The following is a 72,089-nucleotide window of genomic DNA, read 5'->3' on the forward strand; positions in this document are numbered from 1 at the left end:
TACTCCCTTTCTCTCTCTCTCCCCCTCGAGCCTTCTTCTTCGTTCTTTATTATTATATCATATACTCTTTCTCTGTCCTTTTCTCTGAATCCTATTCTTTGATTTATCACTCTCTTTATTTCTCTTCCTACCCCCTTGCATTTCTCCTGTCACTATATCTTTTTTTAGCATTTATCAGTCTCATCCTCTTTCCTTTTTTTTTTTTTGAAGAATCTCATCCTCTTTCCTTCATAACCCATATTTCTATCTCTCCCATTTTTTCTAACATTTTTTCCTCCCAACCTTTATCCCTTCTTCTAGCCTACCCCTTATCTTTTTAGAACTGGTATCTTTATCTTTCGGTCTACCCTATCTCTTAGCTCCTCTTTGTCATCTCTCTCTTCAAACCCTTCGTTTTCCTAGTTCCCTTTCTCTCTCTCGATGATTCTTTCTATTTTGGCCCTTATTTCTCTATCTCCCTTTCCCTTTCTTTCGTTTTCCCCTTCCTCTCCTCCTCTATCTTAAGTAACCCCTGACCGACAAATCCCGGACTGAGTATTTCTACAAGTAACTTTGAATGAACCCTCAAGTAACCGCTGATTGAGTAACCCCTGATCGAACTCTTTAAGTAACCCTGTCCGAATTACTCAAGTAACCACTGACCAAACTCCCTAAATGACCCCTTACCTAGTAACTTGAGTAACCCCTGATCGAGCAACTCGAGTAACCCATGACCGAGTAACCCTTGCTCGAGTAATTCGAGTAATCCCTCAAGTAACCCTTAACCAAGTGAACCTCTCGAGTAACCCCTATCTGAATCCCATGAGTAACCCGTGACCGAGTAACTCATCACATTGTTCGGTTAATACTGATGCTGCAATTTTGTTGATATATGTAGATGCCGAATGGCTTGTTAATAATGAATTGATTTTGTTCAAATTTTTGTATTTGCCGTTAACAATAACCTTTTTTTATTATTTTATTTTCTGATTTTTAATTTTTTTTTAAAAGTGTTAAACTAATTAGAACGAGACACGTGTCAAATTAATAACGCCACGACACCATTTTTGATGAAATAACTTAACTTTCGTTAACTGATATGGTTGTCAAAGGGTATTGTTGATAAAATATCGTGAGGAGAGGTGAAGACACAACTTATAACTTTGAAAAAGCATGAGTATAACTTAGAAATTCAACAACTTAGGAAGCATAGTTTAGAAAAACCTAAGTTTATTTTATAATTAGATTTCAAAGGATCACTTTTTTGCCCATTCCCATATTTGATGATTTTTTTAAAAAATTATTTTCCATTTGTAATTAATTTTAGAAATTGTAATTTTTTTTTTAGAAGTTGTAATTAAATAGTTATGAATTTGTCAACTTTTGTATAATATTGTACAAATTATAGATTATATATAAACGTTTTAAGTTCTCTCCAAATAAATTTGAACATAAGTTCCTACTTGTTAACATAAAAGCTTCTCGTCATCTAGAAATTAAAAGGATATTACATTGTTTTAATTGGAAATTAAACACAAGCTTTAGACTAAGTGCCCATACAGAGAAAAATATTCTACTTAACCAAGTAGCATTAATTGAAGATTTGATCTAAATTAGATATAGGTGGGAAATTGGGAATCATGGGATCACTCACAACAAATGGAATAGTACTCATATTAACAGACTAATAGCAACCTCTTCCTTTTTACATTCCTCTATGTTGCATCTATATCCTAAACTAAAAATTCACAAAAAAAGCATACGAGAACGGATTATCATTTCATTTGTAATCAGTCCTCACATGTTATATCTCTAGGAAACAAGAGGTTGGAGTCTGATACTTTATCGCCTGATACTTTATCGCTACAGTATTCATAAACTTAAAAGGAACCAGCTTCAAATCCTCCCAAGTCAAAATTACTTCAAGGCTTTACAGTCACACTCTCACATTTTCTCTTAGCCCTTTCCTTCTTTATTTGTTCAAGCTTCGCTAAAAGAGCTTCAGTTTCATCTTCATCATCATCATCGTCACTGAAAATATGGGAAGTTAGCACACATCAAACCAACATGTCAAAACAGATCTATCATACACTAAACAATCATAATATTCCGTATATTAATAAGAGCTCTGCACATATGTTTGAACTTTTGCAGGAACGACTTCTAGTCAAAATCCACAAGCATTTATGTGCCAATTACATAAGTCTTGATCAAGAGCATAAGCAACCCTTTCATTCATGTTCAACACTTTTGAACAAAAAATTTTGCTTTCTCGACACATAACACGCATTGAGGCAGAGAGGATTCAAAACCCAGGAAATACAAAAGAAACAGAAAACATTTTTAAATCTAAACCAGGTACACGTTTAACTTAAACACAATGGAATATTTCATTTCATTTCTTTCCAACTATCATGATTTCTAAAAAGGGATTGATCTACATATTAACCAGCTCATCTGCCACACACACACACACACACACACACACACAAAGACTTTGAAAAAGGTCAAAATCACAGGTATAGTGAACCTTTTGTGTCTTTTGAATTGGCAAAAGATATTCGGAACATTGAATGGAGAACAAGGCTTAGGCACAATTAAATGTAAAAATTTTTAGTTCCACTTTCTATCACATCTTTTCTTACGTCCAAGGCAGATTCATAATATGAAACTAAAAGCCTTCTACCTCAAATATTCTTGCATAATCTTTCTATTTACAACTGATAAAGCAACTGTGTACACAATGTGGGCCAAATACAGCAGTACAGAGCAATTGATCAGGAAATACCTCCGGCCCAAAAAAGATGTAAAACATATAATTTCAATTAACTTGGGATCCAACAAAAAGTAAAAGACCAAGAAACCAGTTATTATTAATTCCTAGTTCTATTATCTACATCAGAACAAAATATAAAATATTGAACAGGCAACCAATAGGACAAAACCTCAAACCATAATTAGAAATGCGCTTCAGACTTTATGAATCAGGGCCCTTTACTATACAATTACACCCTAATGAAAATTATACATCTAGCAATCCAAGCATAATGAGAATGAAATCTCTAAAGACAAAGAAATGGAGCACCAATACTGCATAAGTGACATTATTTCAATCTTTTACAATCAAATCTTAACAATGGCAGACTTTATACTAACTTAACACAATAATAACCTTATGAAAACTATACATCTAACAATCCAAGCAAAATGAAATCTTTAAAGACAGAGAAAGAGCACCTACCACTTACAAAGACACTTCTTTCTGCTGGGTCTAAACAGCCACCAAAGCTGCAAGACCACCCAAAATGGTCATCACCAAGGTAAGTGTTGATGTGATGAACATAACATCCCTTCTCGAATTGACTGATTATATGAAGTAGGGTAGTTGTCGAGGCCTTGAGAAAGGCAGAGGAGTCCTTTGTACCATCAACCTGAGCTGAGGCTCGAACTTGGAAGTTTAGATGAACCTGCCAATGCCAATAAAATTGACCTACATGTTACTTATGCTTATACATACTACTACATTATAACCTCCAATGTCATAAAGCAAGTTGTAACTTCTACATACAGATAAGACATTAATTATAGCAAAAAAAAAACAGATGATAATTAATTATAACTTGAGCTCATAATTTTCAAACAATAAAATCTACTTCTTAGTTCTTAAAGCTTTAATACACAAATCATACAAATAAACAACACAGATAGATTAAGAAAAAGAGATTCACCAAGTCATTACCTTCAAGAAATCCTCGAACTCGACCACTTGATTTATATCTGAGGCTGACTCAATCAAAATATCCTTAATATCCTCTTCTTTGAAAGACTAATTAAATGCTTTTAACTTTACCAAAACTGGTGGCATGTCTCCAATGGTAACCTTACCATTGTTATTCTTCAACGAAGTATACTATAACCAGAAGGCAAAACAAAACAAAAAAACACCCATTAATCATCTTCTACATCATTTTGTTTAATAACTACTCTCTCCATCCGGACTTAATGTTCGCCCTCAGTAGCAATTTGGATTAGTAATGTGACAACTAAATTCGAACAGTGGTAACAAATTAATAATTATGAAATAATACTCAAATCAAGAACTATACCAATACAATATTGTGCACCATCTAATTTGCAATGACCAAAAAATAAACAAAACCCAGAAATTGCAATAAAGAGGGTTTAAAGGGTAATTACTTTGGATTTGAGGCTGCGAAGTTCAACCTGAGTAAACTGACTATGAAGCAAAGGATCAGAAACAACAACACCCGCATAACCAGACATCTTGCTAATCCTTTCTTCTTCCTCCAATCAGACAATCTGATTGGGAAACCGATTGAAATCTTCCAAATATAGTAATAATTTCCTACTAAATCAAACAAAATCAAAATCAATACATTAGTTATTGGAATTAATAGAGAAATGAGGGCAAATTATTGGTATTTCAATCATATAGTATAATAATATTAGTTAATTTCATACATTTATTCAAGAAATTTGCATTGTTCCATTGATCCAATAAATGTGCTGGAAAATTTCTCCTTTCTATCTTCCCCAACAAAAATTCAAACCCAGATTTTAATTTCATAATTCTAAAACAAAAAATCTATATCAATTCAAATATCCAATAATAAAACCAAAAAATTCGAAAGAGGAAAGTACCTCAACAGCAAAGAGACCGTTCTTCAAGAACTGCGCAATGCGACTCCCTGAAAACCCAGGTAGATGACTAAACGCTCAATACTAAGGCTCAATACTACTAAATCAAGCATCAGAATCATAAATGATTTTTTTTTTTTTCAAAAACTTGGATTTTTACTGATCAACTTTGGTGGTTGATTTATATTTCATTAATGACTTTCCTAGTTTCCCGTATTGGAACTTGTATGATTGAAACACAACAGCCGATTAGGCCACATGTGCAGAGCAGAAATAAAACCATGCATTATCACTCTTCAATCAAACACAACTGCACGCGGCATACAAGTTTACTAAGAAATAACAAACTAATGGATATAAGATTAGAAACCTGCACTGGCACAGCATGAAGGCAGAAATCAGCACCTTGCAGAGCAGATTTGGCATCAGTTGTGGCAATAAGATTTTCTGGTAGCTTATGATTTGGAAAGTATTTACTGCAATGAAACCATGAAAAGGTTAAATACAAAATACTCCCATGGAGAGCCAAGTCTTTGAGCGAATCAAGCCAAGGCTTTACCAATTGCGATGGTTTTGATTAAAAGATTGACAAACATGCATGAGCATACTGACTTCCATTTCTGCTTTTCTATTTGCAACATGAGTGGCCATAGCTGTACCAAATGAGCCACCTCCAAGCACCACTACCTATTAATAAGGCAATACTAAATTATAAGTTAAAAACTATTCAAAAAAAAATATAATAAGTTAAAAAGGAATTACAGCATAGATTGCAAGTGAGACCAAACAAAGAACGTAGTTGACAAGAATCAACCACATATACGTAGTATAATTTTTTACATAATTTGTACTTACCTCAGAAGCTACTTCAATGGAGCAGTGAAAACCCAGACGCTGCTCCAATGCGAGTAATGTCGAAAAGTTATTTGTAGGCTACCTCAACTCAAGAGAGATGGAGATGGCCTTCCACAAAAGACCGAGAGTGATAAGGGTCTTCCGTACTGCTAAAAGGTTCAGGTTTCCTGAACTTGAGGGGTGAATTAGCATGGGTGCATGGATGTAGAGGACATATTTGCAGCTGCCTTATATTGCCCAGAAATCTGTCCATAAAAACAAAACTCAAGCCAATTACCAAATTCAAAGCTCTCCAATTTCAACTAAAAACAAACAATAAAAACGCAGAATTCAACATTATAACCCAAAAAATCGAGAGTAAATCATTCATATGCAAACGAAAAGATCAAAAACCACATTTTCATCAGAAACTCCCAAAACATCAGATCCTAAAACATAAAAACTAATAATCTCAAGATCAAATTCCGATCCAAACAATTTAACCAGCTCCAAATTCAATCAATTAGAATCAATTTTAAACAATGAAAACAGAAGCAAAAACCCCAAATTGACTATACATAATTCAACAGTATAACCCAAATAACCGAGTATAAACCAATCAATCAAAAGAAAATGCGAAAATCAAAAGCCACATTTCACCAAAAACTCTCAAATCATCAAACCCGAAAACATAAAACCCAATAATTTCAAGATCAAATTCCCGATCCAACTAACATAACCAGCTCCAAATCCAATAAAATAAAATCAACAAAATTAAGAATCAATTTGAAACAATCCAAACCTAAATTTTAAAATTGATATTCGATGATTAATTACAAAAAAAAGAAAATATTACCTCTGAATTTGTTTCACTGGAGGAGAGAAAGGCCAAAAACCGCAATTAAAATCACCTCTGAATTTGCTTCAATGGAGGAGAAAGAACATTAGCCGCTTGGGAAACTGAGAGTATGCTTCAATGGAGTATACAAAATCAGAATTTGACATACCCAGAATGCAAGTGAGCAAATCGATCAAGAGATCTCGACATTAATTTTCGATCAGATTGAACCCTAAAATATTCAACCCACAAAAATTAATAAAATTGGTTTCCATTTTTTTCTCAAAATTAGATCGAAGTAAATCTGATAATAATTCACAAAGAGTAAATCCGATTTTAAAATGGAAAATTGATGATTGAAAATCAAAATCACATTACCTTGTAAGCTGTTTTTTTTTTTTTTTTTTTTTTTTAATAGACCTTGTAAGCTGCTTAAGTGAAGGGGAAAGCTCAGAATTTGCTTTAATGGAGTAACGGAAAAGGCTCGAAAGCTGCTTCAATGGAGAAAAAAGATAAGAAAGTCACTTAGCTACAATTCAGCGAAATCAATATTCAAACATGAAAATCGAAAATGAAAATTGGAAGAAACAACGAATTAACAAAAGCAAAATCGAGCAGAAAATCAAAAGCAAAAATTATTGAAACAGATCAAAATTTTACAAGAATTACAATTCGTTAATTATGAGAAAATCAAAGAACTCACCTTGAGGAAAGAGATTGAAATCTGAGGTAAAGACTGAGGAGAGAGAGGAAAAGTAATCAACATGTAACAAAACACCAGCTAAGCATTTTGGCAGAGAGAAATGGTGGGGAACAGATCACCAACAAGCAAAACAGCAAAAGAAAAGGAGCAAACAGATCACCAGCTAGCTTAATAAGGGCAAAATAGTAATTGTACTTTTTGAGGGGCAAAATTGTCATCACACTATTACTAAGGAGTTTTCAACTTGCCAAGTTCTCACTTTTAATAGTTACTAGGGGGGTCTACGCGCGCTACGCGCGCGATGCTAGTTTGATGCTTAGTGTGTAATTCTCGTTTAGAGGTGAGGCAATGCGGAAAAATAAAGTATTTGTTTTGCATATATGTAATGATGTTGGATTGGAGGTTTGCATTGTTGTTTAAATTAAGTGATACTAATGTGTTAAATGTAAAGTGTCTCATAGGTTGTATTATGAGTAAATATAGTTTATTAGATATTCAAAGGGATTAGCATTAATTTTTATTGTAGAATGTTTTTAAGTAGAAATGAAAAGGCTTGTAGGTTTGTAGACAATTGCATATTGACGGGGCCTTGGTTGTAAATTGGGTCCATTATTGAAGAGACAAAGTAGTGTTATGGTTATTATGTTGGTTAGTTGATAGGTGTTGTTAAATTGGTTTGATCAACAATATGAGTTAGGCATTTTTTAAAGGTTTAATTTGTTTTTTTTTAAACAAAAATATAAAAACGGGCTAAAAATGGTCTTAAAAAATTTTATGCATATAAAGTACAATTTAAAACAAAGGAAATAAAGAAAGAATTGGGGCCTACCATCATCAAAGAGATGATGATGGTAGCCCCTAGCGGCTACCGGAGATTTTAGGGTTTTTTAGAGAGGGAGAGAGGAAGAGGTGAAAAAAAAAAAAAAAAAAACAAAAAAATTATTAACGTTTTGATTTGTGCATTCGCAAAAGTGACTAAAGAAACGTGTCAACTAAAAAGAAACGGTGGAAGTATTTCTTAAGTGGTCTCTCTTTGTTATTAGCATTTTAGTAACCTTCTTTCTAAGCTAATTTTACGTATTTTCATAAGTCATTTTGTAAAGTGGTGTCCTCTTTGTTAAGGGATTTTTCTTTTGGTTTCCTTCAAATAATCTTTCTTAAATGTTCTCTCTCTTTCTTTCGAGTAGTATTTCTCTTTCTCACTCGCTCTCATGTGCTATCAATATATATATATATTAAAACTCATGGCAAAACATGTTATTTTGCCATGTGTCACCGATTTTGCCATTTGGCGCCACATCACATGAGCCCATAAATGATTGTAAAACTCCATGCATTAATAGTATTAATGTTTAGTTTAATTGAAAAACTCTTCACGTGCATAACACCCTATTTAAATTTCCCTTTGAATGTAACTCTTAAATAATTGCACAATAATAAAAATTGTAAGAAATTAAAAATTATTCCATTTTTTGTGCATTAATTAATAAAATTGTAATTATAGAATAAACGAGTTGATTTATATATACATATATTACAATTGTGATTATGTTTTTTAAAAAAAGAAATATTACAATTGTGATTATTGAGTAATATTTTTTTGTGCATTACTAAGTACGTAGTGTATATATTGACATCAAATTTATAGATTTGATTTATCAATTTTTTTTAACAACAAATAAATTGATTTATCATTTACCCTATATTTATTAATGCAAAAAAATTGTTTTTATACTCAAATCAGCTCATACAAACAAAAAATTACTTAAACTATCACCTTTTTTAAAAACAAAATAATTATAAACCACTTAAACTCTTAGTGACAAACAAGCCAAAAAAATATATATTTTGATTAAAGTAATAAATTTTATAATGACCCGCAGCATCGCCCGAGCCAATAGCTAGTTTGTAATTAATCTCTCTTTCTCTCTCTCAAATGATCTTTCTTCATAATTTAACTTAAAAAAATATAATTAGCTAGCTTAAGTGGTCCAATGAGCCTTTTCCCAAGCTAAGTCCTTCTATTTTCTTAAGTGATCTTTCTTTCTTTGATAATAGTAATGACCACAGATTTCCATGCTACATATGAATATTTAACTCAAAGTTTTACAACAACTTCCAAATAAAACAATTAATAAAGCACAAAAAATTACTACAAGATTACAAATATATAAGCTTGTAAAAGAACACTTCCTTTTTTCAATGTAATTTTACATGATAACTTTAGTACTATCACTTCTTAAAAACTGTACTTCAAAAGGTACTTTGTATCACTATACATGGACAATGGAGTGAAGCTTGTCAAAGAGCATGACACAATAATGCAAGGAGCTGATTGGCGAGCTTTGTCAAAAAATATGCTAACATTATTTGGCGCACTTTCTCCAAACCACATGGTCAAGAAACTTCTAAGCATGATCTCTTCCTTTTTGAGCTTAACCTGAAATGCAACCCCTAAAACCAAAAAAGAGCTACAATGTCAATAGTATCGAGGTAATTTTTATATCCTGTAGTAAAAATTTCTCATCTATTTTTTCCTTTCTATTACAGATTAATTTATCTCAAGCAAGTAAAAACAAATATTAACTCTTACAAAAAAAAAAAAAAAAGACAAAAAAAAAAAAAACAAATATTCACACATATTACATTTCAATCCTTGAATTTTAACTCCCTAGTCAATACTCACCTCAAATTCATTGCACTATTGTATTTGTTTCTCCAGTTGCTCCAATGATTCCTTAATTTCTTTCAAGAGCTTTATCCTGAAGTGACAGCTCATGTCCTCTAGCAGCAGCAACCTCCTGTTCAGCATACTGATTTTGATCTCGATATATATCTTCCCTTCATCTTCTAAAATGATATGAATAGACAAAAAACAAAAAATGATATTCTTTCTCTACTAATCACAAGAATGCCGTAAAAAGGAAGAAAGGTTGAAGAAATCAATTATTAAATTTACCCCAAGTCGCATGATTATAAAATTATAAAGATATGCCTTTTAAATTTTCTAATAAACTTGTAGTCCCAGCCCATTTGCTAAACGATGTATGCACATTCTTTTGCAAACCCAAATGCTAGCCCAAAATGGTGTTTTTTAGTCTTATATTAATATTATGTATATATAAAGCTCAAGCTCAAACTACCATCCTACTTCTGTTGATCACTTAATCTACTGTAATCCTAAAGCCAACAACTTATTCACAGCAGAAACCACAACTAAAACTACACAATGTGAACACCGCTATTAGTGCCCCTTGATGACTATAACTATGGCAAAGTTTAAACAACAATGTTATTCGATGTTCACTATTCAAATAATTAAAAAAGTAGTAGTGAGCCAATGATGAAATCTATACGTATATATGCTATCTATGTTACCTGGACACGGCATTTTGGCCGGCATACCCGGGTCGATACGACGCGACACCGATCCGGGTATGAAATCCGTTCCGGATACTCCATTTTGCTCTCGCGTACGGCGGCCATTGAAGGAGTTGAAGCTTTGAAGAAGATGAAGACGGTTCTCAAACAATTTCGAAGATGAACACGGTTACGAGTTTACAACGGCCATTGAAATACTTGAAGCTTTGAAAGTTTGAAGAATTAGATGAGGATAGGAAGAAAGTGATGTTGAAGGAGGTTTTGTGAGTATTGTGACTGTAAAATTTTTACAGTTGAAGAAGATGAACCGTTGAAGAAGATGAACTGACTCTCAAGCAAAATTTTGCTATTGTGATTATATTATATTTACTTTTACAGCTGTTAATTTGTACGAATACTTTTACAGTTTTACTTTAGACGTTTAGTATATTTATTTATTTATTTATTGAATTTAATTTTAAAACTTTAAAAAAAAACTGTGTGGGCAGTTGTTGCTTCCCAAGAAAAGTGGTACAAATTACTAGTATTAGATTATTACTAGTTTGTTGGCACTACTTTGGCTTCCCAAGCAAGGTTTCGAGTGTTTTTCTTTTGAGTGTTTGTATATACAGTACTATTTTTGATATATTATGGACAAAAGTATTGGAAAAATCTTACAACTAAATTACTGAAGTATATTAAATACAAATAATATGATACACTTTATTAAATAAATGGAGTATATATATAACTTTTATTTAATTTTTACACAAATGAAGTCTAATACTCCGTAATATTTTTTCAAAGAAGAAAACCGATACGCTTTAGTAATTAGATGGAGTTTGTCTATATTTGAAAAACAAATGAATTATAATAAATGATATTTGCTACATTTTTAAAAAGAAACATTTTTCAAAATAAATATTGTGTATAAAGAAATAAATTATTTTTTATTTGCGGCGTAGCCGCAAAATTTTTAATATATTTTTAATATAAAAGCTTAAAAGCTTGATTGATTAGTTCAATGGTTGGGAAATCACGCACATCCTAATTTTTATTTTTTACTAGAAAATGAGATTATAATTCATTGGTGAAATAAAAATAATTATAACTAGCTAATCGGTATCAACATCATAATATTTACCAATGATCGAATCAATTTATCGAATCAACATCATTATACTTACGTAGTAGTTTTAAATAAAACTAAACAACAAAGGAATCGTTTATAATAAGCTATTAGCTAACCTAATAAGAATCCAATAGAACGAGATTACCGAATCAATGTATTATCAATTTACCGATTGATCAACATCTAATTATGTATTGAAACAACATTAGTAAGCTATTGGCTAACCTAATAAGAATCCAATAGAACGATATTACCGAATCAATATATTATCGAATTATCAATTGATCAATATCTAATTATGTATACAACATTACAAGAACAACAATAAACAACAAAGGAATCGTTTATAATAAGCTATTGGCTAACCTAATAATAGAATCAGATTACCGAATCAATGTATTATCGATTTATCGATTGATCAATATCTTATTATGTATTGAAACAACATTAGAAAGCTATTGGTTAACCTAATAAGAATCCAATAGAACGAGATTATCAAATCAATGTATTATCAATTTATCGATTGACCAATATCTAATTATGTATTGAAACAACATTAGAAAGCTATTGGTTAACCTAATAATAAGAATCCAATAGAACGAGATTATCGAATCAATGTATTATCGATTTATCGATTGATCAATATCTAATAATTATGTATTGAAACAACATTAGAATGCTATTGGTTAACCTAATATAAGAACGAGATTATTGAATCAATGTATTAACGATTGATCAATATATAATTATGTATTGAATCAATTTAACGAACTAAATTATTGAATTAGTGTATGATTATTCGCTATCTCAATGAAGTATCCGTGTTACTTATATCGATACTACTATTGATATGGATATAAAGTAATATAAAAATATTCTTTCCAATCCTTCTTCCTCCGTGACTACTCTAGCTATTCTCCATGACCCTTCCTCTTCCCTCATTAACTACTGTCTACCACTCTACTGGTAAACTCTTCCGCTTCTCCATATAGAATGGTTTTCAAAAACCCATATAAAAAGTGATGTTAGTAAAACACTCCACAAAATTTAGTATTTACAAGAAAATTTATCAGATCTCCAAATATCACAAGGTATGTTAGTAAATCAAATCAAATTCCCTCTTAACTATTTTCTTTTTCTTATGATAATCTTCAATTATATCGCATGCATTATTTTCTATGATAATCTTTTTCTTATGATAATCTTTTTCTTATGATAATCTACAAATTTTTATACTTTGTTATTTACTTGAATAATTTAATTGATTTGTTATTGTCTTAAAATTTTGTACTTGTATCCAGCATCCATGCCTCGGCCAACCAAGAATGTAGGGTTTGACGAAACACCATTATGGACTCATGTCGAGGTTTTGCGTGTATCTGCTGGTGGAGGTGGTAACAAGACGTGGAGATGCAAGTATTGCAACAAAGAAGTCAGTGGTTCTTATTCTAAAGTGAAAGCTCATTTGCTTAAACTTGCCAAACAAGGTGTTGCACCTTGCACAATAGCAGACGACGTGTATCGCGAGATTAAGAGGGAAAATGATGAAGCTGAACAAAAGAAAAGGGCTCATAATTTAAGCGTCAAACAGAAGCAGGATTACATCTCTCTCCCTGAAGGTTCCGATTTAGCTCATACAAAAAAAAGAAAAGGTCAAATCGAGATAGCCTTCAATGTGTTAGAAAGGGAAGAAGCCGATAAAGAATGTGCGATGATGTTTTATACAGGCATGCTCTCTTTCAACTTTGCTAGAAATCCTTACTTCAGAAAATTTTGTCAAAGGCTAGCCAATGGAAGCTTGTATGGGTATACTCCTCCTACTTATGATAGACTTCGAACAACGTTGCTACTTCAATTGAAAGCTCATGTTGAGAAATTACTCCAACCTATTAGAGACAGTTGGGTGAAGAAAGGAGCTTCAATTTGCTCAGATGGTTGGCAAGATCTCAAATCGAAGCCTTTGATAAACATAATGGCTGCCTCAGCTTCTGGCCCTATGTTTCTGAAAGCTTTTGATGCAAGCGAAATCCTTACAAAAGATGCTGAGTATCTGGCAGGTTTGTTCTCTAAAATCATTGAAGATGTAGGCTCATCTAATATTGTTCAAATTGTAACTGATAATGCTGCTAATTATAAGGCTGCTGGTGGTTTGATTGAACAAAAATATCCTCAAATTTTTTGGACACCCTGTGTTGTTCATTGCTTAAATTTGGTTTTGCGATCTATATGTGAGCCTAGTGAGAAAGCTGACCATTACAAAGAGTGTCAATGGATTTTAGAGTTAGTGAAGCAAGTTGATGAAATTAATTATTTTGTTCTGAATCATGGTTTGTCAAGAACAATTTTTGAACGTTATTCTGATTTAAGACTCTTAAAGGTTGCTGAAACTAGGTTTGGGTCTAAGATTGTGATGGCAACTAGGTTAAGATTACTAAAGGATGCTCTTGAAAAAACTGTAATGGATCCTGATTGGAAGAAATTCAAGGTCAATGGGAGGAATCTTGTTGAACTTAAGGCGAGGGAGGTTAAAGATCTGTTGGTGAGTGATGGATGGTGGGATAAACTTGACTATTTTCTTGAGTTTACACTGCCCATGATGAACTTCTTAAGGGCTGCTGATACAGATTCTTGTGTCTTACACTTGGTGTATGACATGTGGGATACGATGATCGAACAAGTGAAAAAAGTTATTTTCAATCATGAAGGTGCTGATTTTCTCACAGGCAGTCTCCATTTTATGATGCTATTCAAAATGTCATTGAGAGTAGGTGGAACAAAAGCAATACCCCTCTACATTGCTTGGCACATTCTTTAGTTCCTAGATACTACACTCAAGAATGGATACGAGGAGATGGCAGCATTCCAAGAGTACCTCCTAATGAAGATGAAGAGGTTTCATTAAATAGAAACAAGTGTTTACAAAGGCTTTTCCCAAATGCCGATGATGCTCGAAAAGTATTTCTTGAATATGGAACTTTCTCAAGGGGTTTAGGGTTCTTTAATGAGCCCCATGTCATTGCAGCAATGGCATATGAAGATCCTATGTCATGGTGGTCCAACTATGGCTCGGGAGCTCCAATGTTGCAAAGCCTTGCGTTCAAGCTACTCTCGGAACCCGCTTCTTCTTCTTGTTGTGAGAGGAATTGGAGCACATATGGTGGCATCCAAACTATTAAAAGAAACAAGCTTAATACTCAACGACTGGAACTTCTTGTCTATATTCACATCAACTTACGCTTGCTCTCTAGAAAGCAAAAGGATTATACAGAGGGACCAACTAAATATTGGGATATTGGTAAGTAGCTCATAATTCTTATTTGTTGTTTTCAAGTAAACATGTAAGTTGTAAATAATTTCTCATTTTATCTATTTTAACTTCTGTTGTTTTCATTTTTAATAGGGGGAGATAATATTGATGGAGATAGCTTGTTAGAAGTTGCTGACCTTTCCCTCAATGAACCAGAATTTGAAGCTATAGCATTTGATGACATTTAAGAAGAATTGAAGTGTTTTTTAGAGTTATCATAGTGCTGCCAATGATTTAGACATTTAGTTGAACAGTTGAAGAACATCTTTTGATATCTATATTGTTTTTGTATGACTCTGCTTGTGGTCTTTTATTACGTAGTCGGCATTGTTTGGGATATTTAGCTTTAATCAGTTTTAATGAGTTTATGTAATCAGTTTTATCCAGTTGAAGAACTTTTGTTATGCGTTTATCAGTTTATGTAATCAATTTTTAAATTTGTTGCACGAATTATCTATTTATTTTTTTCTTTAGAAAAATTATTGCCGTATCCGTACCCGAGTCCAATGTTAAGACGGTGTCCCCGTGTCCTAAATCTTTAAGAATGGCGTATCCGACACTCGGATACGTACCAATATCGGATACCCGTACCCGTGTCAATGTAACATAGTATGCTATTGAGAACACAAATGACATGCTTAAACAAATCGTATAGAGAAGTGGCATAAATCAGCGTCATTGCTTCAGCTCTTATAGATTTGGTTTCTTCTCTAGGATTATAGTAGATTAGAGCTTGTGAACCCAACAATATTTGAGGAAATTTAAGATAATTTAGAGTAAAATTTGACACTGTACAGCTCAATTGCATCAAATCGTAAAAAACTCTACGGCCCAAAAATATTCTACTGAATATACTAACATTACAGCTCAGTTCAATACAAAGGATTAATATAATTTCAATTCATTCACATGAAAATGGGAAATTACTCAATTTTAAGTTCAAGCACCCAATTAGTAAGCTCAACAAAGAGAAATCAAACAAAACCCAAGAAAATCTCTACAAATTGTGTACTAAAATAAATGAAACTCAAAAAATTAGAGGGAAATGGAGCTTACATTTTGATGAATTAGAACAATTTAGTAAGTAAATATTAGACGTTGACACCATCTTTTTCAGCCTTTGTTAGTGATTGTTTTGCAAAGATAATCTAAAGACAGAGAATACTCTCTCATTCTCCTCTCTCCTCCATTGAAGAAACATACTTCAAGCTTTCCATTGATGCGCACTGTGAGCTTTTTTTACTCCATTTTTTTACTCCATTTAATCTGAGGATTTTCTGCACAAATAGGATTCGTGGATTTCTACGAAAATTAAAGCTATATCCTAGATCGTCCAAAGATACATTTTTATGTACCAAAAACCTTCAAAAACAAAAAAAAAATCCCAATATTAGTAGATGGCACAAGTTGATTCACCAACCTTAAAAGTTACAACTAAATATGCAGCTATGGCACTATGCTCCCAAAAGTTCACCTTTCTCACATTAAACTTCAAAACTAACAACCACTTTCTGAAAAGTAAACCCAGCCACCTATGACTTCAGTACTTCATTGGTTGATAACCAATAGTGGCATTTTATCTACCGTTTGGACATCAAAGGTATCCCTATGTAGTGCAGAGTACATATATAGCCACTTCACCTGTGTTATTCTTTTTTGATGTCTGAGTTTAAAGGACAATTCTTCATTGTGCATTATTCTGCATTATTGAAATATAAACAGCAATTGATATGATTACCATTACTTTGAATAACAATTTATTATCCAGGTAACAAAAGAAAGTGTACCTACTCCCCCGGTGCTCACATAACCAGGGCCAAAGACTCGCTCATAACGCAAAATGCCGTTAGCTTTGTACCGAACATTATCCAGAAATTGCTGAAACCCTTTGTCATTCTCTGAATCAACTTTCTGCAATGTCCAGCAAATCTGAAATAGACAAAGATAGTCAGTAAAAGGTGAATAGTACTTCTCCCCTCTTCCCAGTTCAAATAAAAAACTTTAGTCAGTAAAAGGTGAATAGTACTTCTCCCCTCTTCCCAGTCCAAACAAAAAACTTAAGTACTAACCATTTCCGGATTTAATGGTCAAAGTAGTAATTGATAGGCTCTTATAACCCTCGTTTTCTTTACTAAATTCACAATTTATCACCAACAAAAAGTCCCTTTCACACATGCATCAAGAAGCAAAAAATCAAACTCCAATTATAGTATAAAATTCTTTCAAAGTCAAAGAAAAAAACAAATGTTTCAAAATCAACAATTACCAAACCCCTAATTTAAATTACCAAATTCACAATTTTACTCCAAATGCACAATTCAACCAAAACAAACCACCAGATATGCCACTGCTCCTATTTGTTACAAGAAAATCTCCCCACAACTGCCAATAGAATGACATCAGATATGCAATATTGAACTGCTTGTATAAACAACTAAGTTGGGAAGGGAAAGGTGAACCCCCAGTCAAAACACGCAACAAAAGGAAAATAGCCTAGAAATCAAACACATTACATCCATGCACCCAAATGTTCTCCATCAAATATTGTCAGTTTTATGTACATACATCCATGACTTTAATGATAATTGTGACTACTATGCTTCACCATGACATCCTACATTTGTACATTTGTTATATTTCAAATGTACTGCTCTAAATTCTCATATAACTACAAGTATGTGAATGTACTGCTCAACTTCTGAAATTTCTAACTATTCCAACACTTTATAAGCTAGTTTTCTGATTAGGACATCTATACGTGAAATGAAGTAAAATAACCATGTCCTAAAAGTAGGATTCATTCATTTTCTCACGAGATATAACCACTGAGAAAGATCACGAATTCACGACTGTTAATTTATAGCAGAAACTGACAATATTTATGTACTCTGATGAAATGATATCACCATCTAGACCACCGAAACATAAAAAAGAAAAGAGCCAAATTGAAGATGAAGAAATAAGGATACCAGTTATAAAGCAGCTGAACATCTTCTCTAAAGTAGAAGAGAGATCCACATAGTTTCTATAAGTTTGGAGGTCCACCTTCCTCAAATACGGAAAACCATCCATGCTAACCTTGACATAGAGGCATGCAACTCCTGATTTCTCCTCCGTCTGTCCATTGTTCTTCGCAGAAGTAGATGACAGGGTATTCTTTGGGAAAGATCGAATTGGCGGCCATCCCACAACCGGTATCCTGTTCCAAACAATGAGTCAATACTCCACATACAGAAATCGAATCTCACAGAAATAAGAGGATCGCAACTGAACTATATTAAACAGAATAGCTACATCATACAAGAGACATCCAAATTTCACAATTCCGAAACAAACCAACAAAATTAAGTTCTATCTTCCTTTTCGGATACTTCTAACACTCTTCTCATACATACTTCTCCCCTTCATTATAAGGACTTCATTTCACCTCAAGTACCGGTTTTCGCCTAGACTGAAATTGTTGGTGAGTGTGGGTGTTTATCTTAAATCAAAGTGTCTAAGTATTCAAACCAATATCAAAATGACAATGTAACAAAGACTTAATTAAAGACATAGATTTAGAACAGCTTCAAAAGCAGCATAGATCCTTCTACCTGCGCAAGCATACTAAAAGATATATACATATTGATCTAAAGGAAAAACAATTAATTTAACAAGGAAAATCAAACAATTTCCTGTCAGCAACTCATCAAAACAGAAAAGATAGATGCAATGTAAATTCCAGACAAGCATGCAAACATAAGTTATACTTGTATTAAATTAAACAAAGTACACAAATAAAACCATATGATATAATTTTAGCAGTAAATTGTATCAAAATAAAATAAAAACTTACTTGGAAGCGGGAGCAGAATTATGTTCATTAACAACAGAAATTAAAATTAAAACCTTAACCCTACTTCCCAACACTTGAACAAACCAAACAGTAGATTAGTTTTTAAAAAACCTTAATCCCACTTCCCAAAACTTGAGCAGAAGCTGTAAAAGAAAAACACTCTTCATATTCCACAAAGTAAGTTTCAAAGTTAGAATAGAGTTCCTATATTACCCTTATGAACCAGCGTTTGCGATCCCTGGACGCGAGGTGGCTGGGTGGCTGCGGTTTGTTAGAATCGTGTGCCAAAATCATGGATAATTGCATTGACTGAAAACTTCTTGGGCTTCTTTGAACTGACCCACAATCCATTGCCCTTTTACTGAATTTTCCCTTTCAATTTGCTTAAGTCTTCAATTCTATTTGTGATTTTCAAAAGCTTTATAAATCAATAATTTACTATTTTTTCAATTGGTTTTACTACTGTAGAAATAATTTAATTGTTCACCTGTTAGTAGAACGTAGCTCAACTGTTTAAGATAGATATAACACCAAAGTCTTTGTCGTCATATCTTATCAGTTAAAGTTGGTAGTAGTACTTATGCACTCCTAATATCCTCAACCAACTCAGCATTCAACAAAACCAGACCTTTTCTATATAGATTATTAGCCAAAACACTGTGAATATGCTGATTCTTTTGGAATAATGGACTAATATTCAAAATCCATATAAAACCTAAATGAAATTAATGGGTTTTCATGATTATGCAAAATACTAACCACTGGGGTTAAAAGTTAAAACCACCCTCCCAGCCTTCAATTCATGGTTTAGCGACAAATGCCAATCCTTTCTCGATAAAATCTAAGTTAGGCCAGGTGAAGTTTTTCAATCGTGTGTAGCTAATGAAAACTAAAAAGGACATTTTTGCTAATCAACCCCTAATCAAAATCGAAGAAGGGGTTTTGCATACTACTTGCATACCAAATTAATTGAACTAAAAACAAAATTAAAACAAAAAAAATTGAAGAAAGAGGAGTTACAAATTCATCAACAAAATTTAAAATTAAAACAAATAAAAATTAATCAAAAAACAAAATTAAAAAAGAAAAAGAATCGCACTACTGAAGCAGCTTCTTATAGATCACTACTTTTTTTTTATCAACAATTACCAAACCCCTAATTTAAATTACCAAATTCACAATTTTACTCCAAATGCACAATTCAACCAAAACAAACCACCAGATCAATAACCCACAATTCCAAATCTTGAACAAAACACATCAAATTCAAAAAACCCTAAAATTCAATAACCCAAAAACCGAGAATCAAAACCGAATTAAAACTCACATTATAACTAACATCAGGCTTCTCAGACTGACTCAAAAGCGAGATACTCGAATCAGCTTCAGGAGGAAGAACATCAACAAGCGCATTTAAATGTCGGTGAAGCGCAACCCAAAAAAATTCCAAAATTAATAGATGGCTCAAGGACCGAAAAGAAACCCAAATTGATGAACTTGAAACCCTAAATAAGCGAAAACCCCAAATTGACTATACATAATTCAACAGTATAACCCAAATAACCGAGTATAAACCAATCAATCAAAAGAAAATGCGAAAAACAAAAGCCACATTTCACCAAAAAAATCTCAAATCATCAAAACATAAAACCCAATAATTTCAAAATCAAATTCCCGATCCAATCAACATAACCAGCTCCAAATCCAATAAAAATAAAATCAACAACCAAAAAAGCAGAAAAATCTGAAAGAGAAAGCGCTGAACCTGAGTCGGAGGAAGAGGCAGAGGACGGTGGTTGGCTCCATTGCGATGAAAATCGATGGACTTTCCTTCAGATTTGTGTCAAGATGAGGAGAGGTAAGAGGAGAGAGAAGAGGAGAGAAACTGAGAAGTGCGGAGGAGAGAGAAAGAGTGTGCAGAAAGGAGAGAAACTAATTCAGCTAGAGCAGATCAGTGTCCCACCATGTGCCCAAATACATGCAAACATTTAGGCAGCACTCATTTCTCCTCCACCACGTGGCAGACACATGCAAAACATTTGGAGGGCAATATAGTCACGCCACTGTAGATAAGGATTTTGAGGAACAAAATACAGGGGCAAATTCGCCCGTGCACTGTTCATAAGCAATCCCTCATTTTAGTTGAATCTCTTATTTGTGATCCCCGGCTTTTATAGGGTAGAGATAGATTATCTAAATTTATAAGTATTTTTTTAAATTAATATTTTATTATTGATGATATATTTTACCAAGCTTAATGTTTTACTAGTAAAAGGAAAATACAAGTTAATCTGCCACATAAACGAATTTTTGTTAATCTGATGGCATTTTTGTAAATATATTGAAAAAGCAGGGTCATTTATTAAGTACTGTACAAGTACTGCTCAATTACTGTTTGCTTTTTGTTTTTACTGTGTGGTGAGAAAATTACACATGTATCCCTCAACTAGTACATGAAAAGACGCATATACCCTCCACTGTTACTTGAAAAGACCAAAATACCCCCAGGGGAATTGACTGGGGTCGGCTCATTTTTTAAACACCTCGTATAAATTAGTTTAGATTAGGTATAAATGTATAATTTGTAATTTGGGTTTTACTCTAGTGAATTTTCTATTTGCATCTATAGGGTTTGAGTTTGAATGCTTTTGTGTAAATTGGATAGCTAAAAGGGTTTTTTACTGGGTATTTTTTTAAAATGACGAATTTGATTAGTAAAGGATGCATTGCTTCTGTTCTTTGTGCCTTTTTTGTTCCATCTCCTTTTATAGAAAAAGGGATTTGTTGCTAATGCAATAATGCATATGTGGCCGTTCTATTCTCTCCAATGAAAGAAAATTCTCTCCCTCACGGTCTCTCCTCTGAAGAAAATGATCACCAGATCAATAGATCTTCAAAGAAATCAAAAAGAAAAATTAATCACTTAATTTTTAACATGAGCCTGTTTCTCATCCCCAAAACTCCTCAGTCTCAATCCCATTTAATCAGCTTGGTCTAAATACCATGTCTTTAAGAGATATGGTAGCTCATGAAACTCAACTGGAGGTGAATCGAAACCAAATCTTATTATCTGATGATGATGATGTCTCGGATGATGATGAGCCCCCGGAGGGTATGGATGATGACCCTAAATGTCTTGTCATTTTGCTCACGAAGGAGGAGAAACGTAGGCTGAGACAACCTTGAATTGGAAACACACTCTTATTATCAAGATATTTGATAGTAAGATTGGATACATGTCCCTTAAGCCGTTACTAACCCCGTCAACTCGAGTATTCCCATTCTTAGAAACTCGACTAATCCTTGTTGTACGGTACAACAGGATGCATACAAAAAATTGTGATTTTATCCCTACCTTATAAAAAGTAGAAACATTCTCTTAGGAATAGTGTACTACCAATCATACCCTCAAAACTATGTACAAAGTTATGTACAAAATGTGTATTTACTTTATTACCCTCATTAATATGTTTACTATCATTAATATATTTAATGTTTTTTTTATTATTAAACATATCATCAATTAATTTTGTTTTTGTTAACAAATAATTTGTTATGATAATTTTTAAAATAAAAAATTTCTAATTACACTTATATGATATTATTATTATTATTTAAAAAGAAAAAAATTTGTATGTACAATGAAACGGTTTATTATCAAGTGACTGTTTATTTTTACTTTTTCATAGTTGCTCTTCTTATTTCCGCAAAGTCTCTTGACTCTTGCGAACTTTGATTTGGAATAAAATCCTACTAACTTATTATCACCCCCCCCCCAAAAAAAAAAAAATCTTGTCGTTTTTTAATTGCAACTATTGTTAAGGTTTATTAGCTTTGTTTTGGTGTTTAGAGAGCCCAAGGGCGAATGATGAGAATCGATCCAAAGATCTCTTGGACCGGGAGGGGAGCTCTAACCACTTGAGTTATCCCTCATTATGTGGTTTATTAGCTTTTTAAGTCTACATATAAACAACATCCATCATTGAATTTGAATGGGATTCATATATTAAATAGTTTGGTGATATTTGAGCACGCTTATGTTATCAAGAGGTATAAAGAACTAAATATCCTAAAATCAAGGGAAATCGGTGGTAGAAAAAAATGGTATTAATTATGAAGAGAATTTAAGATGAAAAATATAACTAATTGGCTATTGCTTTAGTATTGATATAGATATTAGATGGTCATCGTAGAACATTTAAGAACTTGTTTACATATTATTACTCCACATGACCAAAGCTCACAAAAAAAATTCATTTAAAGAAAAACACGATAAAAATATTATACTAAGTACTATTGAAACATGCACAACAATTAAGAGTTCTAAACTAACAATGGCCGCTTAAAATATGAAGGGATGGAAAACAATCAAATATTATATAATAATAATAATTTTGATATAACACTATCAAACTTTTGAGGATTTAAAAAATAATTGTCTTAAAAGATTTTGGTGCATTTCTTATAATTCTACAAATTCACCACATATGCACATAAATAAAATAGTCAGTATTAAAATTACTAGGTCTACCACCCTAACCAAAGGTGTAAATACACGCCAATACAACTTCTCCGCAAGAGCTAGCCCCTTCGCGCGCGTAGGATACCCTAGTCATATAAAGTATAGTTAATGGATTATATTTATTTGTTCGTAGGAGATGAGAGAAATAATAATAAGAAAAGTGTAAATTGGTGAGAGAGAAATAATAAAATGATTGTGGATCTTACTAAAGAAAGTAGTGTTGCAATTATTTGAAACGAATTGTGGTAGGGTTTTCTGAGTCTTTTTGTTAGGGATTACTCGACTTATTCAATTAGGGATTACTCGAGTTATTCAGTCAGGGGTTACTTGAGTGGTTGAGACAAGGGTTACTTGAGGGGTTCACTTACTTGAGGGGTTACTCGATTAGGGCTTTTTGAGGGGTTCAGACAGGGTTTACTCGAGGGGTTCACTTGGACAAGATTTACTTGAGGGGTTACTCGTTACTCAGTCAAGGGTTACTTGAGGGGTTACTCGGTCATGGGTTACTCGAATTACTCGGTCAGTGATTCGAGTTACTCAGTCAGGGGTTACTTGCGGGTTTAGTCAGGGGTTACTTGAGGGGTTACTCAATTAGGGGTTACTTGAGGGGGAGGGATTACTTCGTTAAGGGTTACTCAAGGGGTTCAGTCATGGATTGCTCGAGGGGTTACTCAGTCAAGGATTACTCGATAAGGAGTAATTCAATCAAGTAACCCTTAACCAAGTAACTTGAGTAGCCCTAGCAACTCGAGTAACCTCTGACTAAGAAACTCGAGTAATCTCGGCAACTCGAGTAATCCCATACCAAGAAACTCGAGTAACCCTTGCTGCACGGTACAACAGGCTACATACAAAAATGTGTGGTTGTAGAATATAAATTCTTCGATCAAAAAAGTCCGAATTAAGTCCCAAGAGTCTTAATTACCAGCCATAATGACAAGTCAAGTAATTTCAAAAGAGGCATAATGATCGATATGAATACCACATTAACTTATATTCCTTTTGATACACTACAATTACCTTCTAATATAGCAACCATTTTTATTAAATACCTTTATTCATGACTATAGTCCAACATGTACACATGCCACTTATTAATCTCCAATATGGCATGCAAAACCATATGTGTAATGGCCACTGACAATTGCTAGCTAATTTAGATCGAATTATCTTTCTCAAAACTTTACTGACTATCCAAAATACACATTAGTCAATCTCTTACATTACTTAACCAATGAACTTTATCCATTCATGGTCATTAATGACACTCTATACAACAAGTTCACATTGAATAAGCACTAATTATACTTCAAATTTACTCACTTTCACAAATGCTAAAGTAATACACCAAAGTATATGTATATTATTCCTTCTTAAATAACAAAATAGATATCTACTTACAAATTCTTACGCTATATTCTATGAGATTTATAATAATAAGTAAATCAAATCAATACATATAAAACATGCAATACTTAGAATTTGTTGCAATAATACGAACTTTCATAATACATGTAAGTCAATAATACATATTGAAAACTATGCAATAATGGTTATCTAAATTGTTGACTTACTTGAGCACATAATACTATGTGATTACAATCCACGCATGCAAAGGAGGCTATGTCAAACAAATTTCGATTTTAAGCAACTTGTCCTACATATGTATCTCGTAACTTCAAACACAAAATCACAATAGGTAATCCAAATATATATATTTAGGGCTTGTTCACATTTACTTAATTTCAGTTCAGTTCAGTTCAGTTCAGCTCCTATCAGTTCAGTTCAGTTCAGTTCAGTTCAGTTCAGTTCCAATCAGTTCAGTTCAGTTCAGTTCAGTTCAGTTCAGCTCTTAATTTCCCTCTCACATAAAATATTCATTTCAGCTCAATTCAGTTCAGTTCAGTTCAGTTCAGTTCAGTTCCAATCAGTTCAGTTCAGTTCAGTTCCAATCAGTTCAATTCAGTTCAGTTCAGCTCAATTCAGTAAATATGAACAGGCCCTTAGTGCTTCCTTATTAGCGTCTTAATTTTGATTAGCAATATGGTGCACGCGCATCGGTTCACCAGTAACTTTTAAGAGTGAGAAGTTGGCAGGCTGGAAAATTCTTAGTAATAGTGTAGTGACTGTTTTACCCCTCAAAAAGTACAATTACGATTTTGCCCTTGTTTTAGCAATTGATTTGCTTGTTGTTAGAGGTGCTTTGACCTTTTTACCCCTTTTATTCCCAAGTCTTCTCACTGCCAAACTGTTTCTGTTCCTCTCTCTCCCTTCACCTCAATTCTCTCTCCTTCAACCGCACTTCACGATCTCCATTGAAGCAATTTCTGATATTTTAATCCTCCATTCAACCAGCTTCCGAGGTAAGATTTGTAAATTCATCGAATATCAATTTCACAATCTAGGGTTTTTCTTTGATTTAATTCTCAGTATACTCAATTTAGGGTTCTTCTGTAGTTGATTATTAAATTATTAGTTATGATTAGTTAGGTTTATAAAGATCTTTGTGTTTTTCGAGTTAAATTTTCTTTCAATACACTACTATGATTTAATTCAATTGTTAATTTTGTGAATTGAATGTATGGAATTATTCCAATTTCACCTGTAAAATTGAATCTTTTCGAGATATAAAATCGACTGGAAAGTTGGAGAGAGAATTATTTGAGTATAATGTTTGCAACTAGATTAATTGAGAATGTTATATTCAAAGGTGATTATTATGTTTGATTTATGCTATGTTGCCTTAAATATTGTAAAAATAATATAGGTCCAAATTTCGCAGCAACACCTTACCCACTATCAGTTCTTTTAATGTAGAAAGGAACTATGAAAATGGACCTTTTCTCCCTGGGCCCGAGGCAGCTTCCGCTCTTGCCTTGGCTCTGGGACGGACCTGATTGCTTGCTGTTGTTTAATATCAGAGGTAGCTCTGCTGTTAGAATTGCAAATAGTTTTTCGTAGCGGCGTGCAGGATTTGAAAGTGTTTTACATGCTGTTATCTAAGAGAAATTTACTAGGTCTTTATGCACTGCCCAACAGCTCATATGATATTCTGATGTATTGTATCCATGTATACAGTGGTTAAAATTGATTGTATTCTGAATTTCATATTTTGGTTTTACGATGCAAGGTGTTTATTATCTATTCAATTCAAGTGGTTAAACTAATACTTTCATGGTTTGTAACTTTGTATGGTGGGTTTAACCAGATAAATGAGGAATTCCTTTTTATCCCTCTATTTTTGTAATATGATCTTGCTCTGATTTTTGACTCAAAAAATGCATTTCCCTTTGAGGAAGATGACAAGGACCCCAGGATTTGGTTTCTTGATCACAACTACCATGAATTTATATTCTTTATGTTTAGGAGAATTAATGGTTATTCTGTTCTGATTAACACACCTGTTATCCCTACCTTTATAGTTCTTCAGCTTGAACTTGATTTCATCTTGTACTAATTCTTCTTATTTTTCAGCAAAGGAGCATGTTGTAGGTTGGTATAGCATTGGTCCTAAGCTTCGGGAGAATGATTTGGATATCCACAGATTATTTAACGAGTAAGATAACCCCCTCCCCCCAGCTCAAAATGAAGTTGCGTTGTGATTTTCCGCGTTGTACTATTCACTCTTTTCTGGTCCTCTCTAATTTCTCACGTATCCTATATTTTTTCTCCATTGTTACTTAGTAATGTAGAAAATTAATTGAAATTTCGACTCATTCATAGGTGGTTCAAGTTACTTATTTTTGACAAGGATCTTGTGACTGATATATTGCTGGATAATCCTTGAGAATAAATCCATGGTAGCTAAACGTCTGTGAAAGATATATGAGCTAATATTAAAAGACTTAGAAGTAGACCATACTTGGGCTCAACGGTAACTAAGATGGTGTTGTGAGTAATTTTTGTGAGATTTGGGGTATCCCATACACGTGAATTTGACCAATATGTCAGTATATCTGTTCATGCAAATTTGGGTGAGCAAAGGATATTATATGGTTGAGTTGAATGTGTCAAACATTACCCTATTTACTTTTAAGAACTTGAATGAGTTGTCTGTTATCATTCGATTTTCATCTTGAGAAGATGATTGACTAAACTGATTGGAACTTGATCTGTACAGACTTAAAAATTCTGAATGTGTCTTTTACAAGGTTATTAAGCAATATTTCTGTTCCCTTCTTTTTGTGAACTGACTGTACATATGTTTGGGGTATGTAGTTACGTCCCAAATCCTGTCTTGGTGATCATTGATGTACAACCGGAAGAGCTGGGAATACCAACCAAAGCTCATTACGCTGTTGAAGAGGTCAAAGAGGTAATATTCCAAGTTTGAACTTGCTTGTTGAGTAGTAATCTGAATAATTGCGAAGGCTACTTTAACAAAGAGCTTCTGCCATTTACTTGATCTATTGTTTTAATCATTACTACCAACTAAGAGCCTTCTAAACTTGTATTTTTCGTATTATGGAAGAGCTTGCCTATTGTTTGATTACTTAAATGGTGAGGAAAAATGGCTGGTTTTAGTTTGTTTTGGTTACCGAGATTTGGTTGTTGTGTAATGTTTTGTTGATGGTGGTCAACAAGTTTTTTTCTTTGCTCAACTTTATGCCTTATGCCCTATGGGTATAAATAGTGTTTCTATGTCCCAGTGTATCAATTAATTGTGTTACTAGCTGATTGATTATTGTCTTAGTAGTTACACATATTTTTACAACTATGCTTGTGAATTATCAGGAGTCTATGGAGCCCTTGAACTCCGAGGTGGAGGTAAAGACTACATGGGAAAGGGTGTTTCTAAGGTTAGTGTTAGTTTCAGTTTAGCGGTAGTCATAAGATTTTCCTTTCGATTCAAGAACTATGTTTTGCTCTTAATGGTTGTTGTATATGTGTAGGCTGTCAAAACGTGAATGATATTATTGGCCCTGCTTTGGTTGGCAAGGTATGCTTAATGACGAGAATCTATTGGTGTTCAATCTTCGCTTTATAATTGGATTTGATTATCATTAACTATAATCAATGTTGTTGATGTTTGTGTTTTGTGGAATTGATGGAATTTCACTTTGATTGGATTTGATTGGTTTATACTCGGTTATTTGGTTGAATTATGTATAGTCAATTTGGGGTTTTCGCTTTTGTTTTCATTGTTTAAAATTGATTCTAATTGATTGAATTTGGAGTTGGTTAAATTGTTTGGATCGGAATTTGATCTTGAGATTATTAGTTTCTATGTTTTAGGGTTTGATGTTTTGGGAGTTTCTTATGAAATGTGGTTTTTGATCTTTTTGTTTGCCTCTAAATGATTTACTCTCGGTTTTTTTGGGTTATAATGTTGAATTCTGTGTTTTTGTTGTTTGTTTTTAGTTGAAATTGGATAGCTTTGAATTTGGTAATTGGCATGAGTTTTGTTTTCATGTTCAGATTTCTGGGCAATATTAGCCAGCTGTGAATATGTCCTCTACATCGATGTACCCATGCTAATTCACCCCTCAAGTCCAAGAAACCTGAACCTTTTAGCAGTACGGAAGACCCTTATCACTCTCGATCTTTTGAGGAAGGCCATCTCCATCTCTCTTGAGTTGAGAAAGCCTACAAATAACTTTTCGACATAACTCGCATTGGAGCGGCTTCTGGCTTTTCACTGCTCCATTGAAGTAGCTTTTGAGGTAAGATTTTCTTTCTTCTTATTAATAATCAAATATCAAATTCACAATCTAGGGTTCATCGAAATTTAATTTAACTTTAAGTGTACTCAATTTAGGATTATTCTAAGGGACACTATTAAACTATTGGCTATAAATCTTATAATGATTCAAATTAGTGTGAAATTTGATTGATTTTTAATGAGATTTGAAGTTTTGAATTGGGTTTTTATAGAATTGTAGATATGAGTTTTGCGAAGAAATGTGTTTAGTTTTAAACTGGGATATGCTTGTGAAAGAAGAAAGACATTTGTTGGAAGTACCATACACAAGATGTTAAAGGTCTTTACTTATATTGCTGTTCTGATTTTTAGGGAGGGAAGATCCGATAAAAACTTGTGATAGAGCTGTCTGGTGCTGATGGTGTAGTCATTGAGGAAGGGACATCTGGAGAGGCTGGTAAAGCTGCAGCCCAAAATGTAATGCGCAAGTGAGCATTGTGAACTTCACTTGGACAATCTACTTTAATTTTTTTTCCTTCTTTCATAATTTTCAATACGTTGGTTGTGTTGAGATTTTTAGCTGAATAGTATATTACACCTACAAATTGTGGATGCAGCTGAGTAGTTTTTCTTGCTTGTCAGGTCCATCTTTTGCCTGAGCACAGCTGGTGATGCTCCATCATCTGCAAGACTGTTTGATGCTATATTTAGTGGCTGCATCCCTGTCATAGTCAGTGACGAGCTAGAGCTTCCATTTGGAGGAATAATTGACTATCGTAAGGTATGGCTATGGACTACGGCAATGCCAATGCCATTTGGACTGTTTTTAAGTTTCACATATCAATTTTTAGGTTGGGAAATTTTCAATTAAAATTGTGATTTTTCGGTTTTCACATAGTTTTTTCACTATATCAGACCCTAAAAAGAGAATTTTATGCACACCTCTCAAGTGAATAGAAGCTAGCATAGTTTGTGTCATCATATGTTTTTTGACATGTTAAACTGCTAAGGATTAAAAGTAGTTTATCAAGCATAATATCTTTTTTTTTTGGAAACTCCGCAAGTGATTATGTTGCTCAGTATAAGAAATTTAGGGAAGCTTGTAAGCAGTTTGGAGTCGAATGTGCTTTCTAAATTGGATGGATCTTCACCAGGAGGTTCTGTGACTCCCTTAAGGTAAGACCTTTGTCTATTTCATATAGCTGATATGGATTATGTGGATTCATGTCCTGAAAATTGCTTCAATGTCTAAAACTCTAAACACTTGAAAGCAAACTTGTCCCAGATGAAATCACAATAAAGAAGGCCATTTGGGCTAGAGCTTCTTATCTCAGAGAGAGTTCCGAGTATGTCTTCTATAGCTCAATTTTTAGAGCTGTCATCTCTCTCATTCTCTCTTGGAAGGCAAGAGGGGTTGCCATTGAATCTTTTGATGCTCATTTGTCTATGGAAGAGTTTATAGTAAAGAAGAAATCTTTTTTATACTCAGGAATATTACATTGGTTGGACTACGTCGGCTTCTGGAGGAAGACATGGCATTCAATAAACATTCATTGGATCCGTTCAAGAAGTTTATCGGTCAGGAAGTGGATGAGGTGAGCTAACATAAATTGGAACTCATTTGGAAGAGATAACAAAAAGTGGATGTGTTGAGATAAACATTGCTAATAGGTGTGACACTAATTTTTCAGATGTTAAACACTAATCTGATGTTCCTCAATCCACTGAGAGTGAGAAGAAGAAGAATCCTAAGAAAAATTCTTCTCGAAAAGTCTTTTCCAATATTAGAAAAGAGGAAACAGCTGCTTCTTCAGGGAATGAAAGTGATGAGGTTGAAGAAGAGGAAGTGAAAGTTAGAAAGAGAAGTGCTACCAAAAGAAAGCCACAGAAAACAGAGTCAGTCAAAAAACGTAAAAAGACCGAGGAGGACACAAAAGGAGCTAGAAGAAAACAAAGTAAGGTTTCAAAATCTACATCGGAGGGAAGTGATGAGGAGGAAGGCAGAAACCTAAGAAGGTGAGATATCTCTCTATTTCTTCTAATTGATGAAATTCTTTATCAATATTATCTTCTATTGAAGTATTTTACTTAACAGAAGAAAGAAGTTCCTAAACCACCCTCATATGGCAAGCAAGTGGAGCGTTAAAAATCAGTGATTTAAATCTTGCGGCTTGAGGTCTCTAATTTCTTAGTATCGCAATCTTACAAATTAATGTTAGTAATTGAACAAGTTGCTACCACATGGTTTCTGTGAAGGCTAATGTTATTCCTTTGTTCTTCTGCAGTATTTCCCCTGCTATATACAAGAAAGTTAAACAGGCTTCTGAAAACAAGCGTGAATCCTGCTTGATGAAAGAGCTTGAAGAGATGCTTGCGAAGGAGGGATTGTCTACTAACCCTTCTGAAAAAGGTGAGTATGGTGGTAGAAACTAGAAAGTACGGATTGTACATTTGTGCTTGTCTTGCTAGATTGCTATTTACTATCTGTTTTATAGTTTTTGGTTGTTCTTTCTTCAACTATATCTATAAAATTACCATCTACAGCTTAATTGGGCATGAATTTCAGGTGCAATAGTATCATTGAAAAATTTAGACTTTGCATGCTTGGGTATATATGATACCATGAGCATCAAGGGATGCAAAAAATACCAGAAACAGCCTTCTCATTGGCATTAAGTATTTGTAGAATCAAGAGCTTTATTGTTTAAAAACAAGATGTGAACACCCTTCTGGACCTCGTTCAGAATTCTATGGGCTTGCAACAATCTGTTATGTGGAGCTATTTCAGGTGCTTCAACATTGATGTATTAATTGGAATATTGGATAAGGTGCAGTTTAGACTAGGGGCTGTAGTAAAGTATTGATTCAGCTTGCAAAAATTGGCTCTTGTGTGTAATAATTAAGCTGTTGCCGCTTGTTGATTCCTCTTCAGGATCTAGCTTTGCTAAATCATTGTCTCTTGGTAATCCATAAATTCACTTGCTGAAAGTGGTACTACAGCTTTTTCCATTTGGTAACATTGGAAACTGAAAGCTTACAACTTACAAATTCCTTCGCTGGATATATTTCAAAATTTAGGAAAGTTAACTGAGCTTATTGCAGTAGGTACTGTATTCACCAATCACTGACATGTGCTAATTTAGTTCATACTTAAATTTATTTTGGCTTCGCTTTTGCAGATCATTTTAATAGTTACTTTCATACTGGTTGAAGCTTTTCAATTTATGGAGCTTAGGTGCTGAAATTTTTCATTGGAGCTTAGGTGTGTGCCTATTAGGTCTCACAATTCTTCTGTCTGATAGGAGAGCATGAAAAGGCACATTACTGACTTTTTAAAAAATAAACAGAGATCAAGGATTTAAAGAAAAGGAAGGAAAGAGCAAAAGAACTTGAAGGCATAGATTTAAGAAATATTGTTTCAAGTGGTCACCAACGATCTTCCACCAGCTTTATACCTCCACCTAAGCCCAAAATTCCAGATCTCAGTGAAAGTGAATCAGAAGAAAGTGAGAATGACGATGATGAGGATGAAGAAGAATGGTGGTAATGACAGTCAAAATGAGGCTTCCGACAAAGGTAATTTTTTTTTTCTATTCAATTTTATAACATGCCAACCTTGGTTGCCTCTTGGTCCAAGGATTATAAAGCATTTGATTGCTATATTTTGTCTGAGTGGATACTATATAGTCAATGTTGGTCCGTTGAACTACATTCTCACAAACCAGATTACTCCATTGTAGTTTTCAGTGTGATATCTAGGTTGAGGTCCAAACATTAGCTACAGAAAGTGTTGTGTAATTCTGATGGTTGCTGTTTCATGCTGATTTTGGTTCTTCATGCTGATTTTGGTTCTTTCTTCTCTTCAGGTAATAGTGAATAGTGATTATTGATCCTGGACGTTTCACTTGAAGGACCAATGACAAGGAATTTGATAGGCATAGGATGAATATGTATTTATGCTGCTTTGTTTTAGTGCTTATTGTTTTCTAAAAATTGGGAAGAGAGTGAATATAGTGCTTATAGTTTTCATAAAATCTGGTTTTATAAGTTGATAAATAGGAACTCTGTCAGAGGAATATGCTAGAATTCTGAAAAGAGATTTGTATTCTGCATTTCAAAGATGCATTTTTTTTGTTGTGTAATTGGTCATAATTGTTCTATATATTTATATAAATGGACGGTATCGAAAAGAGCTTTGTATTTTACAATTCAAAGATGCATTTTTTGTTGTTGTGTAATTGGTCATAATTGTTCTATATATATTTTATAGTCTTGCACTCCATATAATTTTAATTTACTTATTCTGGTTTAGTACATGTCATTCTTAGTTATGTGAACTTTGAATATTGTATTTGTAATGCGTACATAAGTCATGTGATTATACATTTTTACAAGCATGTTACGCGCATTGTATATGTTATTAGTTAGGTTGCACAAGACAAGATATAAACATATAGAAATAGAGTAGATATGTGGGGACGTCGAAGTCGATATGAATACACTAATTAGTACTTCAAAAGTTATCAAAAAATTGATTGAACTTTTTGAATTTTCTGGGCATCAGTTGTTTTTTTAGCATTATTGTCGAAATTCTGGTGATTGATTTGTGATTTTTCCAGTGAAAATGGCTGGTTTTAGTTTGTTTTGGTTACCTAGATTTGGTTTTTGTGTAATGTTTTGTTGATGGTGGTCAGCAAGTTTGTTCTTTGGTCAACTTTATGCCTTATGCCCTATGGTATGATTAGTGTTTCTTTGTCCCAGTGTATCAATTAATTGTGTTGGCAACATGGATCCTCTTGATGAAGACCAGGATGCTCCTCCTCCAATTGCTGGGGAGGCTATCAGTTTCCACGATTCAGCAAGTGGTAAACCTGGGCAGGCTGATGGTGAGGATCCTGACTTTCATCTTCGTGTTTATGACTTTATGTATCTTTCAAAAGAAAATTGTTTGAATGTCATTTCTAAGTTATTGCTACATGTTTCAGGGAAAAATGCTCAATATGATGTAGAATTCAAAGGCTGGAGCATGGAATCCGAGGGACCAATGTCAACAGTCTTGAAAATTGCCGATGCAGCACAGACTGATGATGAAAATTACCAAATCACTCCTCTCAAAGCTGCTGAAATTGACCGTGCTGCTTTTGATATTAGTTCTAACCTTCCCGATGATTCCAACTCATTGTTCATGTCAGAATCTCTTGAAGATAGTCGGAGTAACAGTTTGCTGTATGCCCAGAGTGAGAGAAATGGTAATCGTGTCAGTGATGGTGTACCACCTGAGGAGTTAAGCTTATATTACCGTGATCCTCAGGGAGAGATACAGGGTCCATTTCTTGGTGTTGACATCATCTCATGGTTTCAACAAGGATTTTTCGGCCTTGACTTACCAGTTCGCTTGGCAGATGCTTCAGAACATGCCCCCTTTCATGAGTTGGGTGATGTAATGCCACAGTTGAATGCTCAGGAAGGGCTTGGTATCAATTCAGATTTAAGTTTTAAGATTGATAACCCTGGAGGGTCCACATCCACCTCAGAGATGAATGATGTGTCCGCTTTAAATAACCAAACTTGGTGGTTGTCAGAGTTGGACAATCATTCAAATCAACCAGCTCACACTCGAATGTTTGAGCATGATGTTTTAGCACAAAATGCTTTTTCTGAAGGGAAAGGTTTCCATGGTTCTTCTGCGCAAGATGAAGGTATTGTTTTAAGAATCGCCTTTCTGTGTTTAGTTGTTTATCACGTGCTTGTTGGTGAATGTGACTTTATAATGTTAACACCATCTCTTTGCTTGTGCTGCAGAGATTGTATTTCCTGGAAGACCTGGGACGGCTGGGAGTGGCAGTACCCTGTTGGGAGACGTTTGAGAAGTGCCGATGGGCCTGTGACAAATCATTTGGTTATCATACACATCCAAATGAAGCAAAAGAAACTGGCATGCCAATTCAGAAAGATGATAAGCTGCACCCTTTTGGATTGTTGTGGTCTGAACTTGAAAGTAATTCAAACAGGCAAGCCCAACCTTCAAGTATGCCCTCTACCATGGGTATGCCTGGTCATCTTATGGGTCATTCTCCTGGGAGGAATGCTCCTTTTGGTGGCCTTTCTGATCAAAATATTGAGGAATCGTGGCTTAATTTCTATGATAAAGGTCCTATTTCTAATTCAAACATGTTTGGGGACGCATTGGAGACCCAACATTTTTCTCACCTTGATCAAGATTCAAGAATCCAATCACCGTGAATTAGCTGAGCAGTTAATGTCAAGACAGCTTCAGCAGCAGCATATCCAACAGAGAAATATTTTGTCTCAACGAAATCACTTAAATGAATCACCTCTAGAACAAGTCCCTGACCCAGGATCACTTCATCACCAGTTGTCAAATCAATCTTTGTCTGAGGTTGAGCACATCTTGGCTCTCCAGCAACAGCGGCAGCTGGAGCTCCAACAACGGCAGCTGGAGATCCAACAACATCAAAGTCATCAATTGCAGCCACAGCAGCAGAAACAACAACAGCTTCAGCATATTCTTTTGCAGGAGCAGCAGTCCCAGGCTAGGCAACTAATCCTTGAGCAGTTTATTCATGGTCGTGAGCCTGGCTTTGCTCAATCTCATATAGGCTGTCAAAACGTGAATGATATTATTGGCCCTGCTTTGGTTGGCAAGGTATGCTTAATGACGAGAATCTATTGGTGTTCAATCTTCGCTTTATTTTATTGAACTCAGAAAAAAAGTTTTTGGATGAATTCTTGGATTGATTGTCTTGCAAAACAGGACTATATATTCTACTGCATTTCGTTTGAGATTCTTTTATGTTGATTTTAAGTTCAAGCAATTGAGTTCTTTTTTCATAATGGGGATTGGGATTAACTTTTGAGGTGTAAGCATGTTAATTGTGATGGGTTTAGAGTTTATATGAGTGTGTTTTGTTGGTTGTCGATTTTTCTTTTGGTGTTTTTTTTTTGTTGTTGTTGGCCTTGTCGCTACTGCTTGGTTTTATTTTGTGGCTGTTACTAGGATGCTGTCGAGTTGTCTGGTTGCTGCTCTGTATTTTTCCGGCAGCTAATTATGGTTATTTATTGTTGTTGTTGCTGTATGTTGTTGATGCTTCTCTGTAGTATACCTTTATGCTTCTATGAAGTATAGCTTATTCTTTCTCTAATGCCACTTCAACAGAGTTCTTATCGTTTTGGATAACAGAATCTTCTGATTATATCATCCATTAACAGAAGATAGTCGTGGCTTCTTCTAACCTATCAAATTTTCTGCTTGGCGTTGCTCTGTTTATGTAAAACCCTCTACTTATTCTGTTTTGCTCCTTTGTCATGGAAGTGATGGTGTTTGCGTGTCAGTGAAAAACATGTACTAATGGCATTGGCAATCCCTTCTTTAGTTGTATTCAACAGAGCCAGATCAGCATTAACAATCTGAGCAAAATTATGTTCCTAAATCTCTTCATTGGCAATGCAGGTGAAGATGGACAAATTTATGTAACTTATAGTATGATGCTCAGTGCTCAGCAGATAATGGCATATCTTTGTTTCAGTGATGAGAAAGTGAAAAATCTTTCGAAATTTGTGAGTCTCTTTAACAGTTTTCTAAAATATTACTCCTTTTTCATTTACGTTTTAGTGCTCTTATTTATGTTTATTTTTATTATAATGTTGTAAACAGATGGATAAAGACATTGCGTTGGCTAGAAACGATTCTCATATCGAAGGACACTTCCACTTTGTTTGTTTAGGAGATTTTTCTTAAAATCTGAAAGACTTGGGGTCAGGTTGGTGCAGGGGTTTTGAAGAGGGAAAAGACCTTGCATGTTTGCACAATAAGCAATGCAAGAGCTAACCCTTCACCATCAACTTCCTCAGTATTTGATGCTCTATACATCATGCTCAAATTATAGTTTTAGACTCACCTTGTTCCTGATGACTTGGATAAAGGGTCACGTGAAAATAGTTTACTTGTTTCATGTTCTTGTGTTGTCTTATATGATCTTTATATATAGCCATGCAAAACTGTATCTTCTCATATTTTCACATTTGCGGCATACAAGGTGTGGAGCGGAAGGACAGACTCAAACAGTTGAGAAGTCTGTTTCAGTCATTTCTGCAATTTACGAAATGGCCGAGATTTTGGATAGGATTCTTGAAACACCATCTGAATGTTTGTTTAGAAAGAAAACAATGGTTATAAAGGCTCTTTCGTATATCTATGTGGGCACTTTATTAAGTGAAGGAAATGCATATGATTGTTTGATTTGTGGCTCTATCTGCTTGAGGTATTTCATGACCTACCTGAAATGTAAAGATAGGTTGCATGTTGCCTTTGAATGTTGAATATATATATTTGGGTGATCAGTTATAAAATTGATAGTCTTGGACTCTTGGGTGCAGGGTGCCATTGACATCATTCTTAAATTTGTTTGCAGGTAAAAAGAAGTCACCACTGCTTGATTATAATGGAGGAACTAGATTCCCCCCGTGTGATGATGATGGTGGTGCTGGTGGTACTTGGAGTGGCGGGTTCTTCTTGACGGACCCTATCAGAATTTTAGACGGAGATAAATGGTTGCGGTCAAGTATCTTTATGTAGTTACTATCTTGCAAGTCTTTTACGCTTTGATTATACGGTCCACATAGTAATTTTCTGTAGCTCATGGGGTGATTTCCATGACAAAACGATGGTATTGATCTGGCAACAAATGAGTTCCATATTTATTCCATAATGCATCATAATACTGTATCATTTTTCACAATCTTTTATCTTTTGGGTCGAACAACAACACTTACAAACTATATCTAATTTGTTAGGCATAAAAAGTGAATGCTGAATAGCTTGTTGCTAACTATGATTAAAATCATCAATGTTTCCCCCAAGTGTTAAGTTATGTTAACCTCACGGCCTCACATACAAACCTTTATATTTCGGATATTGATATTTGTTTTCCGGATTGAATATTGGTTCTAAAAGAAAATTTCGATCAATTCAATTCCTTGTTATATCTAATATCCATAAATAGACATTCCCATTTTCCAACATTGATTTAGAAAATGTTTTACTTATTTGAACTTATTGAATCATTTTAGATGCAATTAGAAAAAAAAATAAAAAAGGAACTCCAACATTATTGTTAACAAGCATGTCCTACATCACGTTTTGCCATTTGTAGAGCGTGCATTACAGATAAACCAAGATATATAAAAAGGAAAGGGGAGAGTTAGGGGGGTGGGGGAAGGGGCTTTGGAGATAATTGCCAAAGCCTTTTAGAGGATGGTATAGGGACAAGTCATCTTGATAGTGGCATATTTAACATAAAAGTTAAACATTATGGTAGAATTGTGGTAGAATTATGGCACATTTAACATGAAAGTTAAACCACACTGTGTGGCCGGGGTAACCCAAGTTATTTTTTTAGGGGTTACCCGAGTTATGCAGTCAGGGTTTACTCGAGTTACTCGATCAAGGATTACTTGTGGGGTTCAGATTGGGGTTACTCGAGAGGTTCACTCGGTTAAGGGTTATTTGACGGAGTACTCGATCAGGGGTTACTCGAGTAACTCGGTCAAGGGTTACTCGAGTAGTTTCTCAGTCATGGGTTATCAAGTTACTCGGTCAGGGGTTACTTGAGTTACTAGGTAAGGGTTATTTAAGGAGTTCAATCAGGGGTTATTTGAGAAATTCGGTAAAAGTTACTTAAAGAGTTCGGTCAGGGGTTACTCGCTCAGCGGTTACTTGAGGGTTCATTAAGGGGTTACTTGAAGAATTACTCAGTCTGGGGTTAATCGGTCACAGATTACTTAAGATAGAGGAGGAGAGGAAGGGGAGATGGAGAGAAAGGGAAAGGGAGGTAGAGAAACAAGGGCCAAAATCGAAAAAATCATCGAGAGAAAGAAAGGGAACTAGAATAGCGAAGGGTTTGAATTGGGAGACAAAGAGGGGCTAAGAGATAGGGTAAACCGAAAGATAGAGATACCAGTTCAAAAGAGATAAGGGGTAGGATAGAAGAAGGGATAAAGGCCTAGAGAAAAAAAAAATTAGAAAAAATGGGAGAGATAGAAATATGGGTTATAAAGGAAAGAGGATGAGATAGAGAGAGGCTAAAAAAAAGATATAGGGATAGGAGAAATGCGAGAGGGTTTGAAGAGAAATAAATAGAGTGATAAATAGGGAATAGAACTAAGAGAAAAGGACAGGGAAAGAGTATATGATATAATAATAAACAAACGAAGGAGAAGGCTCGAGGGAGTAAATGCGACCTATAATTTTCGATTATTGTTTTATCTTTTCTCACTTATTTGAACTTGATTTTGTCACAACATATATTATCAAACAACAATTTTCTGGTACTGTAAGCCATACCGTGTAGCAGAGGCTACCCGAGTTACTTTGTTAGGGGTTATCCGAGTTATAAAAATAGGGGTTACTCGAATTACTCGGTCAGGAGTTACTTGTGGGGTTCAAATAGAGGTTACTCTAGAGGTTCACTCGGTTAAAATTTTTAACTTGAATGTAGTTTATGTTTATTATCTTTCAATCTTTAATTTTTTTTTTTGATAAAACTTAAATTTTTTTGTTATAAGTATACATGAAATATTATTTAATTGATAATTTCAACTCTAATATCAAAATATAACTTATTCATGAGTTCTTTTTAAATTATTTAATCCTATGTTTTTAAAAAAAATTTATTTAAATCCTTATATCTAAAGTTGATTTTTAGTTTTCTCCAAAAAAAAAATAACAAAAGATGATTTTAATTTTTTTTTTAAAAAAGATAATTTTCAAAAATAAATCACTATTCATTTATTTATATCAATGTGGCAAAATTCTTAAATCTCATTCGTCAGTTTTACTTAGATGGCAAGTGAATTTTAAAATCTAAAATAAAATAGAAATCTAATTTTTAATTGGTCGAAATAAGACCTTTGCTTATGTGGCGCGCCAAATGCTCCCAAAAATTTTTTGCTTTATTTATATATATTAGATTTGAAATTAGATTAATCGAATATTTAGATAAAACCATTTATTTTATAAGATAATTTTTATATCCCATGATTTTATATAAAAAAAATCACACAAAAAATAATTTTTGTAATTACACATTTAATTATAAGTATTCCAAATAAGCACAATGTAAACAATAATCACAAATATACATTTAAACATGAATTTTAAAAACGGAAATTTCATGAAATGCCCCTGAGTTATTTTTTTATTCACCAAATACCCATCAAAACTTTCAAATTCACCAAATACTCCTGAGTTTAAAAAAATGTCATCAAATGCCCTTAATGACTAACGGCGACTAACACCGTTAGTCATTAATGACTATTATGCCACGTGGCAGCCTCTAAGTGGTTGTTGTAATATTAATTAATTAATTATTAAAAAAAACTTTAAAAATAAATAAAAAAAACTTTTAAAATTGAAAAAAAATTATAAAAAAAAAAAAAATTACCCCAACCACCCAAGACCCACCCCACCCCAACGGCTGACTGACAGGGTAAAGTCGTATCCCCTAATCAAAAGTAATACCTAAGTCCTCTAACTAAAGTAGATAGGGAAGTAGGGTCGAATCCACAGGGAAACTGGTCTTTCTACTCCTAATTAATTAATATAGTCTAAATTATTAAGGTAACCAATTTGTTGTATTTAATATGAAACTATGCTATGGAGATAAAGTTTAGGGAGAAAAACAATAATAAAAAGGCCTAGGGTCACAGGTTCACCAATAATTAATATTCCGGGATAAAACATAACAATCAATAATTAACATTGCACAGATAACATGATTAACAGGCTCTCGCAATTTATTAACCAACATAGATCTAACAGGCTCTCGCAATTTACTAGATCTAAGTTCCTATTGAAAATAGCCTTTAATATCAAATTAACATCTGCTCGATTCATCAATTCAATATTGCTAAACATTTACAATCAAATCACATCTGCTCGATTCATAATCTAATTGCAAAGAATTAAAACAATTCAATAAGAAATTATCATGCAATATCAATAATTAATAATAACAAATTATCCCTTCATATTAATTATGGATCCCCATAAACCCTAGAATTAAACTACTCAGACATAATTAAATCTAAAATAAGCAAAGCAATTAAACAAGACATGATAGAAAAAGTAAAATAAATAACTAAGATTAAACCAAGAGTTGTAGAGAGAGAAACAAGAGAGAAAATAATACTAAGAGTTTAATTAAGAGGAGAGAGAAAAGTTAGAGAGAGAAAGAGAAAAGAAAACTAAATTAAAAGAAACTAAAACTAATAATAAACACAACTAAACTAAAACTACTACTACCAACTCACTAACTCCAAGCTACGTAACAACCCCCCCTTTTATAGGAAAAGAGTTTGATTCCAAGTCAAACTCTAATTCCACTACCTAGGATATTATCAAAGTTGCGTAATTTAGGAGCAAGGCTATTAAAAGCCGAAAATCGACACCAGCGAATTAGCCCAAGGAGTTTGCGGGCCCAATAGCATTTTTTTTGTGAGAAACTACCTTATAAAGCATTTTTTTTGTGAGAAACTATCTAATAAAGCATTTTTTTTGTGAGAAACTACCTAATAAAAAAAATGTTGTAAGAAACTACCTTATAAAAGGATAAATGTTGTAAAAGACTACCCTTGGTCGAAAAATCATCATTGACTTTTATTTTCCGGCGTTGATCATTGACTTTTATTTTCCGGCGTTGATCATGTCACGTGCCAATTAAGAAAAAAGGAGGGAAACAGTGAATTAAAAGTCACGTGATTGGCACGTGATTTGGTCAACGCCGGAATTTGAAAGTCAATGGTGACTTTCCGATCGATGGTAGTCTCTTACAACATTACCCTTTTATAAGGTAGTTTCTTACAACATTTTTTTTATTAGGTAGTTTGTCACAAAAAAAGTATTTTATAAGGTAGTTTTTTTACATAATGTCCTTAAATTAAAGGCAGATTACCTGTTTGATTATACAATTAATTATTGGGTTGGTTTAAGTTCGTACCTTAATTACAAGTACAAGCCCAAATTTCTAAGATACTCAATGCTTCACGAAGCTTGAAATTGCTATATATAGAACCCTTTTTAGGATAAGATTTTGGAGAATATAGGATAGAATATACTACGTATATAATTTGGAGAATCAATTTTAGGAAATATTTTGATGGTTAGATTGTTGCCTTAGACTCCAAGTCTTTATTTTGATAGCATTATATATAGGCAATGAGAAATTGAGAATTAACACATAAACACAATTCTATTCTAGCACTCTTCATCAACGTTCTTTGTATACTAAGAATTATGGAAGTTGAACGTGATTCTATCCTCGAGCGTGCTCTCTCGCTTAAATTTTCCAAACTTGATGTGTCAAAGTCTAATCAACGACCCAAAGTTATTTACAGAATCAAACGCCAAAAGCTAATCGCACCACCGTACCCTTGGGCAACAGAACGGCGAGCCACGGTCCATACCTTACGACAACTGTTAGATGAAGGATTTAATAAAATCTCCGGCGAAGTAAGATGTAAAATATGTAAGGCAATCGAAATTGTGAGCTATGACCTTAAAGAAAAGTTCCAAGAGATTGTTAAGTTTGTTATACAAGGGCAAGGCGAATGGCGTGACCGTGATCGTGCACCCAAGCAATGGACCGACCCTATTCTTCGGACGTGTAGATTTTGTAAGAGTGAAAACAGTTGTGCGCCTATATTAGCTAACAAGAAGAGGCGTTTGAATTGGTTGTTTATGTTTTTGGGACAAAGTATAGGGTGTGCCACTTTGGATCAACTTACCTATTTTTGCAAGCATACCAAGTCTAATGTTCATCGTTCCGTGTCCAGAGATCGGATGCTTCTTCATACATATTTAGCTTTGTGCAAGCAACTTGACCCGAAAAGTCCGTTTCATTATCAAACAGTTTGTTAAGAGAGATATGTTGCAATTTCTTTTTCAACTCGTTCTTGTTTTAGGTTTAAATTTTAATACCGTACTCAGTTTCATAATGTAATTATATTTGTATTGATCATTTGATCTATTAAGCCTTTCGAATCTTTTTAATGCGTTAGACTTTGATAATTACATTATATTTAATAATGTTAGAGATAATATCGGAAAATATATGTGTGATATATTTTCCGTATTGATCTTAGGAGAATAATATATTTATGTTTATTATATGTTAAGATATTATTTAAGTATATCTTTTAGGAAGATTATTTCCTATCTTATGTTCTTAGGTTTTGTATAAATACTCTACTTATTGATAAATAATAATCAAGCCATGTAAACACATAGATATCTTTCAAAAAAAAAAAAAAAACACATAGATAAGTCAAATATCTAACAAAATATATATATATATATATAAAGAGTAATTAAATTTTACAACTAGTTAGACCCAAATCTTTCAATTAATTCAGCTTCTAAGACCAAAGATATGTCGGTGACCAAGATTAATTTCGTTCGTAAAATAATATCATCACCAATTATTGTTGGCTCGACGGGGATAAAACGGTGTAGCACAATATAAAATTGACATTTTTCGCTACATAATTGGTTTGGGTCACGACCGAATATGATGCAACTTCCATCAGTATACAAAAGATAAAAACTAAAAATAATACTGTATGTCTGTATGCATGTACGGATTTATAGAATTGATTATTATTATTATTATTATTATTATTATTATTATTATTATTATTATTATTATTATTATTATTATTATTATTATTATATCTCAAACACAAAAGTCATACAACCTACAATAAATTAGTGGGAAGCCGAGATACAATCTGGGCCCCCACTCATCTAGCTATAGCAAAGCCTACCCTAGTGAAGATATGAGCTGCAGCACGAGCCCCAATGTCTTGAGCCGTCAAGACCCTCTGAATCCGCTTTAGCAACGCAACAACTTCCTTCTCTAATTACCCAAGCGAAGAAAAGGAGAAGGGAATGAAACCATAGCCAATCGTCCGACAACGAGCTTCATACTTAACCCGCTTCATAATAATAATTATTATTATTATTATTGTTGTTGTTATTATTATTGTAATTATTATTATTATTATTATTATTATTATTATTATTATTTATTATTATTTATTATTATTATTATTATTATTATTATTATTATTGTTATTATTATTATTATTACTAGATGAAAGCTCGTGCAATGCACGGTTTTTTATATATAAATCTCAAGAAAATATATTTTCGAATGGATTCTAATTTTTTTTTAATTATTTGATTTATTTTATTATCTAATAATTTCAGACAAAAAACACATAATATTTTAATTAAAGTGTTATTGCCTATTACAAAAGGGTTTTTTTTTTATTTTTTATTTTTTATTTTTTTTAATGTAATTTATGATTCGACTTTTTTTTATTTATTTTTTTTATTGTTGTTTTGCATTTTATTGTGGTTGTTAATTATATGACTACTGAATTTAAAAATATGAATAATTGTAAATATGATATCTTTCAATTTTTTTTTTTTTTTTGTAAATGTGATAATTTATCTATTACATATTGGGATAAAATCTTTAATATGAAAAAAATATTTTTTTTAAATAATAAAAATACTAAATCATTATTCGTTGTTTTTTAAAAGATAAAAATATTAAAAAAAATAATAAAATCATGTATACTATTTATCTTCTATTTAGATAAAATCACCACTTTCGTTCACACCCATATCGCTTCCATGTAATCAAAATGGATAAATAAAACATGTTAGCAAAAATAAAATTCATATAAAATTAATCTTTACAGTCTTATAAAATAAATCAATATGTATATCTACCGAGAAATTAAAAATTGTTGTGAAATTGATCTAAAAATTTTAATTGTACAAAATCAAATCTAGATCTATACATTGAATTTTATCATCATCCTCAATCGCCCGAACAATAATATTTTAAAAAATTAAATCATTATTTTGTTGTCACTAACAATGTGTGCGATATTGCTTCTTATTTGTAACGATTGAAAAAAATCTAATGGCCTAAAATGTTTTTTCAATTTATTTTGGACGAAATTGTATAAAGTTGACTTTAATTGAGGCATGAACGCAATGCAATTAAAAATAAAAATTAAGTTAATTTGAATGCTTGATTATGCTACCAAAATCACAAAAAATTGTTTTAATCATAAAATTAATTAATAAAAACTTAAAAGGTCTATAAAAAATTTAAAAAATGTAAACGATTTATAAAGATAAAATACCTCTTCATACTTTGATTTTCCAATTATTTTTGTTGAATTTAATTCTCTTATTTAATTAGATCTACATGTAAAAACAAAATTCAATAACAAAACATAAACATATAATCATTAAGTTTTCTAAATAAACACAATGTAAGCAATAATCACAAATATATACATTTAACACATGGAATTTAAAAAATTAAACTAATTAAGAATTACGCAACTATTGATGACCTAAAACGGACAAAATTCGCTTGATTTGGTTTTGTATTGATATGAGATATTATGTGTGACGTAGAATGCGTCAATTTATAGTGGTAGGATCACAAATTTTAATTTAATTACAATTAAATAATAATTTTTATTTCTTATCATAAACACTATAAAGATTATCTTAAGATGATTTTTTTAAGAGATAAATTTTAGTTTTTTAAATAAATTAAATCGTCATAAATCATTATTCGTTGTTTTTACCTAAGTGACAAATTTCTTAAATCTCATTCGTCTCTTTTATTTAGGTGGCAAGTGAATTTTTTTATTCTAAAATAAAATAGAATTCTAGTTTTAATTGGTCAAAAATATACCTTTAATTTGCTTATGTGGCGCGCTGAATGCTCTCCAAAAATGCCTATTTTATTTATATATGTATATATATTAGATTATTATTATTATTATTATTATTATTATTATTATTATTATTATTATTATTATTATTATTATTATTATTATTATTATTTTGTAGGTTAAAAGTATGCCTCCAATAAGCCCTAGTCTATATGAACGAAAGTCTACCTACAATTTTCATGCTACAATTAAATTAAAGGCAGATTACCTGTTTGATTATACAATTAATTATTGGGTTGGTTTAAGTTCGTACCTTAATTACAAGTACAAGCCCAAATTTCTAAGATACTCAATGCTTCACGAAGCTTGAAATTGCTATATATAGAACCCTTTTTAGGATAAGATTTTGGAGAATATAGGATAGAATATACTACGTATATAATTTGGAGAATCAATTTTAGGAAATATTTTGATGGTTAGATTGTTGCCTTAGACTCCAAGTCTTTATTTTGATAGCATTATATATAGGCAATGAGAAATTGAGAATTAACACATAAACACAATTCTATTCTAGCACTCTTCATCAACGTTCTTTGTATACTAAGAATTATGGAAGTTGAACGTGATTCTATCCTCGAGCGTGCTCTCTCGCTTAAATTTTCCAAACTTGATGTGTCAAAGTCTAATCAACGACCCAAAGTTATTTACAGAATCAAACGCCAAAAGCTAATCGCACCACCGTACCCTTGGGCAACAGAACGGCGAGCCACGGTCCATACCTTACGACAACTGTTAGATGAAGGATTTAATAAAATCTCCGGCGAAGTAAGATGTAAAATATGTAAGGCAATCGAAATTGTGAGCTATGACCTTAAAGAAAAGTTCCAAGAGATTGTTAAGTTTGTTATACAAGGGCAAGGCGAATGGCGTGACCGTGATCGTGCACCCAAGCAATGGACCGACCCTATTCTTCGGACGTGTAGATTTTGTAAGAGTGAAAACAGTTGTGCGCCTATATTAGCTAACAAGAAGAGGCGTTTGAATTGGTTGTTTATGTTTTTGGGACAAAGTATAGGGTGTGCCACTTTGGATCAACTTACCTATTTTTGCAAGCATACCAAGTCTAATGTTCATCGTTCCGTGTCCAGAGATCGGATGCTTCTTCATACATATTTAGCTTTGTGCAAGCAACTTGACCCGAAAAGTCCGTTTCATTATCAAACAGTTTGTTAAGAGAGATATGTTGCAATTTCTTTTTCAACTCGTTCTTGTTTTAGGTTTAAATTTTAATACCGTACTCAGTTTCATAATGTAATTATATTTGTATTGATCATTTGATCTATTAAGCCTTTCGAATCTTTTTAATGCGTTAGACTTTGCTAATTACATTATATTTAATAATGTTAGAGATAATATCGGAAAATATATGTGTGATATATTTTCCGTATTGATCTTAGGAGAATAATATATTTATGTTTATTATATGTTAAGATATTATTTAAGTATATCTTTTAGGAAGATTATTTCCTATCTTATGTTCTTAGGTTTTGTATAAATACTCTACTTATTGATAAATAATAATCAAGCCATGTAAACACATAGATATCTTTCAAAAAAAAAAAAAAAAAAAAAAACACATAGATAAGTCAAATATCTAACAAAATATATATATAAAAAGAGTAATTAAATTTTACAACTAGTTAGACCCAAATCTTTCAATTAATTCAGCTTCTAAGACCAAAGATATGTCGGTGACCAAGATTAATTTCGTTCGTAAAATATTATCATCACCAATTATTGTTGGCTCGACGGGGATAAAACGGCGTAGCACGATATAAAATTGACATTTTGCTACATAATTGGTTCGGGTCACGACCGAATATGATGCAACACTAGATCATGATCTTTATCCTAATATATTTGTCATTCTATAGACAAAAAAAAAAACGGCGATAATTCGTCTATGTTTCTTAATGATCTTATTGGTGCAATTTCTCTAAAATTGAATTCAATTGATGACTTAATATATTTTTGTCGTTCATGGAATGATGATTAGATGACAGCTCTAGTTAAAAGTACGCCTCAAATAAGCCCTAGTCCATATGAACGAAAGTCTACCTACAATTTTCATGCTACAATTAAAGGCAGCATACCTGTTTGATTATGGGGTTGGTTTTAGTTTGTACCCAAATTCTGTTCTTTCACTTTGACTTCATTATTTTGATCTTTTTTTTTTTTTTTTTTTTTTTTTTTTTTTTATAACCCGAATAAATTTGTTGAATTGGTTGTATTTTAGACTGCGGATTATTGGTCTATGTTGCTAATGATCTTTTTGGTGACATTGTCATGAAATTGGATTCGATAAATTGAGGACTTAATAAATTGAATTGGTTGTATTTCATGATGGAATGATTTTTCATAATGGAATGATTTTTCATAATGGTTAAGCGAAAAACCGAAGGTGGATGCCAACCATACCTTGGTTACTATTAGCCGACCACAAGCACAAGTATAAGCACATCACGAGCACAAGATTTGTGTGGGTCGTAGAAAATCTTTGACATAAAAAATTCACAAGCACGAGATTTTTTTTATAAAGTTATACAAAATAAAAAATCACTCATCAAAAAAATGTTCGAAACTCCTAATTAACAAAATTTAACCAATATTAGCATAGAGCATACAATTAGTGAACATAAAAAAGATGAACATCATCTTAAAATCCTTTTATCGCCATATAATTTTGTGGTTGTGTTGATAAAACAATACTACTTCAATTTCCAACACCTTAAAATAATTGTTTTTTTTGGTGTGATCTAGAATTAGAGTTTCTGAGCGACTTTTAGTACATCTGTATATAGCTTTTAAAATTTTCAACTGAAAAGAAACCCCAAAAAATAAATTAAAATAAACCCCCAAAAAAAAAAAAAAAAAAAAAAAATCAAAAAGTGATCCAAACAAACTCAAAAGAAAATAAGAATAAATAATTTTCTTCCAAATCAACATGTTGTCGTTGGCTCGGCCTGGAGATAAAGCATGGACAAAGGTTATATCAACAAGCCGCGATAAATTGCCTTATGTAACTGATGTTATGTCTTGGAAGGTGTTGATCTTGCATCGAAATGGATACCTAACATATTGTGATCTTGGCACAATTAATAATAAATATAACCCTTGTTTAAGTGTGTTGGGGTAACATTTGAGTTACGTTGAAGAATGCCATATGGTTGAGTTAGATGGTGATGTGTTAGTAGTAATACGATATAAAGTTGATGATTTAATAGATAGATTTTACTTAGATCATGAGATTCATGACGAATATGAAACAACATACTATTACACTCGCAATTTTAAGGTTTATAAGCTTGATCATAGTAGAAATGAGAATTGTTGTTGTACTAATGTTGAAGATTTGGGTGAATATATGGTATTTGTTGGTAATAACTCTGCCGTGAGTGTGTCATAAATCAAAGCTCCATCCCGAATTATCAGCATAATGCTATTTACTTTAGTGATGATTGTAAGGAGTATTGGCTTAACATGATGATGAGAGGTTATTATGACCTAGATACAATACCCCGTGGAAAGGATATGGCATATGGGTGTGTTTGACATAGTATCTAGAAAAGTCAAGCGGTTTTACCATGGCAACAATGCAATAATGTTTAAGATTTTTACTTCTATATGGTTTATGCCCAAGTTTTAGGCTAGGTTCGTTGTAGCAAGGTGGAAAACTGGAAACATGAGACAAGGTCTAAACGAAAATGGGGAACGGACGTAGGTAATTCAATTCGACAAATGAATGGAAAATAATAAATTGTACTACTCATGCAACAAAGTACGTAATCATCCATCAATAACTATATACTAAAGACACACAAAAAAGGACACGTATTATCTTCTGGCCTATGTCTTTAGTATTTTTTTTAAAAAAATAAATATGTTTAAAAAATTTGATTAGAGATTATACGCAAAATGTTTGTTTCATCAATATATATTTATTAACTTAAAGTCTTATATATCTAACCAATGATTATTTATAGCAAAAAAATCATGAGTATATATCTTTTAACCTACGGATATTTCACCAAATGCCCTTGAATTAATTTTTTATTCACCATACACCTATGAAAATTTTCAGATTCATCATATACCCTTGAGTTTAACAAAAATGTCAACAAATTCATCATATATCTTTTAACCCCCTTAATGACTGACAACAATTAAGTCTGTTTGTCATTAGGGTTAATTATGCCATATGGAAGCATGTTATTGGTTATTATTTAAATTAATTAATTAAATCTTATAAAAATAGCTTAAAAAATTTTCAAAAAAAAAAAACAAAACAAAACACCACCTATAACCACCACCGACGAGCTACCTTAGCCCAGCCATCTCCAAAAAACCGAAACGCGACGCCCAACCTAGCCTCACCGTCACCTCCTCACCGGGCCGCCGACGGCTTACCTTTAGCCCTACGCTAGTAGCTCGCTTTTCCCAAACCACCATACCCCCTCCGGCCCTCCTTCTCGTTGAACCACAAAAACCCCTTTACACCTTAGCGAAACATCAAATTAACAACCATCTCAAAACCCGTTTGCCGGCAGCCCAAGTCTCATCCCCGATGTCTCCGCCGCCTACCTTAGCCGAAAACCACCGGCCCGTAGTTGTTAAACCCAAAAATTGAAACCTTAAAAATTAAAATCTAGGGTTTTGATTTTGGGGTTTCATTGAGGTGGTTCAGGAAATGGAGGTGGTAGGGGTGTTCAAAAAAACCTGATCCGCTTGACCACCCGAAGACCCACAAACTACCCGAATGCTAATTTTTGATATTTTTTATTTCTTGAGGGTCGGGTACCCGACCTGTTAAAAGTTCAATAATCGGGTCGGGTAATGGGCCGCACTTTGACTGCCACGGGTACCCATTAAATGACCGGTAGGTTTAATTTTTTTTTTTCTTGAAAATATTCAAGGGTTTACTCATTCTATCATAGAATCATTAGCCGCATACATAGCTTTTCTCCTCTCTCTCTCCTTCTCCTCTCTAGATTTGAGAATCCTCGGTCCATTGCAAACAACCACTCTACCTCAGACCACCCGAGAGCCCATCCCTCTGTCGTTGTTGCTCATACGTCCACATACCGACACCGTACCGCAACTTCGTCGTCATTGTTGTTGTCCCTTAGCTTCACCGCACTATTTTCCTCTCCTTCTAATCAGTTGCATTTATTCTCACTTCACTCCTCTATTTCATGGCCTAGAGGATCGATCTCCACCAACGTACAAGCTTGCTTGGGTATTTTAAATTTTTTGATAATTAGGTCCTGTTCTCTTCACCTTAAAAAAATAATAATAAGTAAAAATAATTTTAGTTCAGTAAAAATAAGTTAAGTTCAGTAAAATTAATTTCAGTTCAGTAAAAATAATTTCAGTTTAGTAAAATAAGTTCAGTTCATTTTTCTTAAAGAAGAGATATAATAGAAGATCAGGTAAAAATAATTTCAGTTTAGCAAAAATCATTTCAGTTCAGTAAAATTAATTTAAGTTCAGCAAAAATAATTTCAGTTCAGTAAAAATAATTTCAGTTCAGCAAAATTAAGGTGAAGAGAATGTGGCCTTACTCTTGTTCAGTTTTTATGTAATTATTCTTGTTCATGAATTAGGATTTGTTCATGTGATTGTTATTCACTTGACTTAAGTACTGTATACTCTTTTTTCCTTCTTTTATTTGAGTATATTCTATACTTGTAATTCAAGTGTTTTTTTTTTTTTTTTTTTTTTTTTTTTGATGTACATTATACAAAATAATCTCAATTTTATTTGATATAGCTAGTTATTTTAGTTTATAGTTGGTTTTGTGGTAGGCATTATTTACAACAGATTCATAATTGGGTATTTTAAATTTTTTTTTTTTTAAAACAATGCAGCAGATGACTGTTAAATATAGGGTACTCGAGCTTATCAGGTCGGGGCATGGGCTGAATTTTCACTGAACCGAAAGAGCGGGTACCCGCTGTTTTGGGTACCCGAATCTGAACACCCTCAGGAGGTGGCAATGGAAGTGGCGGTTTGGGTTCGCCGGCTCGAGGTTGGGATGGGAGTTTGGGTGCCGACGATGGGGAGGGGAGGGATTTTTGAAATAGAAAGGAGGGGCGATTTTAGGTTTGGGGAATCGGTGGTTCAAGGATTCCGGCTGATGGGGTGTCGGATTGGCGGTGGCGGTGGCGCCGACGCGGGGGTTCAGGAAAAATCCGCGATGGCAGGTACGGGGTGGCGGCTGGGGACTGGGCTGGTGCTTAATGGGTTTTATTTTTTTGTTTGTTTTATTTGTTTTTTTATAATTAATTAAATATTTATTTTAAAATTAAAATAACATAATTGGCAGCCAATCAAGAGCTGCCACGTGGCAAAATAAGCCTAAATGACTAACGAAGTTAATGTCCATTAGCCATTTGGGTATTTTGTAACAATTTTGGTAAACTCAGGGGCATATGGTGAATTTTATGGTGAATAAAAAAATAACTTAGGGGCATTTAGTGAAATTTCCGTTTAACCTAACTTAATTGGTGAATGAAAATTATCAAATGCGAAATAATAAGGAAAAAGATAAGCTAAAAGTGTACATAATAGACAATCAATAACAATTAATTACACCGATTTGCTCGTGAATTGTAGATAAAGTTCCCAACTAATTATTAAAAAAAGGAAGTACATTAAACACTTATAAAGTTATAAGGGTTGCATATATCATTACCCAAATAAAACTAACAAAAATGCTAAACACAACTTTAAAGGCTATGTATAATACGCCAAAACAGGAAATTATGTATTAGTAATAATTAAAATATATTCATTAATTAATTACAATAATTAGCGCGTAATTTTGCTATGCATTGTTAAACTAATACGGAAAACCAAATAAGGAGAGGCGTTTAATGCTTATTTGTTACGTACAACATAACCTTAAAAATGAATATGCCGTCTTTGCCAAAAAAAAAAAATGTCGTCAAGGTACCAAATAAAAGAAAGCTTGAATAATATTTTATGTTGATTGATTGGGATAAAATAAGAAATAGATTTTGGATCAAATTATTTTGTATATTTAAATATATAGTTTTTTTTTTTTTTTTTTTTTTTTTTTTTTTTTTTTTTTTTGTTGGAAAAATTGATTCTAATAATCCTACCTTTGTCCGGTTTGCTATTAATAATCCCACCTTTGGATTACTATTTAATAATCCCATCTTTGGATTATTATTTAATAATCCCACCTTTAAAAGGCATCTTCTTTTATTAGTCACTTATGACCGTTAACCTGGCCTGTACATTGGGTAAACCTTTTTTCTTTTTATTTAAGTAACACATGTCACTAAGTAATTAGTCAAAAAACATAAATAAAAAAATAAGAAAAAAAATAAAAATAAAAAACAGCCCACCCCAACAATCCTTAACCCCCACGATTGGTAATCTATAACAAAGAGTGCAAATTTGTGCATGGCACGAAGCTTGCCTATCGAGAGAAGTGCCCATGCTAATTAGGATTTCAGATTCTTAATTAATTTATTTTTTAAACTTAGTTTCTTTGCTCTTTCTTTAAAATGATATTATAACTGGGTTACAAAAGTTTTTGTAAAATATTGGAAAATTTGCGAAAAAGGACATTTTAAAATGACTTGTTTTTTAGAAAGGATCTTATATAAAAAAGTGGCAGATTGGGACCTTATTTCAAAAAAAAAAAAAAAAGTAAGATGAGACCTTATTTAAAAAAAACCATCGCAAGATAGGACCTTTTAATGAATTTTGGCATAGCGGAGGTGGTTTTTGGGGGTTGGTGTGGGATTCCAGTGAGGTGAAGGTGGTATTCGGGGTGGTTTGTGTGGAATTTCAGTGAGGTAGAGGTGGTATTCGGGGGGTTTGTGTAGGATTTCAGCGAGGTGGAGGTGACGTGGTCCTCAAGGGTCGGGGTGAGATTTGGCCTAGTGGATATGGTTTTCGGGGGTTTCGGTGTAGGATATGAGTGAGGTGGAAGTTGTTTTCAGGGATTGGTGTGGGATTTAGGCTAGGTGGAGGTGGTTTTCGAGGTTAATGGCCGGATTTTGTCAAAAGGTCCCATCTCACAATTTTTTATTTTTGAAATAATGTCCCAATTTGCCATTTTTTATTTTATTTTAATTTAATTTTTAATATAAGGTCCTTTCTTACAAATAAATCATTATAAAAGGTCTTTTCACGCAAAATTTTCTTAAACATTTGGTCTCTGCAAATTAGGAGGTCATGTGCATTAGCCTGCTATGCACTCCAAAATGATTAGAGATATATCTTTTTAACTAATAAAATTTCAATATTCCTTTCTTGCCACATGGTCTCCATTTATTTTTTTCTTTCTACCTTTATCTATTCTAAAATGGAGGAAGTAACTTATTTAATGTCAAAAAATATTTTATTTATTAATAAAAATAATAATTTAATAGATAAATAATTTTTTTTTGGAGAAAGTATATAATTTGTGTTGTTTTCTATTTGATTAACTTCCATCAGTATCCCTCAAAAAAAAAAAAAAAAAAAAAAAAAAAAAACTTCCATCAGTATACAAAAGATAAAAACTAAAAATAATACTGTATGTCTGTATGCATGTACGGATTTATAGAATTGATTATTATTATTATTATTATTATTATTATTATTATTATTATTATTATTATTATTATTATTATTATTATTATTATTATTATTATTATTATTATTATTATATCTCAAACACAAAAGTCATACAACCTACAATAAATTAGTGGGAAGCCGAGATACAATCTGGGCCCCCACTCATCTAGCTATAGCAAAGCCTACCCTAGTGAAGATATGAGCTGCAGCACGAGCCCCAATGTCTTGAGCCGTCAAGACCCTCTGAATCCGCTTTAGCAACGCAACAACTTCCTTCTCTAATTACCCAAGCGAAGAAAAGGAGAAGGGAATGAAACCATAGCCAATCGTCCGACAACGAGCTTCATACTTAACCCGCTTCATAATAATAATTATTATTATTATTATTGTTGTTGTTATTATTATTGTAATTATTATTATTATTATTATTATTATTATTATTATTATTTATTATTATTTATTATTATTATTATTATTATTATTATTATTATTGTTATTATTATTATTATTACTAGATGAAAGCTCGTGCAATGCACGGTTTTTTATATATAAATCTCAAGAAAATATATTTTCGAATGGATTCTAATTTTTTTTTAATTATTTGATTTATTTTATTATCTAATAATTTCAGACAAAAAACACATAATATTTTAATTAAAGTGTTATTGCCTATTACAAAAGGGTTTTTTTTTTATTTTTTATTTTTTATTTTTTTTAATGTAATTTATGATTCGACTTTTTTTTATTTATTTTTTTTATTGTTGTTTTGCATTTTATTGTGGTTGTTAATTATATGACTACTGAATTTAAAAATATGAATAATTGTAAATATGATATCTTTCAATTTTTTTTTTTTTTTTGTAAATGTGATAATTTATCTATTACATATTGGGATAAAATCTTTAATATGAAAAAAATATTTTTTTTAAATAATAAAAATACTAAATCATTATTCGTTGTTTTTTAAAAGATAAAAATATTAAAAAAAATAATAAAATCATGTATACTATTTATCTTCTATTTAGATAAAATCACCACTTTCGTTCACACCCATATCGCTTCCATGTAATCAAAATGGATAAATAAAACATGTTAGCAAAAATAAAATTCATATAAAATTAATCTTTACAGTCTTATAAAATAAATCAATATGTATATCTACCGAGAAATTAAAAATTGTTGTGAAATTGATCTAAAAATTTTAATTGTACAAAATCAAATCTAGATCTATACATTGAATTTTATCATCATCCTCAATCGCCCGAACAATAATATTTTAAAAAATTAAATCATTATTTTGTTGTCACTAACAATGTGTGCGATATTGCTTCTTATTTGTAACGATTGAAAAAAATCTAATGGCCTAAAATGTTTTTTCAATTTATTTTGGACGAAATTGTATAAAGTTGACTTTAATTGAGGCATGAACGCAATGCAATTAAAAATAAAAATTAAGTTAATTTGAATGCTTGATTATGCTACCAAAATCACAAAAAATTGTTTTAATCATAAAATTAATTAATAAAAACTTAAAAGGTCTATAAAAAATTTAAAAAATGTAAACGATTTATAAAGATAAAATACCTCTTCATACTTTGATTTTCCAATTATTTTTGTTGAATTTAATTCTCTTATTTAATTAGATCTACATGTAAAAACAAAATTCAATAACAAAACATAAACATATAATCATTAAGTTTTCTAAATAAACACAATGTAAGCAATAATCACAAATATATACATTTAACACATGGAATTTAAAAAATTAAACTAATTAAGAATTACGCAACTATTGATGACCTAAAACGGACAAAATTCGCTTGATTTGGTTTTGTATTGATATGAGATATTATGTGTGACGTAGAATGCGTCAATTTATAGTGGTAGGATCACAAATTTTAATTTAATTACAATTAAATAATAATTTTTATTTCTTATCATAAACACTATAAAGATTATCTTAAGATGATTTTTTTAAGAGATAAATTTTAGTTTTTTAAATAAATTAAATCGTCATAAATCATTATTCGTTGTTTTTACCTAAGTGACAAATTTCTTAAATCTCATTCGTCTCTTTTATTTAGGTGGCAAGTGAATTTTTTTATTCTAAAATAAAATAGAATTCTAGTTTTAATTGGTCAAAAATATACCTTTAATTTGCTTATGTGGCGCGCTGAATGCTCTCCAAAAATGCCTATTTTATTTATATATGTATATATATTAGATTATTATTATTATTATTATTATTATTATTATTATTATTATTATTATTATTATTATTATTATTATTATTATTATTTTGTAGGTTAAAAGTATGCCTCCAATAAGCCCTAGTCTATATGAACGAAAGTCTACCTACAATTTTCATGCTACAATTAAATTAAAGGCAGATTACCTGTTTGATTATACAATTAATTATTGGGTTGGTTTAAGTTCGTACCTTAATTACAAGTACAAGCCCAAATTTCTAAGATACTCAATGCTTCACGAAGCTTGAAATTGCTATATATAGAACCCTTTTTAGGATAAGATTTTGGAGAATATAGGATAGAATATACTACGTATATAATTTGGAGAATCAATTTTAGGAAATATTTTGATGGTTAGATTGTTGCCTTAGACTCCAAGTCTTTATTTTGATAGCATTATATATAGGCAATGAGAAATTGAGAATTAACACATAAACACAATTCTATTCTAGCACTCTTCATCAACGTTCTTTGTATACTAAGAATTATGGAAGTTGAACGTGATTCTATCCTCGAGCGTGCTCTCTCGCTTAAATTTTCCAAACTTGATGTGTCAAAGTCTAATCAACGACCCAAAGTTATTTACAGAATCAAACGCCAAAAGCTAATCGCACCACCGTACCCTTGGGCAACAGAACGGCGAGCCACGGTCCATACCTTACGACAACTGTTAGATGAAGGATTTAATAAAATCTCCGGCGAAGTAAGATGTAAAATATGTAAGGCAATCGAAATTGTGAGCTATGACCTTAAAGAAAAGTTCCAAGAGATTGTTAAGTTTGTTATACAAGGGCAAGGCGAATGGCGTGACCGTGATCGTGCACCCAAGCAATGGACCGACCCTATTCTTCGGACGTGTAGATTTTGTAAGAGTGAAAACAGTTGTGCGCCTATATTAGCTAACAAGAAGAGGCGTTTGAATTGGTTGTTTATGTTTTTGGGACAAAGTATAGGGTGTGCCACTTTGGATCAACTTACCTATTTTTGCAAGCATACCAAGTCTAATGTTCATCGTTCCGTGTCCAGAGATCGGATGCTTCTTCATACATATTTAGCTTTGTGCAAGCAACTTGACCCGAAAAGTCCGTTTCATTATCAAACAGTTTGTTAAGAGAGATATGTTGCAATTTCTTTTTCAACTCGTTCTTGTTTTAGGTTTAAATTTTAATACCGTACTCAGTTTCATAATGTAATTATATTTGTATTGATCATTTGATCTATTAAGCCTTTCGAATCTTTTTAATGCGTTAGACTTTGCTAATTACATTATATTTAATAATGTTAGAGATAATATCGGAAAATATATGTGTGATATATTTTCCGTATTGATCTTAGGAGAATAATATATTTATGTTTATTATATGTTAAGATATTATTTAAGTATATCTTTTAGGAAGATTATTTCCTATCTTATGTTCTTAGGTTTTGTATAAATACTCTACTTATTGATAAATAATAATCAAGCCATGTAAACACATAGATATCTTTCAAAAAAAAAAAAAAACACATAGATAAGTCAAATATCTAACAAAATATATATATATATATATAAAGAGTAATTAAATTTTACAACTAGTTAGACCCAAATCTTTCAATTAATTCAGCTTCTAAGACCAAAGATATGTCGGTGACCAAGATTAATTTCGTTCGTAAAATAATATCATCACCAATTATTGTTGGCTCGACGGGGATAAAACGGTGTAGCACAATATAAAATTGACATTTTTCGCTACATAATTGGTTTGGGTCACGACCGAATATGATGCAACGCAAGATAGACGGTAGTAGAAAATCTTGATAAACGAAGAGCAAATACTAATCACTTTAGCCCTTTTCTAACTGAACAACGCAACATAAAACAACCACAGGTTCTAGACTATGAAGCACACTGAGTGTAAGATTTGAACATAGTACTACAGGACTATAGTAGCACAGCTGAAAACAACCAAACAAAATCATGACCTTCACAATCAAATATGAAAATTCTACACCTTCATAGAGCTACCAAATAACAAAATGAAACAAGACTCAAAAACTAATCCCCCGTGCTAAATTTTGGGACTAAAATCTATCAATGCCTCCTTCAACTAAATAGAGAGGAAACGAAGCACACCTTTAGCCTTTGGAAGGTCATATGAGTAGGAGTCGCAGGCCTTGATGCTTACAGTTTCACCAGTGACTAGTACTTCGAACTTGTAAAAGACAATTTCAAGAGTAAATACAGCAGGCGTAGGATATATGGGTATCCAACCAGCAAAGCACAAGATATTGTTGCCTAAATGAAGCATTGCATCGAAGTGTATCCTTCCGACATTCATATCAAGATTATTGTTGTCCTTGTCCTTAAAGCACAAATTCCACCAGACTTTCAACCATTATTTCTTGGCTATATGAAAAGCGCAAAGACGAGATTGGAATTTATGGCAGTGAAAGTATATCACGCCATCAGCAACAACGGCAGAGTCAGCCCAAACTTGGAAATCAGGGGCGAGACATTTCCACTTCCCAGTACAACATCATCAGGAATGAAAGCATACAGTGACGACAGTGAGAGGGGACCCCATAAAGGCGCATAAGAATGCGTTTGTTGGAAGGGTCAGGAAGTACAGGAGCAGACACACTACAACCGGCAAGGGTTGGAGGGATCGGGATAGGGCTGATTAGCTTAGTACAGGCAGCAGGGTCAAGAACCTCGGGCGCAAGGTGATCAAATCCAAAGTTGTAAATCTTGCCAAGAACGCTAACATAGTTGAAATTAATGGGATCCTCAATAAAGACAGAGCAGGGCACCACACTGCAGCCTCATCAGACATGTCAAGACTAGAACCAAATACTACGCTACTTAAAACTTTGCCTAAAATTATGTCTCAATTATTATCCCTGCCTTGTTACTATTACTCATTAGGCTCCAAATAAGCTAGCAGTGATTGTAATTAAATATAAAACTATGCATTGTTTTGTTGAAGAGTACAAAATTATACCAAATTACAATTCAGTTGATTATGCAATTTAGTTAGTATTCATAAAAATTGAAGCTTTTGGCTTTCATTACCTAAGCAACACAATTTCGTAATTCAAGTATAAACCTCAGTCTTCTCTTTCTGTAATTCACTTTTAATTAACTAAATTAATTCATTCTGTTTACGTGAGGATGAAGTTTTGGATCGTAAGGGATGGAGGAGAAAGATTTATGTTGATGACTACACGGAATAATCAAATTTGGTTCATGTTAGCCGACCCCACTTTTGGGATTAAGGCTTTGATTGATTGATTGATTGATTGAATTCATTCTGTTCACCTCCCTCATCAACCTCCTAAAAGATTTATACTTTTTTTTAAAAATTTTCATTAGCAAATTGATTACCCTTGAAAAAGAGCAGATTGTGGGAACGATTTCAGTTTTCTTCCCATGATTTTCTTTGCAATTTCATTTTTACCCTAAATTATGGCTCTTAAAATTGATGCAATTTTTTTTGGGATGAAACAAGGAAATATCGAAAATGGGAAAGAGATTCATAGTTTGAGAACAACAAGGAAGAATAACAGCAGAAGTCCATAACAATACATCATACGTATAAGATGATTCAAATAATAAAAAATGAAAAAAAAAAAAAAGAAAAAAGATCGAAAACCCACCAAAAACAAAAATCAGAGAGCTTCAATTGAAAAGCAACGAGGAGAATCAAAGAACTCGCTGGCAATTTATTTTTTAGGGTTTATAATTTAGGGAAATTTTGAGGGAAATTTGGGGGGGGGGGGGGGGGGGGGGTAGGGTTTATATTTTAAGTGGAGAGAATTATAAGGATTATTGAATTAGAATTGTTAATGTAATCATCTCTCTATGTGAGATAGGGGTGAGCAAACTAGATACTTGGTTAAAATTTTAGGATCCGGACTTGGAATTAGTTGGGACCGGGTTCTAAAATTAGAAATTGGAATTGGTTCCAATGGGTATTGGTTCTAGTTCCGGATACCCACTTTTATACATAAGTGTTAAAATATAATACAAATCATAATATTTAATCGGTTTATTTTCACTTTTAGCGTTTAATATTTATATTTTATATGCAGTAAGCTATTTAATTTATGTTAAATATTAATATAATTTTTATAATATTACTAATTAGTTACATTCAACATATTTTTGTTTATATATATTATATATATAGTTCAATGTATGTTGGGAAATTTTGAGGGGAATTTAGGGAATTTTTTTTTCTCAGGGTTTATATTTTAAGTGGAGAGAGTTATAAGAATTACTAAATTGAAATTGTTAGTGTAGTTGTCTCTCTATGTGAGATAGCTCGATGAAACGGAGTATAAATGAGAAGTCAGAAGTAGAGGTGGCCAATGGGTTGGGATGGACCCAGCCCATCCGACCCAACTTGGCTCGTAGGCTATATGGGTCGGACCCAGATCCAACCCGACACAACTCGTCACAGCTCGCTTAAAAAGGTTGGGCGTGTTGTGGTCCGAAAAATTGAGCTTAGCCCATGTCGGCCTAGCCCATTTTGACCCAACTCGTGCAACCCATTTGGGCTTGTCTGACGCGACCCACCTATACCGACCCAACACACACGACTAAACCAACGTCTCAACCCAACCCTCTATCCCAATCCAGTTCACCAACAAACTTACCGAATCACTTTTTAAATTAATTATCTAAAGTTTAAATGTAAACAGAAAACTAATAAAAAATTTAAAACTATCCAGTCTCAACCCAACTAAGCCATGACCCACCTAACCGGTGAAACTAGCTTGACCCACCCTCAAGTCCTCAACCCACTTCACCCACGAACCCAATTCGACCCACCTGCGACCCAAACCCATGACCAGAACTCTAGTGTATCCAGTTTCTCCGACCCAATCCTTGACCCGGCCCACCCTACTTTTAAATGGTTCATGTTCTCCGACCCACAACCCACCTAACTCTGGCCTAGTCCACCTAGCTAGCCTGCACGATGGCCACCTCTGATCTAGCCAGAAGTATGAATTGTAGGTTAGCGCTAGTGTTTTGACGGATTTACCCTTACCAAAATACTAGATTTACTCTTTTGGCTCTTATTTTTCTTGGTTGGCCTTTTCGTTCCTTTTCCCTATCCAAATTATCAGTTCTCAAATCTCAATCCATTTTCCATACTCAAATTCAGCAAGCACTAATTTGATACAAACTATCTAATGGTTCAAAAGTTAGAGACTACATTATTAATCCTAACATTTATCACATCAAAACTAAGGGCCTGTTCTCATTGACTGAACTCAGCTGAACTGAACTGAACTCAGCTGAACTGAACTGAAATGAATATAGAAAAGGAAATTAGGAGTTGAACTGAATTGAACTGAACTGAATTGAGCTGAACTGAACTGAACTGAACTCAGCTGAACTGAATTGAACTGAACTGAATTTCAACGTAAGAGAACAGACCCTAATGTTATATTGTCATACCAAATAAATTTTATCAATCCAATACAATATGTACTATATTCACATCTAGTTTTGTATGATATGAACTTATATTATACGAAATATGCTATACAAGTGCAACTATACCAGTATTTACTTGAATAAATACATCATGTAGTAGTTGGGAGGCAAAAAGGTGATAACTTTTGATGTTTTTGAAAGAGAAGGTGGTAATTTCCCAAAAAAAAAAAAAAAAAAAAAAAAGAATGTGGTAATTGCTAAAATGGACATAATAGATTAATAGAAGGTGATAAATATCAAAATTTCCTTAATCATATTACAAAGTTTAAATATGGAGTAATTAGTTATTACTTTATAAGCAAGTCATCAACACAACCATTTTTTTTTTGTAATAATAAGGTAAATTGAATAATAGATTTATTTTATTAACAAATTGACTTAGAAATCATAATCAACCTATACAGTATACACCCTCTTCTCGACGACATTAGTTGTGATCACATTGTTTTGATTGACCCGTATCATTCAAGCATATTACATGGTTGATATCTATTGATATTGAATACATGAGCTACGTGACTAATTGTTCCGAACATAATTTGGTCATGGAGCAAGCAACTAGATGATCAAATATATACTATAACAAATTATCTGTGTTCACCGACTTCAAGTAATTCAACAAATTTCATCAAATAAGCAATTTATTTGGTTATCAAAATGTGGATTTATTTGAGTATAATAAACATACCTCTTGACTCTTGTGTTACTACTAGAACATGTCTATAAAAAGTTTAAAGGCCTAATTTTTGTATTACTACGTACTTTAGATCAATGAAAAATGTAATAATGTATATATTCTTAGGAATTACCTAAGCATGTCAACAGTGTATGATTAACAATCACTTACACTGTTAGGGGGCATTTGGTTCGTTATTGTATTTTTTTGATTTGGAAATTGATTCGATAAATTAAACCAATACCGTTACCATGTGTTTGGTTAGAAGGCATAATAACAATTACTATTATCTAAGGGTAATGGTTACCCTCATTTGTTACCTCTCAAAAACTTGGGGTAACAAATACCCTTACCCTCGTCTTAACAAACACCATTATATGGTTAAACCAAACAAATAAAAAGGTGATAGTTAAATGGATTTTTCCCCCCTTTTATTTATTTCCTTTCCACTCCATTTCTATTTTTCGAACTAAACACACCATTAACTTTATAAAAAATCAAGTACGCTTCCTATTGCGATCATACCCTAACATGACGGGCCCTCATGTTTTTTTAGGACATCTTATGTGTAGAAGGTGTTAAGCAAGATTGAGTGTTTTTCGAGCAATGTATTTCCTGGTAGGGGTGAGCAAAAAACCAGGGTACCCTAAATCAGAACCGGAACTTGTACAAGAGGTTCCGGTTCCGGGTAGCAAATTGGAGTTTCTGTTGTAACAGCCAGGTTCCGGATCAGGTTCTCAAATTTTTGGAAACGGAACCTGTAGGGTACGCTGTACCTGATAAAAATATCACTTAATTTTTAATTATACACTAATTTGTACTCAATTTTTTTTTTTTGAGGGATACTCAATTTTTAAATAATATGTATCAAAATTGCAATTACAAAAATATATATATTAAATTTGTAAGACAACTACTATTAGTTTGTCTTATTTGCGAGTTGTAAACATTATAAATTAGTGACTAATCATTTTTATTATTAAAAAATCTACAAAAAGTTAGTGAGTATTTTATAATACAGGGTACCTTGAATCAGAACCGGAACCTGTAGGTTCCGGTTCTGGTTCCCAATTTCTAGGAACCTGTTCAACAAGTTCCGGTTCCGGTTCCCATTTTGAGGAACCTGTTGCAACAGGTTTCGGTTCTTGGAATTTTTACAGGGTACCCTGTTATGTTCACCCCTATTTCCTGGTATCCTCCAACCTCTTACTATCTTCCTCCGTTTCTATTTAGTTGACGTGTTTGATTTAGGCACATATATTAAAGAGAGGAGAGAGAGTGAGAGAGAATGAAAAAGCAAGTGGGGTAACTTGTAAATACAAGGTTAAAAAGTTACCCCAAAAGGAAACATGTCAACTAAAAAAAAACTTCCTAAAAAGGAATACGTGTCAACTAAAAAGAAACGGAGGTGTATAATATATTATTAAGGACTAAATTAAAGGATAACTTTCCGACTGAAGATGGATAGTTTCTTGATGCCACCTTAAACAAGAAACTAGAGCAACCCAACAAAGTAAACTAACTTTAAGTTTGTGTTAACAGTCTAAAATAACTAAAATCTACTGGCTCATCAAAATCCGACCACTACCTTTACCTCAAGGTAGAATTCCTTTCACTCCTATATTTTCAAAATTCTATAAATCAAAAAAAATCTTTTAAACCTACTTCGTTCCACAACGAAAAATCTATCATTATGTCGTCGAAGTTATAACTAGCATTATTAGTATCACTAGTGTTACCAACTTCGAACGTTGATGGAATACTTGTATGGTCGGGAAATTCATTATTTATGAAGCTATTGCTTGTATTTCCAAGCTCGAAGGTTGATGGCATTGAAAAACTGGTGCAGGGATACTCGATTGTAGTGCAGACATCTACGTTCTCAGCAGGTTTAATCGCACCACTACTGCTTGTACTTCCAAACTCGAAGGCTGATGGGATAGGAAGACTAGTGGAGGGATGCTCGGTTATTGTAGTGATGACTGCATCCTCAGCTGGTTTGTCATTCAGTACAAGTTGTCCTTCCTTTTTATCAGTCGCTACTAGTGGTGAATTTTTTGACTTCTTTCTGCCTTTTCCTTTGTTTTCCTTCTTGTATATTATACATAGCACGTAATCCAACTATATACAAGTTTGTCAAAATAAAACATTTAATATAATAATAGTAATAATAATAATAATAATAATAATAATAATAATAAATAATAATAATCTCTTTGATTGCTGGAGTTTGTTAATCTTGAGAGACAAGTCAGCATTTGAGCTTAGTCAGTGAAGGACATGTACACGGTGGCAAACGGAAATGGCCACGTCGGCAAGCCACATGGTAACGTGCCCATGTAACGGCAAGATGACGGCGTTAACTGTCCAGAATCCGAATTTTTTTTATTTTCTTTTTGAAAACAAATCAGAAATATTAATTTGTAGCAGCAAATTAATTAAAGGTAGTTGGTGGGTTACCTTCTTCAAACTGAAGTCTTTGTTCTTCATTTTAGCTAACATAAACTCGGATGGTAGAGGGAGCTGATGCTTGGCTTTGATTCAAATGAAATAACGAACCTGGTTGGGAACTCTTAACACATTTGAAGGTGTGTTTAAGGTTAGTCGTTTGTGTTTAATTAAAACTCTTGTTGCAAAAATAGTGTGTGCTATAAATTTTCGGGTTTTGGTATCAAACATTAGCGATTGATTTTTTGCTTTACAACTTATCATGGTGTTAAATTCTCCTTAAATTTGTGATATTGTATCCGTTGTATTGAGTGTACTGCCTCCAATTTGTTGTTGTTGCAAATATTTGTTGTAAGTGTGTTTTTATTTTTTTTAATTTATTTTTATTTTTGTGTTTTTGTGTATTTTTTTTTACTGATTAGTTTTTTGGGTGGGAAAGATTTATACAATAAATTTGCATTAAGTCGAATGTGAATGGGAAATATGGAAATCATGTTAAAATTTTAAAATCAAACATTGAAGCCGGTACTATATTTTATTATGTTCTACCCCATTCATAAATCGAATATATTTTGTTCGATAACGTCTATAATGTTATGAAATTAATTATTATATTATATAAATTTAATATATCTGACTTTTGTGTTAAGTGATGATCCGTATCTTTGTCCCAAACATATATTAGTACACATGTTAATTGATAATTACCTTTTACATTTAATTTAATTAATGCCTTAACCTACCTTTTTTTGACAAATTTATATTATATTATTTATTTCTTAAGCAAATTAGCTTAGGTAGGATATTTTTCTTAACCAAGCTAAGTTAATTTTGTAGATCCAACGTTTAAGCTAATCGCTTTGGAATTTTATGTATTGTCCTTAGGTAATTTGAATAATACCTACCTAAATAATATTAACGTACAAATAATAATAATAATAATAATAATAATAATAATAATAATAATAATAATAATAATAATAATAATAATATATAATATATACAAAATTGTATTATCATTATTATTTGTATTTAAATAATAAAATACTATTATTAAAAAGGTAATAATAATAATAAAATATTTTATGTTAAGCTATATGTTCTTAATTAGCTCCTTGCAATAACTCTAATGGCCTTTCTTTAATGGAGAGGGGGCGTCAAGTATTTATAAATATTTTACCACTTGTGGTGGAGCTATTAGCTTGGTTGCTTAATAATTGTGGTACAGAAAGAATGGAAATCGATGCATACCCAAGAGAAGAAGCAAAGGGCCATCTATATTCTGACTAATCTTATCTTAAAACTGACTAACTTATATTACATATGAATATTTGTATCCTACAACTGACAATCCATATCTATTTGTAGACACTAATTATCTACTTCCTGACTAATATACGCTAATTACTGACTAATGTTATAAATCTTAAAACATTTAATTACTCAATTTAAATATTGATATTATTATTCCTGAGTATTATTATCTATTTTCTGACAAATATTATCTAAAACCTGACGATATATAATGTATGTAAATATTAATATTTTTAAACTGACTATCCATATCTATTTTTGGACAAAAACTGTCTAATTCCTGACTAACATAATGTAATTCCTGTGTATAATAAATTTTCAAACGTTTAATTACTGCAAATTAATTGTGGTATAACAAGACATAATGATAGTATTTTAGTAGGCCTAACATAACATTATAATCTTGGTTGTGCGCATATCTTAAATCTTCGTAGGATGTAGTTTAGATAGGATTGAGTAGGCCTGACAAAACATTAGAATGTTGCTTGCAAATTATAAAATTCCCTACCTATTAGCTTAAACATTGGATGTACAAAATTAACTTAGCTTGGTCAAGGAAAATAGCTTACCTAAGCTAAATTGCAAGCAAGTCTCTAACTACAACCATTGAAGTTCCTCAAATATACACCGTTTATGACGTTTATCGACGTGGACACTGTAATATTTATTAATCTTATTTAGTCAGCATAATGTCACTACTTAAAGTACGACGCATAATAAAAGTGTATACCTTTCGAGTTTGAGCTGTGCCGATTGATTAAACCTTAATGAATGTATATGTGCTAGTTTTTATAGATTCCACATTATTATTTTTTTAATGTATTAGTTTACATGTTGTGCAATTTTAATTTTTAATTTTTTTTTTATTTTTTTTATACCCAAAATATTGTGCACTTATACGTAAGAAAGCTTAGCATAATTACTCTATATAAATACTGATATTACAATTCCTGAGCATAATTATCCATTTTCTGACTAATATTATCTTAAAACTGACTATCCATATCTATTTGCTTACAAGAACTATCTACTTCCGGACTAATATAACCTAATTCCTGACTAATGTTATAAATCTCAAAACATTTAATTGCTCTATTTAAATATTGATATTATTATTCCTCACCATTATTATCTATATTCTGACTAATCTTATCTTAAAACTGACTAACTTATATTACATATGAATATTTGTGTCCTACAACTGACAATCCATATCTATTTGTAGACACTATTTATCTAATTCCTGACTAATATACGCTTATTACTGACGAATGTTAATTTAATTACTCTATTTAAATATTGATATTATTATTCCTGAGTATTATTATCTATTTTCTGACAAATATTATCTAAAACCTGACGATATATAATGTATGTAAATATTAATATTTTTAAACTGACTATCCATATCTATTTTCGGACAAAAACTGTCTAATTCCTGACTAACATAATGTAATTCCTGTGTATAATAAATTTTCAAACGTTTAATTACTGCAAATTAATTGTGGTATAACAAGACATAATGATAGTATTTTAGTAGGCCTAACATAACATTATAATCTTGGTTGTGCGCATATCTTAAATCTTCGTAGGATGTAGTTTCTTCAAATCCACATATGTTGATGCAGGTTTTGTTGAGATACACGTAAGGTTGTTCTTATGGATAAAGATTTTGAAGCTGGGTCTGGAGGTGACCATGACAGTACGAGTGTCTCCACTGACATTGATGAGGTGGTCCATGAGGGAGGTTGTCTAAACACACCAATGGGGTCTGATAACCAAAATTGTCCACAAAATGTAACCCCAAGCGACACGAACAGGACAACAGAGACAGGTGTTGGTAGTAATCAAGTGTCTAATGTTGAACCTCCTAAAGTTGGGATGATTTTTAAGGGTTGGAAAGAGGTTGAGACTTATTACAAAGCATATGCCGAGCAAAAGGGATTTGGTGTAACTAGGGCACAAGGTGTGTATTCTAAAGGGGAGGTAAGGGATAGGATTGCCACTACTTGGAGGTGTGAATGTTGGGGAAGACCAGACATGAGGGCAATGAGGGAAGCAAAGAAGAGGTCTAAGTCTATGGGCGTGTCTGGTACTGGCGGGGTGGTTGATGGTGTAGTCTGTGCTGACGAGCTGAGCAATCGTAAGCGGAAGTCAAAAAAATGTGAGTGTAAGGCAAAAATTTATGCTGGCATGAATCGTGATGGGGAGTGGGTGATTAGGACAGTGGAGTTGGAACATACGAATCACACGCCAAATCCTGCAGACGCAAAGCTAGTTAAAGAGTATCGAATAAAGAAATTGACTTCAAATGTTCGAAGAAAGTTGCTGAAATTTTTTGATAAGGGTGTTCCTGTCTCTCAAATACATGGATGCTTAGCCACTGAAATTGAAGGGGAGGATGACTTGCAATATAGTGTAAAAGACTTGGCCCATGTGGTTTACAAGGCTAGGAAGTTGAAAATGGCCGGGGGCGATGCTGCTGCCATGATGTCGTGCTTTAAACAAATGCAAGAGGGCAACCAGCACTTTTATCACGCACACAGATTAGACTCACTGGGTAGGTTGAAAGATGTGCTTTGGGTTGATGCGCGTAGCCGTGCAGCTTATGAAGAATTTGGCGATGTTGTTTGCTTTGATGCTACATATTTGACGAATGAATATGAATTGCCATTTGTAAATTTCGTGGGTGTAAACCACCATGGACAGTCTATATTGTTGGGTTGTGCATTGGTTTCTCATGAAAATTCGGACACATTTGCATGGATATTTAAAGAATGGTTGTCATGTATGAATAACCGACCTCCTGCTGCTATCCTCACAGACCAGGCTGCGGCTATGAGAAAGCCCATAGAGGATATCATGCCTTCGGCGCGACATCGATGGTGCATTTGGCACATAATGAGGAAAATTCCAGAAAAACTTGGGAAATGTGAAGGGTAACCTTTTAAAACTATATATTACTGTTTATATAGGTACCTGTTCTCTGGGGTTTCTTACTACTTTCTGGTTTATTTCTTTACAGTTACCATTACTTCAAGGGGGTGCTTAAAAAAGTCGTGTACGAAAGTTTGATTGAGGAGGAGTTTGAGAGAAGGTGGAATGACCTACTTGTGGATTATAATTTGGAAAACAATGACTGGTTGAAAGGATTGTACAAGGAGAGACACATGTGGGTCCCTACGTATATGATGGATTATTTCTGGGCTGGAATGAAGACTACCCAGCGTGTCGAGAGTATAAATAGTTTTTTTGATGGATTTGTCAATCGCCACACCAAATTATATGAATTTCCTGTTAAGTATGCTCAGGCATTGGAGAAACGGGTGCGTGACGAGACTGCTGCTGACGCGAATTGTGGTAAATATGTTCGGAGACTAGCTACTGCCTTCCCAGTCGAAAGGTTTTTCCAACAACTGTACACCGACACCAAGTTTCAAGAGGTACAAACAGAGTGTACTAGAATGATGTACCGTTATTGTACTGTAGACAAGATGTTGGATGAAAATACTATACAGTACACAGTTGAAGATCGTGTCTGGGTTGTGCCAGAAGGTCAGAGTGAGGAAATTGTTACTGATCGAAGGAGGTATTATTCAGCATCCTTTAACATGGAAACCAACGAGGTCTATTGTGACTGCAGGAGATTTGTTACGCATGGTATTATGTGCAAGCATATGATGCGCATACTTGATCAGAATGCTGTGGTTGACATACCAGGAAAATATATTGTCAAACGATGGCGCAAGGATATCCTAAGAGAACATACTAAAGTGCGTATTTCTTACCTCGATCCTAATGAGAATGTTGTTTTGAAAAGGTACTATAGGTTGATGAGTGAGTTTGAAACACTCTGTGACGAAGCTGCTATGGTGAATGATGACGCTGTTGATTTGGTAAGTAAAGCATTGTCGAGTTTGCGGACTGAGGTGGAAAACTGCAAGATAACAAAAGCAGATGAGTGTACCATCTTATCTTTTGCAGACGATGTCACTCAGACACAAGATGGGGTTGATCAAGTAAATGATTGTGATCCTTCTCCTTCCCAGTTTGATACAATCATTCAAGATCTAGTGGTCACAAAGAAACCTAGAGGCCGGCCGAAGGGTTCAAGACTAAAGACTTTAGCTGAAATGGGCTTCAAGAAACCGGTGGTAAGGAAAAGGAATAGGGCGGTGGTCAACGATGACAGTGGTAATGACAAAGGAGAGGACACTTCCAAGGTAAAAAAGAAACATGCATCGACCGCGGATAAGACATCAACAAAAGGCATCAGCAAAAACCCTAAAAACAAAGGAGTTGACACCAAGAGCACCGATGTAAACAAAAAAAAAACCGGCTAAGAAAACAGGTGGAAATGCATCATCAAATAGCACCACCAAAAAACAACCGCCTAAGAAAAGAATTGGAAATGCATCATCAAAAGGCACCACCAATGTCATCATCAAGGCGTCAAAGAAAAGTGTTGGAAAGTTGTCGACTAAAGGCACTACCAAAGACTTTACTGCTGAAAAAGGCGGTCACGCCAATGTAACCAATGTCAGCACCAAACCACCGGCAAAGAAAAGGGTAAATGGTAAAAATGTCCAAAAAGACAACAACACCGGTAATGGATTGGTTGGGACCGCAAACATAGACCACAGTCTTGAAAAGCCCATAAAACATACGAAGGTACTACTCATACAGGGTAAATTGTTTTTGCAGTATGTCAATTGTACCCCCTTATGTTATTAACTTCTATATTTGGAACCCAGTAACGATTTTTCAATTACTGAGTTTTCAGGTAGTACCAAAGGTGAAACTGATTACTGAATTGGTACCTCAATCAAATTCAGAAGGAAAGACCAGAGTAAGTGTCCTTTATTCAATTAACCAACCACATGCCCTCTTGTTTTTTTTTGGTTTGGTAGCTTATCATTTTTGGTAGCTTATCATTTTAACGTAATACCTACTTTTAATGCAGATCAAACGCAAACGAACTAGTGGTAATATGTCTGCAGATCAACATTCAAAGGCATCAAGAGTTGGTTAGCAAGACAATCATCAACAAAGACCCCATTTAGTGTATTATTTTAAACTCTAAAGTGTACTATTACTTTTAGTTTTTTGGCCTTAAATTACTAGCTGGACAATGTATCAAGTACTTTGTTGTGTGTTTTATTATTTGTTTGACAATCTACTTTAACTTATTTTTGATTGTGCAAGTACCACATTACTTGAGTTAAACTAATTATTTGCTACACTAGCTCACACAACGTCCACACATGACTATGTGTACATACACAATCATATGGTTATCCTCATAATTCTTAAGCATAATAATCAATCAACATAACGCTAAATTCTGGGGGATTGATGCATTGCAGGGACACGATTATTGTTTCTTCAGGTTGAATTCCTTCGGCCTTAACCAGTTTGTCAATTCCGTCCGTAATAATGCAAGAATTAATATTACCACTTTCGTCATATGTGATGTGCATTGTAGCCTTCCATACTTGGCTCGTCCAAACTTCAACCTCTGTTATTTCATCAAGATGGATGAAGTTTGCTCGTGCAAATTCCACTGGTACAATCTGCAATAAATAAAACACAAAACATTAATTGACAATGAACTCAAACTTAGATACATGTAAATTGTGTAGTTTGTATCATACACATACCATCCTA

At 33.0% G+C, this 72,089-nt stretch overlaps 6 protein-coding genes across 40 annotated transcripts; 4 read left to right on the forward strand and 2 right to left on the reverse strand.

Moving 5' to 3' along the window:
* Positions 1–1,599: 1,599 nt before the first annotated feature.
* Positions 1,600–7,127, reverse strand: LOC145602048 (uncharacterized). 21 transcript variants are annotated; one of them, XM_081658177.1, is made up of 13 exons: positions 7,014–7,127; positions 6,731–6,801; positions 6,480–6,542; positions 6,329–6,385; positions 5,494–5,738; positions 5,198–5,325; positions 5,044–5,114; positions 4,642–4,688; positions 4,462–4,528; positions 4,177–4,348; positions 3,719–3,889; positions 3,221–3,446; positions 1,600–2,010 (listed from the first exon to the last, which is right to left on the reverse strand). In XM_081658177.1, exons 6-11 carry the CDS (start codon positions 5,287–5,289, stop codon positions 3,877–3,879), a joined length of 462 nt encoding a protein of 153 aa, XP_081514303.1. In that variant the 5' UTR covers positions 5,290–5,325; positions 5,494–5,738; positions 6,329–6,385; positions 6,480–6,542; positions 6,731–6,801; positions 7,014–7,127; the 3' UTR covers positions 1,600–2,010; positions 3,221–3,446; positions 3,719–3,876. The 21 variants fall into 21 exon arrangements, with proteins under 21 accessions (XP_081514303.1, XP_081514302.1, XP_081514301.1 ...); XM_081658176.1 differs by having other exon boundaries at positions 6,329–6,394; XM_081658175.1 differs by having other exon boundaries at positions 6,689–6,801.
* Positions 7,128–9,345: 2,218 nt separating this feature from the next.
* On the reverse strand, positions 9,346–20,588 carry LOC145601912 (phosphoethanolamine N-methyltransferase 1-like). Of its 3 annotated transcripts, none has more exons than XM_081657998.1 (5): positions 20,413–20,588; positions 17,891–18,011; positions 16,600–16,741; positions 9,700–9,863; positions 9,346–9,467 (listed from the first exon to the last, which is right to left on the reverse strand). In XM_081657998.1, the coding sequence occupies exons 1-4, from the start codon at positions 20,451–20,453 to the stop codon at positions 9,715–9,717; spliced, it is 453 nt and encodes a 150-aa protein (XP_081514124.1). In that variant the 5' UTR covers positions 20,454–20,588; the 3' UTR covers positions 9,346–9,467; positions 9,700–9,714. The 3 variants fall into 3 exon arrangements, with proteins under 3 accessions (XP_081514124.1, XP_081514125.1, XP_081514126.1); XM_081657999.1 differs by adding an exon at positions 19,975–20,030 and having other exon boundaries at positions 9,376–9,863; XM_081658000.1 differs by lacking the exons at positions 9,346–9,467; positions 9,700–9,863 and adding an exon at positions 15,615–16,511.
* A 4,817-nt stretch (positions 20,589–25,405) lies between these two features.
* LOC145600235 (uncharacterized) lies at positions 25,406–37,633 on the forward strand. 13 transcript variants are annotated; one of them, XM_081656155.1, is made up of 22 exons: positions 25,406–25,532; positions 26,644–26,725; positions 27,388–27,484; positions 27,904–27,968; positions 28,062–28,108; positions 28,588–28,832; positions 29,183–29,298; positions 29,453–29,591; positions 29,875–29,986; positions 30,096–30,156; positions 30,300–30,405; positions 30,502–30,826; positions 30,906–30,986; positions 31,096–31,220; positions 31,990–32,072; positions 32,158–32,386; positions 33,572–33,696; positions 33,796–34,509; positions 34,613–35,477; positions 36,282–36,388; positions 36,486–37,092; positions 37,243–37,633. In XM_081656155.1, exons 17-19 carry the CDS (start codon positions 33,597–33,599, stop codon positions 34,675–34,677), a joined length of 879 nt encoding a protein of 292 aa, XP_081512281.1. In that variant the 5' UTR covers positions 25,406–25,532; positions 26,644–26,725; positions 27,388–27,484; positions 27,904–27,968; positions 28,062–28,108; positions 28,588–28,832; positions 29,183–29,298; positions 29,453–29,591; positions 29,875–29,986; positions 30,096–30,156; positions 30,300–30,405; positions 30,502–30,826; positions 30,906–30,986; positions 31,096–31,220; positions 31,990–32,072; positions 32,158–32,386; positions 33,572–33,596; the 3' UTR covers positions 34,678–35,477; positions 36,282–36,388; positions 36,486–37,092; positions 37,243–37,633. The 13 variants fall into 13 exon arrangements, with proteins under 13 accessions (XP_081512281.1, XP_081512286.1, XP_081512288.1 ...); XM_081656160.1 differs by having other exon boundaries at positions 36,486–36,591; XM_081656162.1 differs by lacking the exon at positions 36,486–37,092.
* A 4,489-nt stretch (positions 37,634–42,122) lies between these two features.
* Positions 42,123–42,746, forward strand: LOC145600525 (uncharacterized). The gene has a single exon (XM_081656409.1). It carries the CDS (start codon positions 42,123–42,125, stop codon positions 42,744–42,746), a length of 624 nt encoding a protein of 207 aa, XP_081512535.1.
* A 3,458-nt stretch (positions 42,747–46,204) lies between these two features.
* LOC145600526 (uncharacterized) lies at positions 46,205–46,828 on the forward strand. The gene has a single exon (XM_081656410.1). It carries the CDS (start codon positions 46,205–46,207, stop codon positions 46,826–46,828), a length of 624 nt encoding a protein of 207 aa, XP_081512536.1.
* Positions 46,829–56,986: 10,158 nt separating this feature from the next.
* Positions 56,987–57,610, forward strand: LOC145600527 (uncharacterized). Its single transcript, XM_081656411.1, has one exon. It carries the CDS (start codon positions 56,987–56,989, stop codon positions 57,608–57,610), a length of 624 nt encoding a protein of 207 aa, XP_081512537.1.
* Positions 57,611–72,089: the final 14,479 nt, after the last annotated feature.

This window comes from Chenopodium album, chromosome 21 (assembly GCF_948465745.1).
Source record: "Chenopodium album chromosome 21, dcCheAlbu1.1, whole genome shotgun sequence".
Taxonomy (NCBI): Eukaryota; Viridiplantae; Streptophyta; class Magnoliopsida; order Caryophyllales; family Amaranthaceae; genus Chenopodium; species Chenopodium album.

What these genes read in the sequence shown, in the direction of transcription:
- LOC145600526 (XM_081656410.1), top strand. Translation starts at nt 46,205, where the DNA reads ATGGAAGTTGAACGTGATTCTATCCTCGAGCGTGCTCTCTCGCTTAAA.
- LOC145600527 (XM_081656411.1), top strand. Translation starts at nt 56,987, where the DNA reads ATGGAAGTTGAACGTGATTCTATCCTCGAGCGTGCTCTCTCGCTTAAA.
- LOC145600235 (XM_081656155.1), top strand. Translation starts at nt 33,597, where the DNA reads ATGGATCCTCTTGATGAAGACCAGGATGCTCCTCCTCCAATTGCTGGG. An exon ending in TAAACCTGGGCAGGCTGATG is followed by an intron (nt 33,697 to 33,795) that starts GTGAGGATCCTG and finishes TACATGTTTCAG; the next exon opens with GGAAAAATGCTCAATATGAT. An exon ending in TTCTTCTGCGCAAGATGAAG is followed by an intron (nt 34,510 to 34,612) that starts GTATTGTTTTAA and finishes CTTGTGCTGCAG; the next exon opens with AGATTGTATTTCCTGGAAGA.
- LOC145602048 (XM_081658172.1), bottom strand. Translation starts at nt 7,076, where the DNA reads ATGTTGATTACTTTTCCTCTCTCTCCTCAGTCTTTACCTCAGATTTCA. An exon ending in AAAAAAAAACAGCTTACAAG is followed by an intron (nt 6,543 to 6,688) that starts GTAATGTGATTT and finishes TGAATATTTTAG; the next exon opens with GGTTCAATCTGATCGAAAAT. An exon ending in TTTGCTCACTTGCATTCTGG is followed by an intron (nt 6,395 to 6,479) that starts GTATGTCAAATT and finishes CCTCCATTGAAG; the next exon opens with CAAATTCAGAGGTGATTTTA.
- LOC145601912 (XM_081657998.1), bottom strand. Translation starts at nt 20,453, where the DNA reads ATGGAGCCAACCACCGTCCTCTGCCTCTTCCTCCGACTCAG. An exon ending in TTGCATGCCTCTATGTCAAG is followed by an intron (nt 16,742 to 17,890) that starts GTTAGCATGGAT and finishes TGTCTATTTCAG; the next exon opens with ATTTGCTGGACATTGCAGAA. An exon ending in TGTGAGCACCGGGGGAGTAG is followed by an intron (nt 9,864 to 16,599) that starts GTACACTTTCTT and finishes ATATCATTTTAG; the next exon opens with AAGATGAAGGGAAGATATAT.
- LOC145600525 (XM_081656409.1), top strand. Translation starts at nt 42,123, where the DNA reads ATGGAAGTTGAACGTGATTCTATCCTCGAGCGTGCTCTCTCGCTTAAA.